Source organism: Epinephelus lanceolatus, chromosome 14 (assembly GCF_041903045.1).
Source record: "Epinephelus lanceolatus isolate andai-2023 chromosome 14, ASM4190304v1, whole genome shotgun sequence".
Classification (NCBI taxonomy): Eukaryota; Metazoa; Chordata; class Actinopteri; order Perciformes; family Serranidae; genus Epinephelus; species Epinephelus lanceolatus.
This window is the reverse complement of record NC_135747.1, coordinates 43105541-43166249: the sequence shown is the minus strand read 5'-3', so window position 1 is coordinate 43166249 and position 60709 is coordinate 43105541. Positions and strand designations below refer to the sequence as shown.

General features: G+C 43.0%; 2 protein-coding genes across 4 annotated transcripts; both read right to left on the bottom strand.

The window, feature by feature from the left end:
• Positions 1–2787: 2787 nt before the first annotated feature.
• Positions 2788–31369, bottom strand: rif1 (replication timing regulatory factor 1). Of its 3 annotated transcripts, none has more exons than XM_033617559.2 (36): positions 31154–31369; positions 30573–30621; positions 28929–29064; positions 28755–28833; positions 28555–28651; positions 28331–28461; positions 27957–28051; positions 27558–27747; positions 26547–26639; positions 26076–26214; positions 25830–25981; positions 24724–24838; positions 24430–24606; positions 24211–24321; positions 23468–23530; positions 22234–22337; positions 20431–20517; positions 20263–20336; positions 17330–17510; positions 16840–16947; positions 16588–16737; positions 16197–16296; positions 15824–16113; positions 15534–15736; positions 15258–15351; positions 15030–15161; positions 14195–14337; positions 14008–14097; positions 13866–13920; positions 5606–9115; positions 5391–5519; positions 5183–5269; positions 4315–4430; positions 4056–4206; positions 3809–3935; positions 2788–3653 (listed from the first exon to the last, which is right to left on the bottom strand). In XM_033617559.2, the coding sequence occupies exons 3-36, from the start codon at positions 29042–29044 to the stop codon at positions 3379–3381; spliced, it is 7764 nt and encodes a 2587-aa protein (XP_033473450.2). In that variant the 5' UTR covers positions 29045–29064; positions 30573–30621; positions 31154–31369; the 3' UTR covers positions 2788–3378. The 3 variants fall into 3 exon arrangements, with proteins under 3 accessions (XP_033473450.2, XP_033473451.2, XP_033473449.2); XM_033617560.2 differs by having other exon boundaries at positions 22234–22334; XM_033617558.2 differs by having other exon boundaries at positions 31241–31364.
• Positions 31370–35365: 3996 nt separating this feature from the next.
• Positions 35366–49558, bottom strand: tnfaip6 (tumor necrosis factor, alpha-induced protein 6). The gene is made up of 6 exons (XM_033617102.2): positions 49400–49558; positions 46001–46138; positions 45131–45292; positions 35983–36211; positions 35745–35785; positions 35366–35659 (listed from the first exon to the last, which is right to left on the bottom strand). The coding sequence occupies exons 1-6, from the start codon at positions 49497–49499 to the stop codon at positions 35538–35540; spliced, it is 792 nt and encodes a 263-aa protein (XP_033472993.1). The 5' UTR covers positions 49500–49558; the 3' UTR covers positions 35366–35537.
• Positions 49559–60709: the final 11151 nt, after the last annotated feature.

Sequence of the window (60709 nt, the reverse complement as noted above, 5' to 3'; positions counted from 1 at the left end):
ATATACATGCAGTCATGTCTGTGTGAAGCATCATGAACGTACACACAAATCATGTCTGAACAGAAACAGAGCGATGAAACTGAGACTCGTCGTACTGAGTGTTGTGTCACTGCAGGTCATGTTGTCCTGTGGAGGAACGTCACACCTCAAACAGGTGTTTCAGTGTTTTCCTGAACTATAAATCAAACCAGGGAGGAAGTTGAGCTCGTAGGACTGAGTACAATCCATAAGAGTAATCAGCACCTGCCTGATGTCTTGTGTCCTGAGTGGGAGACAGGTAATCACTTCATTGGTGTGTCGTTGATAGGCCCACGACACCTCCAGAGGGCTCAACAGCGACACTTTGATTCCAAGATGTGCCCCCCTCTACTTTTACCCCTCGTGTTGGGCGTCTTGCAGAACAGTTGTGGTCCGTCCTCTTCATCCAAAACCAACTGCTGCTTCGCTCAGCAGTCTCTGACAGTGACATGTAGTTTGTCAGGCCTGTCCTCGCACCCCCCCACATTCAGAACCCTGGATGATGATGTGGCTACACATCCTCTACAAGGAGCACCTGCGTATGCCTGCCTCGTGGTTCTGCCTCAGCTGCTCAGTCTGTGTACTCCAGGCCACAAGGCTCCCAGCTGCAGCCTTCCATGATTCTGTTAGTTCCTCAGTGTACAATGACTTCTGTGAGGTTGGCACAAGATCAGGTCCACAGAAGACAGAGTAGTTGGGTGCACATCCAATACTGTTTTTGGTCAGGTGCTGGATAATAGGGGTCCATGCAGAAAGAAGAAGAAAATCCACACACTGAATTAGAGCTCCCAGGTTTCTTTATTGACTAAAATGCAACGTTTCGACCCAAATGGTCTTCCTCAGGCAAATTCAAAAAGAAGTTGCCTGAGGAAGAGCTCTAATTCAGTGTGCAGATTTTCTTCTTCTTTCTACAAGATCAGGTCGGGCCTCAGATTGGTTGTAGCAATCTCTGATGGAGAGTTGAGTCCCTGATCCAGGTCAACCTGCAGTTTCCAGGAGGGTTGTTTCCACTCTTGCAGATAGTTGTACATGGCACCGTCCTGCTCTTATGAAGGGGGTGGTGTTACAGAACACCGTTTGCCACTGATGGTGGAGGACGTGGTTCAGGTGGTGCTGGAGAAAGAGGTCGGGGTGGCCGCAGCGGTAGCAGAACTCGACGCACAGTTAGACGCCTACAATGCCAGGATGGACACCAGCTAAGAAATGAAGCTCCTCTGGGTTGTCGTCCCTTCCTGTCTGCACAGAAGGGTGGTCGTTACAGATGTGCAGAATATTTTACACTGTGATTTGAAATTATTGTTCCAACCTCTTCTTTTAAATGCTCAGAAGTGTTTTACCAGTATGGTGCCGTGAGGTGTGAGACAACCTAAAACATTTTAGTTTTGGTTAAATGTTTTCAAAACTGTTAGATTATTTTTGTGTTTTATCCTAACAACAGGCACATCTCTGCGACAACAGTTGGTGTTTCCTTCTCCAGTGAGAAGTGGTGGAAGTGAAATGTTCCTCCATGGTTAGGTTTAACTGTAACACGCAGACGGTTTGCTGGAAAAAGCCTGTTTAAAACAATTAGTTCTACTCTATCTATATACAAAAGGTTGATATCGTGTCTGTGCCCATTTATACCCTTTTTCCATTGTCACTCTTGGCTGCACCAATTTCTATTTCCATTGTCAGTTCAGACACACCGTGCCACGCCAAGCTGCGCCAGAGATGGTCCTTCTCAGGAGCAGGTCCAGACGCCGAGCCACCAGCACTCAAGCAAATAGTGGAGATGTCTCACTGACTGCAGCAATCCCACGACCCAAACAAGGCGTTTGTTGCATGACTCCACTCACCAGACAGGTGTCTTTTAAAGTCTCTGTGTTCAGCTCTCAGTACGTCTGTAGCTTCTGACTGAATCTCTGTGGTTTGGAGTTTAGTTTCTCTCCTGCATCCTGATTATACTTTAGATATCTGATTATTTTTTACTGTTTCACGTTCGCCATCAGCTGAAAACTCAACATTTCCTTATTTTGCTGCTTCACAATTAAAGTTTTTACATAAAAATATAACTTTTATTGTGAAGAGTCTACAGGAAATTAAATGTGTTTATCACTGAATTAGCACAACTTTGTCTGTAGCTTTTCTTCTATAAAAACAAGTCTAATGATAAGGCAGGGAGGAAGAGTGAAATCAGAAATAGCCACAGGATGACGATGCCGAAGAGCTTCAGACAGCTCACCTCCAACAGGTAAACTTCTTTTACCTGCCCTACTGTGTGATGGAAAAACACCTGCAGCAACAATAACGGAGACTTCAGCCGTGGATCAGCTCGCTGCTTTTAAACATCATCACTCAGGATGAGCATTGGTAAAAGGCACACCTTCAACGGGTAGACCTGTTGTCATGGAAGCGCAAATCCCTGCTGTGCTGGGCTAATGGCCCAAACCAAACCAAACCAAACCAAGCAGAGCCAGCCCATGACCGTCGAAAAGGGGCACGTGTGCTTTCAGTTTGGTCCAACATAAGTATACGAAGCAAAACTCATCAGTTTAGATAGAAACCAAACCTGTTATGAGGTGATGGCTGAGCAAGCTGTGGAAAACAGCTACAACCGGTCCTGGACAGTTTTGGATCTCAATGTGGACACTTGAGACACAGGTGTAAGTGTAATCAGGTTAAATCAGATCTAGATATGAGGTGCATTTTAAACAGAGAGTAAAGGGGTCCCTCTTCGTTCTGACCTGATGTTTGCACGTTGAACAAAGACCTTAAAAATGTTAACAATCATTAAAAGTTCTGTCTTTTATTGAAGTATTTAAAACCACACCGAGTGCAGACTGTCCACTACCACCTATAGTCAGGACTTTAAAAATGCAGTAAGATGTTAAAGTGAAAGGACAGAAAAGATTTAAAACTAAAAAAAATCCTACAAAATGTACAAGAGCACTGATGATCGTAAACAACCTAAAAACAGGCACATGGAGAATTTAAACCACATGAGACAAAGCATATGTACAAAAGTGGAACAGCCTGTGGAGAGAAACATTTTTCTTCTACAGCCGTAGCCGTACGTCCGCCCTTTATAACAGTCTATAGGACCGTAGGAAAATACCGTCCATGTCCAGAATACAACTACTAAAATTGTCTTTTCACACAGTTTAAAAATCGTAGTAAATAGTGTGACTGTGCTTCCCTTTGTGTGTTTCTTAAAATCAAATAAACTATCCAACAGCTGGAGCTACAGATGGAAAATAAGTGCTGCTAGCATTTATTAAAAACACCTTAAGTAAAGAAAAATCTGAGGCGAGACGAGGCTGAGGACTCTGCACGTTCCTATAACACCTGTGTATCCGTCTGATCAGCACAAGTGTCGTCTCTTCAGGGTTTTCCTTCCGTCTGGCAGAGACGTGTCTCCAGCTCCACGACCACGCGCCTCATCATGCCTCCCAGCTGATCGTGAATCTGGACGAGCTGCTGCGGGGAGCAGTAACTGAGTTCTAGTGGCGTCATCCTGCCGCTGAGCGCCTCCACCTCTGACTGCAGCGGTCCGTCAGCTCTCTGCTCTCCGGCCAGCGTGTCAGGCGTCTCATTCCTGGAGCCGTCCTGCTCCGGCCTCCCGTCTGCAGGGACGGGATCGTCCATCAGCGCCATCGCTGCAGACAGAAATATGACATTTAAATTCTGAGAAGGAGAGCCTGACATTTAGAGTTTGTTAATATCAATTCCACTTTTACATCTATATGTTAAATATGAAGCTACAGCGTGGCGATGAGCGAGCCTCATTATGTACAGAGACTTTTTTACAAACCTAGTGTCTCTCCTGAGGTCTTATCTTCTTCGTCCTGGTTGTGAGGAGCACTGGTCTCCTCCAGTTCAGACGTCATCATCTCTGTTTCATCAAAACTCTTCAACTCATCACCACCTCGTCCTTTACGCTGCAAGACAATTATTCAGACGTCAAATACAAGTTCACCTGAATGTATTTTTGTAAACTGTATGTGATCATGTGTGTGTGTTGTGTGTGCTGTGTGCAGCCCTCTGCCCCCTCAGCGTACCTGTTGTTCATAGATTTTAAGCGCCTTTTTTACATTAGAGATCTTAGGTGAGCGAATTGGCAGAGTCTTGATTTCACTGGGAGTGAGAGCACTGAGGTCACCGACTGTTTTGATGTTTCTGGCTCGAACCAGCTGCCCGAAACCACGAGACCTGTGAGGAGAATCAACAGCAGTAACAATGAGACACACCTGATTTGACAAGAGATAAAAAAACAACTGATGAACATTTGACCATTTCATGAAGCTGCTCTGTACTCACCACATGTTGGAGGAAATCTGAGGCAGCACAGCTTCTACAGGTGTGGAGCAGCCAACCAGAGCAGGGTAGATACAGTCTCTGGAGACGGGCCGTGGCTCCTGGCTCATTTCAGAAATCTGGAGGGCAAAAGAGTCGCATCTACCGTCAGGACTAAAATCCTTTGACTGTGAACAGAACCCTGCACCATTCAATATTTTACACTAAAACTGAATCACATGAAAGTGTCGCTGGTCAAATTCCATTGTGGGTAAGTAAATGAGCACATTATAGGAGCTTCTCCCTTGACACTTTCCTTGTGCCCTCGAAAACAATGGCTGTGAGTTGTTGGTTATTTAATAAGTTTGTTAACATCTAAAAAGGGACCTAGTTTTAATTTGTATCCACAGCATCAGTTCTTGGGTGCGTAGATTGATATTAACAGTGATTTATTGCTTTTAACGATAGGACAGTATTAGCGTGAAAGAGGGTTAGAGAGTGGGGGTATGACGTGTAGTAAAGGGCCATGGGTCGAAGCCCTGGCCACTGCAGCAAGACCTTTGAACATCTGGTGTCTGCTCTAACAGATGAGCAACTGGGTGCCCCGAATCACATGTTCTTTGGTAACCCAGAATAAAAACCCAGAAATAAAATGAAGACAAAATACCCTCAGTGAACCACCTTTTTGTGGGTCACCTGCCTGGTGCAGGACTGTGTTGTTATTTCCAAAGCAGAGCTACATGGAGAGCAAACACTGGACCAGTGGACAGACACATGACCCCAAATGAATGTTAATCTTGCTCTGCGTCTTCTTTAATACCCGCCCCCAGAAAACTGAACCACCAGTAAGTGGTGACAACAATAAAAGTTGATTTTTCATTTGTGTGCATACCAGGCATTTCTTGGAGCTCTTGTAACCTGGACTGTGCAGATTTCTGGGACTGAAGATCAGCATGCCCTTTGTTGGAGTAGTGACATGCTAGAATAGGGAGCAGAGAGGGTGTCACGTTAGATCAAAGCAGACTATGTGCTGTAGAAAAAGTTTGGTTTATGCAGATTAGGAAAATATCAATTAAGAACAATGCTGGCTTTGGTTATACCTTCGGCTGTGGGATACCACTACCCTTGGATCTTCTTGGGGAGCTGGTTCTGATTGCAGGGCTGCGACGATCAATGTCATCTGCCATTTCCTGATGTTGGATTGGATCCGCAAAAGACACACGTCTGGACTGCAAAGTTAAATGGAATTTAAAAAAGATATTTAAAGTCAAAGTTGTGTTTTTCAAATGTGCAAGTAGGTTGCTTTGTCACTTACTTTGACAAGAGGTGAGGGGGTCTCCTCCTCAAGTGGTCTCTTCAGGCCCTTCTTCAGAATACTGGTCGATGGGGACGCTGAGGGAGACCAGGTTCCCTTGGTCCTGCCACTGCTGGGGCTTTGGCCGACATCTGCCCCCGTTAAAGCCTCCAAGTCCTTTAGCTTTGCTGGAGAATCCAGCAAAACATTGTTGCTTGTCGGTTCTGATAAACCAGAGGCATCTGACACATCAGCCAGAGCAGAATCCAAATTTGCAACGACACTGCTCTCAGTGTTGGCGGTCTGAGTTTCCTCTTCGTCCTGACACTCTGCAGTCTGGGATTTGTCGTCTTTATCACTTTCCTGTAGAGGTGTGACGTCATCACCGGCATTAGTCTCTGTGTGCTGGTTTGTTGATTCGCCATCGAGGTTGGAGGCAGACTGTTTGTCCTCCTCTGAAAAATCATCTATGACATTTGGACGCTCAGTGTGGTCCTGTCCAGAGGAGGTACTGTGACTGTCCTCAGCTGTGTCCTCCACTGGATCAAGGGGATGTTCTTGGTGGTTTGAATCTAAATTGTCACTTCGTTTTTCTGTAACATCAACGGCATACTCTGAAACTTCTTCAGCTTTCTCAACTAGAGACTCTGAAGCCTGCAGTGTCTTTGTTGTCTCAGCAGGAGTCGCCGTTGTGCCCTGAACAGATGTGTCAGAGGGCAACTTTTCCTCAGTCTGTTCAGTACTAATCCCAACTGATTCAAGCATTTCAACAGAGTCCCCAGTGTCACTTTTCTGACAAGAGGTGTTCTCAATGTTTGAGTCTTTTTCTTCCTTACGAGGTGACTCTCTGGGCGAGTCGCTCATTATACGGTTGTTGGTCTCAGTTTTCTCTACGTCTACCTCCATTGGCGATTCTTCCTTACTTTGCTCCTCAGTGTTGGGCGTAACCTGGAGCAATTCAGAAGCCTGCAAATCTTGGGTTAACTGTGAATCCTCTAAATCTGTTTCAGCTTCTATGCTTTGTGAATCTGCCTTTTGAGAAGAACCAGAATCATCCTTTACTATTTTAATTTTGCCGTCTTTAGGGTCAATGGTGAGAGGACTTGGAAGAGACGCTCGAGGTTTCCTGCCTCTCTTTTTGGGCACTTGGGAATTTTCTTTGGCCTCTGAGGATTCAGACTCCGAGGACTCTACACTGGATACTAACACTTGGGAGGATCTTCGTCTCGAGTATCTGCCCTTGCCTTGGGAGGACTCTGATGATCCCGCCGCATCTAATGACTGAGAACTCTCTGGGGTCTTGTTAGGACTTGACTGAGAAAGCTCCTCTTGTACCTTGCTCCTTCTGGGCCTACCTCTAACTCTAGCCTCTGCCTGACCAGCAGCTGACGAGGCTGCCTGCGAATGAGACCTGGTCCTTCCTAATGAGTCTTTATTTTTACCTTTATCTTCAGACTCTGTCTCAGATGATGCCTTGCTTCTTCTGGATCTACGTCGAGTCTGGCTATCAGAGGATGAAGGTGTGATACCTTGAGAACCCTCTTGGCTAAGGATGTCATAAGTTTCTTCACTTGTCTTGTGTTCGTCTTTGACCCCTGATTCATTCGCCAACTTGACTGTTGTGTTTCTACCTTGGGAATTGTCATTTGTCAAAGAAGTGGCTATCTGAGAATCTCTCTTTTCCTCACTGGTCTTTTCTATAAGTTCAACTTCTTGGGATTGGCCAACACTTTCAGGAGAAGAAGAGATAATTTGAGAAGCTTTCTTCATCTTATCAGAGTCTTTTTCAGCCTGTTCTATAACCTCAGCCTTTTGGGATTTGCCACTAGTTTGAGTTGGAGTAATTGTTTGAGAATCTTCTTTCAATTTATCGGCATCAGCCTGTTCTACAATCTCAACCTCTTGGGATTTGCCACCAGTTTGAGGTGAAGGAGTGACTGTTTGAGAATCTTCCTTCAGCTTACTAGCACCTTTTTCAGCCTGTTCTACAATCTCAACCTCTTGGGATCTGCTGCCAGTTTGAGGGGAAGGAGTGATCATTTGAGAATCTTCCTTCAGTTCATCGGCATCAGCCTGTTCTATAATCTCAACCTTTTGGGATTTGCCACCAGTTTGAGGGGAAGGAGTGATTGTTTGAGAATCTTCCTTCAGCTTACTGGCACCTTTTTCAGCCTGTTCTACAATCTCAACCTCTTGGGATCTGCTACCAGTTTGAGGGGACAAAGTGATCATTTGAGAATCTCTTTTTGGCATATCATCCTCCTTTTCGGCTTGTTTCACTCGCTCATTTTTGGCAGTTTGGCTGGATTCTTCCTTTTCAGGCAACACCTTTGTCTTCATTCCACTCTCCTCCTTGTTCTCCACTGACACCTTGCTCTGCCGTCTCTGCCGACCCTTTGACTGGCTTTCATGATCAGACTGCATGCTTGACTGCGAGTCAGTCTGGCTGGACTCTCTAGCGCTTCTCCTTCTGAGTTCAGGTTTATCAAGGAATTCCTGTGAGTTGCTGTACAGTCTCATCTTCTTGTGCGCTCTACCCTGAGAGTTGGTCTGGCTCGACTCGCTCCTGTCACTCCGAGCCCTTGTTCGTATTCTGCTACTCTCCTCCTCAGCAGCCAGCTTACCTCTAGTGTTTGGTTTACTTGCCGTTGAGCTCAGCTGTGGAGAATCACTTTTAGGTTCCTCTCCAGAACGCCTCCTTTTCACCACATTGTACTTTTCTTCCCGTTCCTCAGGGTCCTCTCCAGGCAATAGGGGTTTGACTCTGTTGCGTCCAGACCGCCTGGGTTCGCCTGGAGAAGTCTGGGACAACTGAGAATCATCCAGACTCTGCTCACACTCCTCTTCCTGGCTTGACGGCTTCATTTCCACTGAGGAAGCCAGTTTTGTACTTTCCTTGGACTCCAGTTCAGTCTGGGTGTCCGGGATAACATCTTCATCCTCTGTTGGGTCACTGGGCAGTCTCTCAGTTAGTCTTACTGGCTCACTTCTTATCCCAGAGCCTTTTGGCCTTACAGGGGACTCAAGGGCATCTATCGAAGGACACTGTGAGTTTGTTTTTCCCGTCTGAGAGGACTGTGAGTCCTGAGAGTTTGGACCAGTGGATGTCCGGGAAGCCCGAGAGGACGATTTCCTGTTGGTTTTAGAGCGTTCTTGGCTGTTGGAGGTCTTTAAGAGGGGACCTGTGAACGTAGACGCACTGCTTGGACTGGCAGGTTTTCCCTCAGCATACGTCTCCAGTGTGATAAAGGACTGACGCCGACTATTGGGTTTCTGGGGAGTCCCTGAGATTAAATCTGAAGAGCCAGAGATGTTAGGACTGGTGCCTTCTTTAGACTGCATTTCCAAGTCTTCTGATCTATTGTCACTCTTGACATCATCCTCCATCGAAACGTCTGCTGACTCAGGGATCACCTTTTCCTGCTCCTGGTTTTCTGGAATGTTCTCTACTGTTTTTGGGCTGGCATAGTCTTGAGTGTCTTTTGTTAGAACTTCAGAGTCTCTATCTTTTTCCACATCTTCCTGAGGAACCTGAGGGAAAATAAAAGTGACTAAATCTGTCTGCAAAGATGTACAGAAAGATGTCAGATCAGGGCAAAAACTGATGCTTTAAAGGTGTTAACATGCATTGTTTGCAGAGTATAACCTAATTTCAAATCTGTGTGGGAAAGAGCACACCATAAAGATAATGTGCTGATAGGCCATTGACTACATGCACACTAATATTTCACTGGTTGTCCAAATATTGAGAATTTGACACAGGTTACATAAACAGAAAATCTGGTTTGGATAATCCCAATTAGGCCTTACTGCAAATGTTCTATTTTCTGGTAAAGACTTGGGATATGCTGGTATTACTCATGTTTAAGGACCATTCTTTGGACATGTATAAAATGTAATAAGAGGCTGTGGAAGAGGTACATACCCAAACGAAAAGCCCATATTTCGGGTTGAAAGTAGAAACAACATCTACTTTTAAACATCCTCCTGAGACTTGAACTTTTGTTTGGTATGCATTTCTAATTCCTCCTAGCTATTTGGGATCAGCAGGACCTTATAAGTATAAAAAATGAAACACTGTCCACAATAATCAAGTCCTAAATGTCCTTAAACAAGACAATAAAGTCCCAGTGTCTTCAAAAGAGTACTTTCACTACTTTCAACAGTGTCTTATCTTGTTACTATTGGTAAAATTGGTCAAGATGTCCTCATGTGAGGACTCAAATCAAAAAACCATCTTAAGACTTTATAGGTATTTGCAACTACGAAAATGTAACTACCTTGGCTTAAACCAAGGTATAACAGTTCAGCATCTTTGAGAGTTTTGATGAGAAAAAAAAAACCTTATCAGGTTCTTCATTACTGCAGTTCAAGAGTCACTATCTCAAAGGTTCAAACTGCAGGAGACAATGGGTGTGGTTACATGATGGCTTCTCATTCAGAATGACATAAATCTGAATGAAATCATTCAGAATTAAAGTTTTTCCAGGTAGTTTACATGAGATGTATTCATTCCAAATGAGGGTTTACACGGAGATCAGTTTAATCGCCTTTATTCGGGTCTGCGCAAGGTTTGGGGCAGGGAAGGTTTCTGATTGGATAGGGGGCATCGCGGATGTTACGTGTTTATGTTTACCAGAAGAAAACACTGTAGTCCTCGCTCCGGATAACAAGATGCTTGACGACGCCGTTCTTAGTGCCTTTTTCAGGCTTGTTTTGCTGATATTCTTGAAGCAGCAGTACGACAACAACCTTGTTCTGCTAATGCTTCGTCTGTCGAGGAGGAGAAGGGAGGTAGAAGGTCGAAGAAGGGAGATAGAAGACCGTGCTGTGGCGAATGGAAACCGGTGAGTGCAACGAGTCCGACTGCTCTATCTCAGCCCGTTGCTATGCAGCCCATTGCTATGCGCACTATATACGTCATCACGCCAGAAGGGCAAGGAAACGAGCATGCGCAGAAAGACCGGAATGAACTTAAAGAGGAATGAGTGTATCCACCTTATTTTTCACGGAAACATGGAGGCAAAACAGAACGCAGCCAGCTTCCGTTTTTTTGTGCGACACTTCCGGTCCAGCACTCTTACCACTGTGTAAATGGGAATCGCCTTGTTGTTTACCTTGCTGAGTTATATATATATATATATATATATATATATATATATATATATATATATATATATATATATATATATATATATATATATATATATATATCACATTTTTCACGTCACTATATCACCATTTAGACTAATCTGACAAGTGACCAATGACTGAACAAACATTAGTATTTTCTCTGTGTGTAATTAATAACATGGTTATCATAGATTAGCTGGGCTAACCGTTAGCTGTTAGCCGTTAGCCGTGTCTGTAATAACTCACTAAACTCACAAAGTGGCCCGTGAAAAAATATTTTCTCCAGCGGATGTCTTAGTTACAACATGATTGAGCTAATTGGAGTAGTTTCATGTCGTATCCAACAACTGGAGGCTTTTAACAGATGACGTCCTGATGTTAGCTTTGCTGCTAGTGTTAACGTTAGCTGTCCCTGTCAGCTGCAGCCACTGATGCTTTCTAGACATCGTGATTTCCCAAAACTGAATAAATACCACACATAGCAACACAAAACTGCTTTGCTAGCTCAATCATGTTGTAACGGCTGGATGGTTGATGCGTACATGCTGATTCAGGTGCTATCAGAGCCGATCCGCGCATCACTATGGCTTAATGATCAACTCAGTCAATTAAAACAACCCGTCCTGTGTGAGGAGTGTATGTCGCTGACAGAAAGAAAGAAAGAAAAGGGAAAAAAGATAGAAAAGCAGCGTACACCTCACATATTTATTTCTCACAGTTGCGCACACGTGTGGCTGGCATGCAGAAGCACCGTCTGTGTGTCTGTGTGTCTGTGTGTCGAGGGTGTGAGCCGCAGCTTCAGCTGCTCAGGTAGAGAGGCTGTGTAGCCCGGTGTGTTTTTTCGCTGATTCGGTTCTGCAGGTTCTCTGCTGGTACACTGGAGACGGGGATCAAGCAGTTTGTCTCACTCGGGATGGATTGTGTTTTTTTGGTTCATAGTTTATGATTGACGTGCGATTTATTCGCGTTTAGAGGGAATAAATTTCTGTTATAACGGAAACATGGGCACAGTTATCTAACGTTATACAAAATACACAGACTGACTAACTAACTAACTAACTAACTAACTCATTGACTAACATAAACAACTGAAAATTGAAAAAAAAATTAGCTTGCACCGTTAGCTCCGGTAAGGGGAAGCATGAGGGAAAGCGGCTGACTGGAAGTCACGCACAAAAAAAACGGAAGTTGATCACTATTTACTTCCGTGTTTGAAAATAAGGTGGATACATGCACACAAAATTCTTTCATTCGGAATGACAAACGGAATAAACCACCCCCTTTAATCGGATTTAATTTTCAATCGGAATGATTGACTGATCCATTTACATGACCACTTTTAATCGGAATGGCCTTTCATTCCGATTAAAAGTGGAATTAAAATGTCCATGGAAACGTACTGACTGAGTTCTTCAGTGCTGGTCTTTATCACAGATTCAGATCATTAATTCCCTTCTGGCAGGAGGTTCATACAGTTTTGCAAACAGTATAGATTTAAACTAGAGACCCTATATTTGGGCACCCTGCCTTTGGACAATGTTACCTCTCATGAGAGACATTTATTTTGGATCCAAAATAAATGTCTCTCATGAGAGGTAACATTGTCCAAAGGCAGGGTGCCCAAATATAGGGTCTCAGCAACACCTACAGTTGATAACTGGATTGGTTTATATATATATATATATATATATATATATATATATATATATATATATATATATATATATATATATATATATATATTTTGGTTTTGGTGGTTTTAGCCACCTTCTGGTAGATATCTGAAAGATATCATATCATATATATATATATATATATATATATATATATGATATCTTTCAGATATCATATATATATATATATATATATATATATATATATATATATATATATATATATATATATGATATCTGAAAGATATCATATATATATATATATATATATATATATATATATATATATATATATATATATGATATCTTTCAGATATCATATATATATATATATATATATATATATATATATATATGATATCTTTCAGATATCATATATATATATATATATATATATATATATATATATATATATATATATATATATATATATATATATATATATATATATATATGATATCTTTCAGATGGAAAGGATTAGTTTTTCTATTAGACCGCAACAAGACTAGTTTTTGAAATGACAGGAAAGTTGGATGGTGTGTATTACACCTGTATGGTCTTCATTTGTTTAAGGTGAATTTAGGTCCCCTTGTGTCCCCCTCTGTTTCTTTTTTATCCTTGTTAAATAATAACAGTATCATGAAACCACACCCTAACATTCTGGTTTTATGTAGTAAGTTCAGTTTCTTTTTTGGAGTAGTTATTCATGTTCATAACTGTGTTTACATTTACGCAATTGGTGCTTTTTGGCTTTTGTATTATAAACTGTAACTGTGTCCTACAGAGGGCCTGGGGAGATAGGGCTATTAAGTCCTGAGTATTTAAACTGTATCCAACCTCCATTAAACATGTTCATGTTGATCATTTATTGTTTTTTTTCCCCCCATGCACTGTGAGAGTTACCGTAACTGATTAAAAAGTTGTGTAACACAACAAACACCCCCTCAATGACATCAAAATGCCTCTTGGATGTCTCATGGGGAGATATACTGGGCACGTCCAACTGTAAGGACACTTTGGTTCAGACCCAGAACATACTGGAGAGATTACACTTGTGGCTTGGAACTCCTCAGGATCCCCCACGAAGAGTTAGAGGGGTGTAGCTGGCAAGAAAAAGATTTGTGATACCCGCGCTTTGCCTGCTGCCACCTCTCTTCTGGATATTGCTAGGTGTCATACGAGTTAGCGTGTGTTTGATAAAGCATATCAAGTATGACTTCATCCCAAAAGATCCTTTGGAGTGTGCAAACCGGTGCACAATCCTGTCTCTGCCACAATTCATGCTCCAAATGATTTTTGTACCATTAATGAATTTATGACTGAAACTCTAAAACACATGGTCTCTGCCAGTAACAATGTAGAAGGAGTTTTTGTCCCATCAGAATAAAAACAGGACAGTAGCAGCTCCCAGCAGAGTCTCTCCTGCCAGTGCTGATTTTGTTTTTCACCCGTGATGTGGATGTGTGTTTTATTACCTTTTCAGGAGCCTCTGTGGTGACCTTGTCAGCTTGTTGGGTTGCCACGTTGTCTCTGTGGAAAAAAACAGGTTTGTAATGTAGACACTGCGTTTTTAATGAGAGCGGGGATTTATCTTGATTCTGGGAGCTCATAACTTACTGAGAGTCTTCTTGGCTCTGTGTGTACTGGGTGAAAACTGTCGTATCCAGAGAAGCATCAAGGTTGTTGTACATGGCGGGGATGTCCACCCTGTGTGCCAAAGATAACGTTAGCTCTACACAAGACAGCATGGACACTTTATTAATGTGTTTTCTGACAGACAAACAGTCAAAAAGACAAATCTGACCTTTTAGTCCTCTTCACCTCCTTCTGGTGCTCCGTCAGAACGCGCTCCTTCGTCTCAGGAGGAATGAAGACAAAGTCGATGGAGGCTTCTTCCTCCAAAACTTCTCTGCGAGGAGGCTTTGGAGAGCCAAAGTCCAGCTTTGTCTGTTTATGGGAACACAATGGAAACCAGTCATACAGTGCCAGATGATGAGCAATTAGAAACAAAGAAAAACAGACTAGTAGAATGTGCAGTAACTGCCTTTGCATAGTTACAAAACATTTTCTTCATTTGCAGAATGGCAGATTTCCCATGTTACCGAAACATTACATAAACAAGGTAAACATCTTTTACAGAACTCCATCTTAAAGACATTCATGTTGCCGGTGGCAAAGAAACTGGAAAAGAAAATCATTGTCAGACCCGTCAACAAATGTAGAGTGCCGACAGAAAAAGGTCAGACACTGGTTTTATGTGTGGCATTAGCTGACAAAGGACGAGGGGGCAGATCAGCAGACTTTGTCCTTTTTTCTAGTGTTTGTGCGTCCCTTTGTGATCATTCTGTGTCCATCTCTGATTTGAGGTTTTTGTGGGTCCGTGAATGCAACACAGGCTGAACTTGTCATGACTTTTATTTTTCCCCTTAGCAGTTGTACGTAACACTCAAGACATCCTTACAATCATTTGTGGTCAGATCGATAAGAGCTGATCGGATCAATGGATTAGAGGAGCAGCTGCTGCAGAGCTGAGTGAAAGCAAACTTTCTGTTGCTACACCAGACCCAGACAGATATTTAGTACACAATAATAATGACATGTCCCTCATGAAACCTGGTCTGGTCCAAGTCGAAACTTACAGCAACTGGCTTGGACGTCTTGGTGGAGCTCCTGTCCTTCAGCTCAGCAGCTTTTCCCAGCAGAGAGTCCCTCTTCCCCACAGATGACACCGGCATCCCGCTGAGATTCGTCTCCAACTGGGAACTCTCACTCTGAAGACACAAACAGCATCAGCCACAGATAGTAAGAACAGAGAGAGCAGTGAACGTAGCTCAGACCACGACACTGAACAGGTAACAGCTACTCACTGAGTATTGTCCACTGAGCTCATCAGGAACACTGACAGCCTCAAAGCTAGGAAGGATGATCGGGGTGTTAAGTTTCACTTGGCTCAGTATTGGTCTGTGGAAAGGAAATGGCAACTATGAGACTGCTGTAATTTCCTCTTTATTTGGTCTGTCATAAAATAAAATCTTTTCTCTTTGTTGCATTCCACTACAGCCGTATGTTAGCATGATCTTAGAGACAGACACTGAGCCACACCTGCAGAAAACCTGACAACAATATAAGCTGGACATTTTCACCTGATCTCTTCGGGGTAAGTGAGGCTGACTGAGTTGGCGAAGGTGGAGTTCCAGAACTGGGTGACGGAGGTGCGGAGGTGCTTGCTCTTGTGAGGAAACAATACACAGAGCAGTGGAGAAAGCAGAGCCAGCAGCTCGTCGTTGTACGCCAGAGTGGAGCGGGTCTGCAGGCAGCCGAGAACGTCACTGAGAAGCTTCTCCAACTGCAGGAGAACAAAAGGGAAAACGGTTTAAAATGCTTCAAGGTAAAAATGCTTAAAAACCGTGCATCCATCTGACATGAATCCCACCTTTCCCAGGAGCTGTGAGGAGAATTTTGACGTTTCGCTGGCTGCTTGTTTGTAGAAGAGGGTGAGAGGTTGGATCAGAGACGTCAGAGCTTCCGTGACAGTGTTGGCGAGAACGAGATTGGAGAAGAGAGCAGACAGGATGGAGACCAGGGCGAGTCCTGTGGCTTCAGACGAGGCCTCCGGCGCCTCCAGATAAACCTCCAGACATTGGACCAGCAGGGACTGGAAGGTGGACAGATTCCCCAGGACCTTGTTCCTCTTTTTCATCCAGTTTACTGGAGTGTGAGGAGCTGGAGGAAACAGAAAGGTAACAAGATTAAAGTCTCCATTTAATCTAAATATGAGGACTGCTGAGGTCAGCTTTACTTCTTACACTTGAGCTTCTGCTGAAAGTGAGGCGTGTACGGGGAGAAGTCCACACACTCCACCACGACCTGGAGGATACTGGCAACTGCGTTTAATGTCGAAGGAACCTGAAGGATCAGACAGCACAGATATGTTAAAGCAGGTTTTCAAAACATTTAAAACATACACTTTTACCAGTTTTAAAAAGCAACCAGGGGTGGGAGATTCGTCAAATTGCCAAAATCTATTATTGCAGTGTCATTTTATATCACAGAAGCAGTTCAGTAATATATTATTACAACTATTTTTACAGATTTTTAATCTTAAGAGTTTTTTTCTGGTTAAATAAACTACAGAAATAATATCATTGTGCTCACAGCTGCTTCACCGTGACAGCAGTTTTTCTGTCGTCCACTCACCGTCAGAGCATCTTTCTCTACTGCTGCTGTCATCTTTGCACAGAGCTCCTCGCAGCAGATGTTCTCCTCAGCTGTGACCACCAGCGCAGAGCAGCGGGCGAACACTTTGTACAGCTTCGACCACGAAGACAGCATCGACTTCTGGGCCGCCTGAACAAAGCAGCACAGCGGTCTCAATCAGGCCCGTTGGTTAAAGTGAAAACAGGATTCTGGACAAACCAACAGAGGTTGACAGTGTAATGATCAACAGACCTGCTGTAACGGTGCGCCATGTAGCAGGTGTGTGACGGGGAACATCAGTGCAGAGTGCATGGCGCTGAAGTTGTGCTCCAGAGCGTCTCCTTGGTTGACCTCATTCGACTGTAAAAAGAAGTGATTGAAAATGTTGAGTTAATGTAGTGCTCTGCTGGCACGCTCACGTTACAAGGCTGTCAGAGGAAACGCATCACCCTGCAGGAAGCAGCTACTCCAATGTTTTGTGGTACACTCAATCTGCTGCAGATTCGCAGTAGGGTCGAGTGTTTGGTGGGTTTTCCAACTGTTTTTTTGGGGACAATTTTATCCCCTGTACTCCCTCCAAACTCCCGATGCCAGGCAGCCCTCGTCACCTCAAATTTCTCTTCATAACTCAGATATCAACTGCTGAAGGTTCATTTCGCCCTCACGAATCAATACAAAATATCGACTGATCATGACACCAAAGTTGATCAGCTTGAGTTACTCTCCCCGCATCTCCGTCTACCTGTGTGATGGTGTCAGTGAGCGAGCTGACCACCACGCTCCACATCCTCCACAGCTGCTCCTTGTTCTGCACAGACGCAGCGCTGCGCCCGATGGCGCCCAGCACCGCCTCCCCAAACGCCAGAGGGGAAGTGGGGCCCGACAGACCGCAGCTCACCAGCGTCTGAAGGCACTGAAAAAACCTGCAGATGGAGAGACATCAAGTCAGAGCATGAACCAAAAAATATTTTATACTGCTTTAAGATGTTTTTGGATTCTTCGTTCACCGTGAAGACACACAAGTTCTTTAGTTTCAAATTCAACCTAACACAGGTGAGTAACTGATACACACATGACTATTTAAGGGGGTGAAGTATTCCTTTTAGTCAAACTCATTCTGTAGTTTATAGTTACACCACCAGAGGACACCAAACAATAATTCATGACAACAATACTCTCCACAGGTTGAATAATGTAACAGTGCTGTGTGATGATTATCAGTTATTCTGACGAACAGCAGCTCACTGGTTGAACACTGTTGAATATATGACTATCAGGACAACTACACTAAATTATGATGAGAACCAGCTTCAGACGTGCAGTTTGATCATGAAGTGAAAAACTGATCGTGTTTGGGAAACTGTCACTAACACATTAAAACACTGTTCATGGGTGCTTTTCCTGTAACTGTGGTAAACTTGAGTCCAAGATTGTAACAACTTGACATTTAATCATAAATATTAATCACACTGGAGTGTAATGGAGTTATTAATTGACCATGTGTTACTGTGCATCTAAAATCAGAAGTGTGTGTAATCGTTTCAGGTGCATTGAACATGACTCGCTCTCTGTCAGTAGACTGAAGGTCTGTAGCAGTGATGATGCAGAATGACATTTACCAAAACTGTTTAATGACAGCTGTTTACAGACTACAAACTAAAACTAAAATGCAACAACAGATCTTTTTGCTTTGGTCTGGAGAAATCAAACTAAACTACCGGAGGTGGGAATCTCTACATGCATTCAGGCTCTGCAATTAATCATCTGGTGATCGCAATTACGATTTTGAGGTCAAACGATTTCAAAATTAATGAAATCAAGAGTAAACGAATTTTGGTCACGGACACCCGGAGATGTTATTTCGTCTTCTACGGAAGCCGCGCATGCGCAGTACCGCCCCCTCCCCTCCCCTCCTCTCTTCACTCCACGAGCCAGTCAAGTAGGTGAACTACGAATAATGCAGGGGCAGGTGATCAAGGAAGATTTTAAAAACAGTGTACAGAAAATGGCAGAGGGAGAGCGAGAGAGGTTGGTCTGTGTGTGTGTGCGCGCATATCAGGGGCCAAACTCCTGATTATGATTTTTTTCCATAATCGAGTAGCCCTAACATACATGGGCAGATTACGTGACAATGGGCAAGACATGCAAAAGGCCCTACCACCTGTCCTGCACAGGAGCAATACACAGACTTGATGGTAGTTGTGCTTCTTTTTTGTAATTGTTTTACATGTTTTCTTGGTCCTATGTCTTATTTTAGGCATCGAGTGTCTCTTTGAGGTCATTTTGTGTCTCTTTGTAGTTGTTTTGTGCATTTTGATCCTGCTATGTGTTAATTTGAGTAACATTTTGCAGGTGAAGGTCAGGGGGGCACCAAACACCAGGGCTGGTCGGCCCATTCAATAATCCATCCACACCAGAGTATGTGAGCGGAGCGGGGAGCGGAAGGATTTTGTGTTGAGCGAGGAGCGGCTATTTAAAAAAAAAGGTGGAGCGGAGCCTTATCTCTTGCTCCAATTTCGCTCCGGTCGCTCATGCCCCACCCAGAAGGCATCTTTGCACCTGCGCACACCCACACTATTTTCTTTCAAAACTATGGAGTTACTGTGTACTTCAGAAAAGAAACTGAGAAGAGAAGCAGCGGTACCTTGGAGAACAGTCCCTAACTGCAGGGAGAGGCAAGAGGGCTTCCCCAGAGGTCGTCCGCTTAACCCGGTCCGTCTCCTCCACACTTTGACTTATTTTCACCTTGCCGACGGCGGTACCGTGGAGAACGGTCCCTAACTGCGGGGAGAGGGCTTCCCTGGAGAATCTACCAAGCTCATGTTTTATTTGTGAATAGAAGATTACAGGTTAGGGTAGTACGACGCAGTTTTTTTTAGCGGAGTGGTGAGCAAGTGGAGCGGGATAAAATTTATGATGGAGCGGAGCGAAGAATGCGCAGAACCAAGCGGAGCGGACGAGCGGCGCAAAGTGACAGGTCTGCGAGCGAGGAGCGTAAATTTTCACCCGCTCCGCTCACATGCTCTGATCCACACACACCTCATGATTCTGACTCAGACGGCTGCGATGCCACTATGAACACATCTTGGTGCATCAAAATTTTTATTTCTATGATATATTTATTTCTCACCAAGAAGCAGATTTATTTACTTCGATTATCTTTTATTAAAACAAAATAAAGAGATGTGTCAACTGGAAGATATTTCCCAGTGCTGCAAAGAAGGAACAAGAAAACAAACTAAACTGTGACGGAGCAGCAACTTCAACCAGCTGTTTTCCAACAGTGGCTGGAAATGTGAAATATGGCATCTAATGTCTATGTTCCCAAAATATATTAGTTCGTACAGTGCAGCTCTCGTCCATCTCTCATCTCTCCTCAGTTTCATAAAGGCCAAATTGCGTCCATACGCTGTTAAACCAGGGGGTGCCCGGTTGGATTGGATCCATCTGTGGTCGCTCATGCTCAGTCATCGTAGACCTGCTTAGAACTTAAACACCGTGCACATGTTGACAACCGTTACGTTTCACCATCCCGTGGTTCAATCATAAGGAATGTTCAGGCTCAAGAGGGAATCATGACCCATGTGAGAACAGATTTCCCCTCTTCTCTTACAAACTCCAGCTGTGAGCTCAGATTAAATCTCACATGAATAAATGAATAAACATCAGACTCACCTCTCGTCCTCTATGTATGCTGCCAGCATGCTGCTGTTGTAGAGCAGGAGGATGAGGAACAGAGCCGGCGTTCCCTGAGGAAGGAAACACAAAGCGTCCTCTTTATAAGCATCTCCATAAAAAACTGAATATGAATATGTGTCTGACAGTGGAGAGAGACGCACTCACATTCAGCACATCCATCTTCCCCACTTGATAGGAGGCTGAGCCGAGAACTCTCTGAGGAATACCTTTCACCGTGGCCTCGAACAGAATCTGAGGGAGAGGATTTCACAGTCAGAGGGAGCAGAGATATTTGGGTTTTAAATATTTCAACAACTTCTATTAAACAGCAACAGAACAATTAAATTCAAAGATATTCAAATTGTTGGTTTAAAGCCGGGGTAGGCAGTTTCATTTTGGCGTCACTGGGCAAAAGCTCCATCATAAACTTTGAGCATATTGTAATTTAACAGGTCTGAGAGAAAACACTCCTCCTCCTGGCTGTTTTCAGGCTTTAGAAAATCTAGCCAGCGCTGGGAGACTTCAGACAATCACAGGTCATTTCAGAGAGCCCGCATTTCTATTGGCTGTTCTACAAATGCAGATGGGCGTGCATGTGTCTTTGGTGAAAGCCTGATTCAATGGAGGAGAATCCTGCAGAGAAGGTTGCTGTTCAGTATTGGCAACAACTGCCTACACTGCAGAGCAACACGAAAATGCAAGATGGACTGATCAAGAACAGAGTCTGACAATAAACGAAGTGAAACGCTCATCAGCATCAGCAAAATGTTTCAGAGATGGAGGGAAAATGTTGCTAACAGTTTAGCATTCTGCTAACTGGAGCCAAAGGCTGCCAACTGTAGCAAACGTTAGCTAGAGCCTCGAATCAGAGTGTGTCCTCCGACTCACTCCCCACTGCTACAGACCACCTCGCCAGGAGGAAAGCAGGCAGCAAACTTTCTGTTGCTGCTGTTACACAGGTTATAACCGGTACGAGCACTGGACACCAGTCTGCTGTGGCACCCAGCACTGGGATGGTTTGCACTGGCCGAATTCAGGCCGCTTCAACTGTCAACCACTGCTGTCTGAAGAGGGACTGTGGGGTGGTTAGCAGCTAAATCTTGTCTCGGATGTCGTCCGATAAACAGAGAGTGAGCAGGATGAGGAGGGGCTGAGTGAATAAGCTGCGTGGAACTCTACAATGAAATCAGATTAAATAAACCAGTGTATGACTGTATGAAGTGCATGCATATGTCCATGGTCGTCCGGAGGCTTAAGACAGAGAGAGCTGATGGGAAGAGGGTGCATTTGCTGTTCTTTCGTTTTGTTTTTTGCCTTCCCCATAATTGTGTCGACCCCAGCCTTAAAGTAGCAAGACAAGTTGTTCAAGAGTCACTGAAATAGTAAACTAATAAAGAAATCATCACGGAAAAACGGTCTCAAACTTCTGCTGGAAAAACCTGATTCGCTCTTTCGTCATGCCGAAACACAAGTCTGAACATGCTGCTGGAGGGAATGTGGAGAAATAATGGTCGACTGTTCCCATGTTTTTTGGTTTTGGTCTTCTATTCAGACTCTCTTAAACGAAGAAGCAACTATCATCTCCAAAAACATTGGGTTTTATTAGTAGTACAATGTTTAATGTTATCTTTGACAAATCCCTGACGGACCAAGTAAAGATGATACCGGTCTACTAAAAGATCTTGCTCCAGAAAAACTGCCCCACTGTCTTTTTGTTAATACTGTTGAACACTTTCATTTTCTGGAGAAAAACGGTGGAGAAAATGGCGTGTTTCTGTAGCCAACGACACAGATGTCACATTAGGAAAATTTGCCTTGACTTTTTAAACACGCCATGACCTCATACTCATAGTTTTTTGTGTACTGCTTTTCATTTCTTTTGTTTCTATACTTACTGAGTGAGTGTATACAGTGAGTCAGGGACATGAAAGATGAGGCAGACTTGAAGGTTTCTGATCTCAGTCTTACCAGAACTTTGTCTGCAGGTAGAGCTTCTGAGGTGACGATGCTCTGCAGAGCCTGAAGCATCAGCGTCAGCACTTCACCACCCTGACGGTCCTTCTTACTGCCTACTGACAGATTAAACTCATCAATACAGAGAAATACAAATGCAAACACATTCCTCCTCTTTTATACTGAGAGAATGAAATGTTAATGTAATAGAAGAGAGTCATCATCGGGGACGGACCCCTCAGTGTGTTTGTCTCTTCACAGCAGTCCAGACCACGAGGATCCGACCGCTCTGACTTAAACTGATGTGACAGTGTGAGTGGATCGGGCAGGAGACGAGGACGAGGTCTCACTGGTCCTCCTCTCAAATGACAGATCCCAGACCCAATCAGAGTGCTCTATGTGGAGCTACAAGGCGGGAACCACAACTTTAAGATCCCCACACTGCTGAGCAGCAGCCACAATAACAGCTGAGATCATTATCGATTAAAACATAAAGCAGTGGAGCCATTGTTCTGTTTGTCCCTTCATTTCATCGCTGGAATTTGCAAGTAATCAAAGATTATCTTCTTAGAATTACATGCACTGACTTTTTTTGTACTGCACCATTTTGTGTTATTTGTCCTTCTTTATCTGCAGTTCTGCAAAAGCTGTGTACAGATCCAAACAAAACTACAGTAATGTACAGTGAAACTTTAAAACAGTCAAAGGAACATCTGAAGGGTTTCTCAGAGAATCGTGTCCACAGCTCATATTTTACATTCACTACTTTGCATGTGGCATTTCGAGCCCTGACGAGGCACAACAATAAACAAGACAAATGAGAAAGGTTTTAGCATCTAATCGATTCTAAATAAGGACTTGTGGCACTACAGCACATTCTCAAACCATCTTTATAAACTCAGTAAACTGGCAGAGGTCGCTCATTCACAGAAAGCTTTTGTATTACGACTCAAGTATAAAATGCTGACAAAGAAAATCAGCCCAGAGAGCAACAGCTTTTGTAACGACAAACATTTTCCAAACAGTGTGTGCAAACTTAAACGAGGAGTCTGATGCTACAACAGCTGCTTATAAAAATGTAACCACAACTGTGCATGTTAGTGACCGGACTGGAGAGCAGAAAAGCTACGACTGTTTGACTGAATATTTGATATAAACATGGATCACGTGCGTAACATGGATTTACATTCTTTTGGCTGTGCTCCTCATATCACGTGTGATCAAGATGACTTAAGATACAAGTACTCACCAGACTCTATTGTTAAGTTGACAAACCGGACAAGATTCGTCCAAGTGAGGGCCAGAAGAGAATCTGTCGGAGAAGAAGAGTTTGAACCGTTAGTTTTCATGCACTCAGGACGGCAGGTTTTAGGTTAAAGATGTAAAAGCAGGAAATCTGAGAACACACTCTGAGATAACCTGATTTACAGACACGTGATCAGCAGTCAGTACCCACATGTTTGAACAAGGCTTGCATATCATCAGTGATGAAAACAAGTCTTTTACAGAAACTAACATACTTTGACAATTCAGTTGCAGTCAGACTTTGAACACAACTGGTTTGGACACAACGACAAGGTGCTACAAGCACTAATCTCCCCTCATACTTTCCCTGCCTGATGTCTTTGTCGTGCAAAATTTTTAACAGTCATTGGCTGGCCTGGTTTGGTTTGACAAATGTGCACGTAAAACCCACTTACTGATTCTCTTCAATCAGCCCACTAATGATATTTTTTCATTTCTTCTACGACTCAGTCAATAATTGTCAAGAACAGCTGTTTCCATATTTGTGAACTCTTGAGCATTTACGTAACAACGGCCTCCTACAGTTTATGTGGAGCTCTTGGCAATGACACTGGCTTCAATCAACTCGAGCAACAATGACTGACGTTCTGCCAAACACTGACAGGAGGAGCAAGAGAGGATATTCCATTAACTGTTTAGAAAACTAGAAATTCAATCAGCTCCGTCCAGTAAAACCGTGACGTTTACCTGATGCGTCTTTGCCGACGTTGATGAATCCATCTCTGATACTGGACGTCAGCACAGCAGCGTGTTTAGTGAAAGAGGACGCACCAGAGAGGAGCAGGTGGTTCAGGGGCTCTGGGAAGAAAAAAGAGAGTCTGGCTCATGTGGGAAACAGAGCAAGTCAGTGCACATGGCTGTTACAGCATCATGTATGAGCTGGCGCTGTGCAGCTCTGACTCTCACCAAGACTCAGGACGAGTTTGTTCTTTGCTGCTGCGGCGATGACCTCTGGTCCCAGGAAATAGTGAAGCAGCATCTCCAGGCCCAGCAGCTGGATGGAGGGGAAGGAGGTGGGGACCTGGACGCTGGAGTTCAGGCCCAACCGAGACGAATTGGCGGTGCTGTTGAAGCCTGGAGTGGCTGTAACAGGAGGACAAAAAACCAACACGTTACAGTCTCCTTCAAGATGATCGAGTGTGTCATATGCTGCAGGGGAGTGATGTGTCTGGGTGGAGGGAGGTGGATGTATAAACATACCAGTCTTGGGTGTGCTGGGTGTGACAGCACCATTCTGAGCGCCCGCTCTGGAGGGGGTGCTCGGGACTGATGAAGCGTCGGAGCCAATGGTGCACTGGAGCAGAGGAACAGAAACCTGCAAAGAGACAAATATGTTAGTAAGACAAATAGTCAGTACTAACTCAACAGGTCAAATGTCCCTGACCCAACAAAAAAAAAGTTCCCTCCTGACACTATTTTGCAGTGGCACTAGTCATCATCGAGTACTTCATCACATTAAATCCATCAGTGCAAACTCTGGGACCTGAGAGCGCAACTAGGTGGGAACACTGGGTTTAGACAAGAGGTGGAGGTGCCACAAAGTGTCCCATGGGCCGACAACAGAGCCGCAAAGCCGCTGAGTTCAACTTCAGACAGCAGGCGAAAGTGCCCCAAATCAGGAAGCTGACTGAAAAAAAAGGTACCACTGAGAACTAGTGCTGATTTCAAGGCACCCCATGTGAATGGTTCCTGACCCTAAAGAGCACCGTTGCTGCATTCTTGGCTCTGCACTGCCAAAGACAACTGTGACTGGTTTATAGAATTACAAACAACCCAGAATGTTTTTTCACTTGATGCAGAATTATAATGGTTCAGACAGACCTTTCTCAAACGCAAAACTCAGGGATTTTTCAAAGAGGAAATGAAGCAAAAACAATATTGATTAATGTCACATATTGATCCAGTCGTCCCTTCATACTACTCAAACTATGTATGTGTATAATAAGCCTGAACACACATTTAACTCAGTTTTGACCCATTTAGCTAAGACTTTACAGTGAGACTGTCAGTATATCTGCTTCATGCAGCACCATCAAAACAAATAAACACATCTTTTACTTAACACTTGCAGTAGCCTTCCTAAAAATCCCCAAAGATTTGCCCCTACTTTGCTTTGACAAGTCAAGAAGCCGGGACGGTAAAAAGGTGCAATCACAGTCAACAGTGCGACGATGTGAGACTCAGCTCGGAGCCCAGAGTGAATAACTCCTTAATATTTTTAATCATTCCTACAGATAATGAACATGATGTGAGATCTTTGTCTTGGTTTTGCTGATGCAGACTGGCTAATAATTAAAGCATCTAACCTGGTCAAAGTTGGGGGACAGGTTGGGCCCCAGTTGGACCACCAGGTACCACCAGACCTCCACCTTGGTGAGCAGCAGGACCTCCGTCCTGACGTTGATGGATGTGAGCGGCTGCATCAGGAGCTTCATACGTTTGGCGCTGCACAGGATGTCTTCAGAGGTTGACAAGAGAATAAAAATTCAGCTATGAGACACAGACATACAGTCTGAGGGAAACAAACTGGGAGCAGAGAGTGGAGGCCTCACCTGGGTTGAGGGCGAAGTTATCTATGAGGCTCTTCCAGGCGATGAAGGCGATCTTCTTGATGGTCGGGGAGGAGCTGCGGAAACCAAGTTCCTCCAGATGCAGCAGAGAGTTGATGAAGGGGCCTCCTCTGTGCAGCAACTGGGCAGGAAATACATTTTTAAATCACTTTGATGTGACTGAAAATATCTGTCTGAGAACTGTCAGACCTTTAGTTCATCTCAAACACAGATCTTTAGTCTCTTCTTCTCTTCTCTGCATACTGGAAGGAGTAAGACTTTGCTCTATTGATCGGATAAATAAAGACATCTAAAGACGTCATGTTTGATTCTGAGAATCTGGGACAGGCTTCTTCTTTTTTTTTTAAACTGCCTCTGTCGGCCTTACTACAAATTCACGACTGATTAGTTCTTTAGTCACAGGTTCATCTGCTATTATTTCAGAGACTGAACATGCACACGTTTACACTTTACCTTCCCGAGCAGTTTCACAAATAAAGGCCAGAGCTTCAGGACGTTTGTTTCATTCTTGGACATGAAAAGCTTCTGCAGCTCTGGGATCAGTTTCTGTGAAGACAAACGAAGGATCGTCAGAGTTACTTAAGGTGCTCGTTTCCTTTTCCTCTCCCCAGGTGTTCAATGAGAAGAAGACTGGTGGTGCGAGTAAATCATGCATGCTGAATATTCATGCATCCTTTATCATTTTCAAACTCAAACTCTCTACACTGTTGCAATCCATGAGTGATAAACTTTTATTTTGTACAACAGCAAACCTAGTTGCAAATCCTCCAACAGGTCTGAACTGTTCATAAATTGAAGAGAAAAGAGAAAATTCAAAGTACAGGAAAAGTGGTAAATATGGCAAGTTCTCCTAAATCGCTCATAAACGCCACATAAACTAATTTTTAAAGATCTGCTTATTTAAAATGTCCGCCATATTGTTGTGATTTTTGCATCTAATTATTAAAAATGGTGTAGTGAAAAAACAAAAGAGTAACGGCAGATGTTCGTATTTCAACAAACAGAAAAAATATAAACTATTTAACAACCTTTATATCCATGTGAGTAGAGTTTACCAAGTTTATGAGGTGCATGTGAACGCACCATGAGGTCAGTTCCTGTGTTAGTGTCAATCTCCAACACATGGACAGCAGGACAAAGCAGTGCAACCATAAATGACACCAAACTGCGATAAAGATGTTGAGCATAGTTTTTTTTTTTTTTTACATGACTGTTCTGGTACAAACAAATCTGCAGGTGTGGCGGACAGCCGCCTCACCACACAGCAAATCTACCACATCAGGTGCTTGGTGGGAGATAATTTCAGACCCTGATGGTGGGTGGAAATAAAATGTTTTTTTTCTTTTGCAATGTGTTGATCGCACCTTCAATTATCATTCAGCAATGATACAAGTAAGACAATCACTGCTGTTACTGACTGACACACACACACACACACACACACACACACACACACACACTCACCGAGGACATCATTGGCTCCATGATAGCAGCCACCTCCATCTGTTTCTCCAGCAGCAGAGGCATGCCCATCTCCATGGCTGCTGCGGCTCGTAGACGCACCTTGGAGGCAGAGTGGACCACCAACGGGATGATGAGCTTCGCCCACTGCAGCGCTCCATCGCCCATCTGGGCCGGGACCTGCTCCAGCATCCTGAAAATACCAGGAAACATCACAACCGACTCAGATCTCAGTCAGCACGTCAGCAAGGACGTCACAACATACACAAAGTCCTTCTCTACTATTCAGTGTCATACAGTGTGAACAGTCCTGTAATCACAAAGTCACAAAAAACCATCAGAGCCCAAAAATGTCCACATGTATCTATCATACATTTATAACATGACCAAGTGTTCTTTTACCTGATGATAACGTTCAAGGCTTCGTGCTCCATCACCACAGACTGGATGTCCTCTCTGCTCCACACACTCTCCAGTGTTCCCAGTATGGACGGCACCTGGGTGTGTGAAGCAACATGAATCATACTACAGCAGCAATGTGACACCTTTCACCCCTAAAAACCCACCACCACTGCCGAGGGATGGGTACAGACCCAGTATTAAACGAGCCCCGAGGCTAAATTATAAAAGACCACAGTATTGATGAACTCTGATGTTGTCCGTTTTCTCTCTGTGCCAGGGCTGACCTATGACCAGGGTTCACTATGCAATGACTTTTCTCCCAGGTCAATCTGCCCCTAAGATAACTGGAGGGTGAACCCTCTGCTGACACTCACCTTTTTGCTGACCACCTCTGGAGGAAAGTTCTGTTTGGAGATGACCCATAATGCTCTAGTGCATGTGTTCTTATCTGTCGACTTCACCACCAGGGAGCAAAGTGCTGAGAGGATTTCTGCTGCAAACGTTTCTGGAAAACAAATGAAAACAGAATCAACCTCGTTCCTAGACGATAAAATCACATCTGAAATTAATAATGTCAAATATATGTAGATGAACGCACCAGGCACTCCAGAGACGACGTGAGAATGATACACACAGAATCCTAAAGCTTGCAGAGCAGCTTGGCTCAGCTCTGCGTTCGGACTGGTGATGTGAGCCTGGGAATGAAAAACAGGAGACGAGAACAGAGTTATGTGTCACAGACATCCAGAGCTTTAATGTGAATATGTCACATGTGTTAACGATATCTAAACGACTCACCAAGATGACTTTACCCAGACGAGAAAAGTGCTTTTCAACTGCAGGGAGAAACTGTCGGCCCTCTTCTCCACTGAGCCGACTGGAGAGGAAAAGCAAATTATTATCTGACTCATACTCTAAACAGGGACTCGGACATGTTCAGAGGACGGTCAAAGACATGGACGGTTAACATACTTTGCGATGGTGAGGTAGGCGTCTGTCTGCTCGGGCTGTCCAGCAGCGTTGTCCTCCAGAGACTCTAGCAGAGGAAGGAAGCTGGAGCTGCTTGGAGGCTCTGCGGTCGCCATCATTATTACTCACGTCCTCAAGGCTTTAAGAAAGAGACACACAGAACAGAGTCAGGAGAAGGGAGGACAGAGGACATGTTGGACAAAGGGGAGAAAGAGCAGGACGAGTCCAATCAAGGTCAAGAAACACAGAAAGAGCCAACTCATCTGATAATCTGTGTGTAATTTTGTGGTAGGAAAAGCAGCAACATTTCCGGATTCCAGCTTCTGGGGCGGCTGCGGCTCAGAGGTACAGTGGGTCATCGTGAATCGATGCCGTATCACAAATGTCGATAATCGATTATATAAATGTTTGTTTGTAACATGATGTTGGCGGAACAAAAGAGGTGGAAGTCAACTGCGAGGTCAGTGTGGCACGCGGACGAGCTAAAGTTAACTTGTACTAATTCATCTTCACAAATTTAATTTAATGTCTAAATAATTCCATCTGTGAGGTGAAGATGACGTATACTGTGAATACTGACTGGCGCCATCACCCAGAGATTAACATTAACGAGAGGAGCAGTGATCAGCATGTAAGACGACTGCATTAAACCAAATGAAAACACTTCAAGGCGAATCCTGCCGGTTGTGGGTTGAACGGGGGTCACAGACAGAAAAACGGCGGAGCACTATGGCCACCGCAAGATAACGCGGTTTACCGGTGACCAAGAAGTCCGGCTCCAGGTCCAGTAATTTCCTATTTCGTTGGTGTCATGACTGCCCAGTAGTACCTGGACAGCCCAGCTGTGGCGGCACACAGGTATGTGGCGTGTCAGAGGAGAAACGAGCCGTTCACATTTCTCTCTTTGTGGCAGGTAACGGTCCACAAACCTCACCGCACTTTAGGGACTGTTCTTTACTTATGAAGGGACTGTTCTTTACTTGTCAGGGGAGGAGGGTGGCTGGTTGATTCTTATTTTATTTATTTATTTTATTTTGATCCCCCCTATGTTAATCACTTATTGATGCTGTTGTTGAAGTATGAATAAGTCAATAAGTAATTTATTCCATTGAAATATCATTGATGTATTATAGAAAAGTGATTTATCTTTTTATAAATGACAAAAGGCACATCTGCCTCATTTTCGCTGTGGTATCCTGATACTACTCAGAACCGTGATATTTTCATTGGTATCGTCCCGTGGGTTCCAATTTTGGTACCGTGACAACACTAAGGATACTTTTTTCTTCAGTGATCTGATTGGACAGACGTCGCGGTGTTGACAGGCTGTGATCAGGTACTCTTAAGTTAACTGTTCAGCATCAGTTACCACAGTGATTTATCCTGATTAAAAAGGGAACCAGCTTTGTAATACTGAAAACCCTGAGTTAACCCTGAAGTTACCGCCTAACTCCAAATCCTGCGTCATAGTTCAGGCCTCCGTTGTTAAACCTGACATATCTGTGAATAATAAAGTGTGTGGCCTGTGTTTGCTCATTGTGCCTGCTCAGACTGATCAGTGGTTTGCATCAGCTCCTCATAAACACCACCCAGATGATGACTTAGCAGACAGACAGACAGACAGACAGACAGCATGCCATAGCTCACCTCAGAGAGATTTATGTGGAGCAGCCTTCACCCTCCACTGTATCCAGAGCTGCAAACGTGAGACACATGAAGACAAAAGGTTACTGATATGTGTGTGTGTGTGTGTGTGTGTGTGTGTGTGTGTGTGTGTGTGGACACACAGGCCATCAGTCCCAGTTAGCAGCTTCCTCTCGCACACACAGAGGAACCAAACCAGGCCCGTCAGGTGTGTCCAGGTGTGTCCAGATGTAAACAACACAGCTTCATCACCACAGCATGATTTCACATGTGTAACTACTCAGGGACCGAGTCAGTGAACGCATCTTGTCGGGCAGCACTAGCCAGCAGCCTGCTAACGGTAACTAGCTTAAAGTTAGCTAGCATGCTAACGTGTTCGGGTCTGGAGCTGGGAAAGTTTCTTGCGGGAAAAAGTGCGCTAACAGCGGGGAGACAGCGAGGTGACACCGGGGTGACACCGGCTCACCTCCCGGTGCACATGCCCGAGTTATTTACACACACCAGTCACAAAATAAACAAAGCTAGCGAACAAATATTTACACTTTCGACACACACACACACATACACACACAGTGACGGCTCACCTCGGAGTTGAGGACGAAGCGCAGGAAGCAGCAGCGACACACACACACCATTCAAACCAGTACAACACCACAGCCCAGTTCTCTTACTGGTGTCTGTCTCCAGCTCTTTGTCGTCACTATTTTAGCTTCCTTTTTCTCTTGTGCTCCTCTTGCCCCGCGAAATTGCTGGCGCCAAACCACCACGCCGACGTACAAAATTACCTTTGACCCCGCTACGTCACAACCGGGCTCGCCCCTTTTACCTTATAAGGGAAACAGCAGGCTGACAGAGATGCGACCGAAAAGTATTATAACAATAATAATAATTAAATTCAGTAGAACTTTATTTGTCCCGAACAACAATTAACACCCACAAAATATTATTTATTTATGTTTATTTTTTATTTATCTAACTGGGTGATAAACAAACTGGGAATAGTTGTGTATTAGTTGTAAATAAATTTGTTGAAATAATAAATGAGTTTAAAACAGAAATGTATGAACATAAACGGGACATATACGTTTTACTTCGACCTGCTCCTTGTTGGACACTATAATCTGTGTCTTGTTTGTTTGTTATAATGTTTTTATGTTTTTATTTTGGTTCGAAATAAAGTCATTCAGTCCTCTTCACATTCTTTATTGAGACAACAGAGTGTAAAATGACTCAGTAAACAGTTAAACTATGTAAACACACCAATAGCAGAGAGCCAGGGGGAAACCACACTGCACAAAGATATTATAAGACATGCAGATATCAAGTGTCCAACTGTATTGTTTGTTGATTTTGTTTATCCAGCTGTTGCACTTTGTGTTGATGTCTTTCTTATATATATATATATATATATATATATATATATGCATGTAGTGATTGGCAGGGTGATATTTATGGATAATTTTGAAGGACACCTCCTTAACCTTATTCACTGGAAGTTATTTATGAGGAAACATTCAAACCTGAGACAAACCTAGACACATGGCAATATCAAAAGACATGTTAGCCTATATATTATATTATTAGATTTATTATATTTCTATATTAACACAGACAAACACTGAGTATCATGACTTAAGCTTATATACATTTCACCTCGCTGACTCTGCTGCTGTTTATCCCTCCACTGTCACTTTAACCTTTAACTTTAATTGCTCTTGTATAGTTTCTATTTTCTACTTGTATTTTTATTCTAGCTTTGCATACACCATATTATTTTCTTTTTACTCGTGTCTGTCCTTGTGTTCAGTGGTGTGGTGGTAGTTAATAAGCTGAGTGTACTGCTAGGTCAGGGGCAGGCAAACTGAACTATCAAAGGAGCCATTTTTGTCCAAACCAAAAATAAAAATAAAATGCCTGGAGCCGCACAAACATATTTGAGCCTTATAATGAAGGTAACACAGCCTACTTAGTCTCAGTGAGCCTTTATTAAAATGTTTTTTTTGTTTTTTTAAAAGATATTTTTCTTGGCATTTTAGCCTCAGGACAGGTGAGTGTGAAAGGGGGAGAGAAAGAGGGAGTGACATGCAGCAAAGGGCCATGGGCTGGACTCGAGCCCAGGCCGCTGCGGCAAGAGCCTTGTATATGGGGCGCCTGCTCTATCCACTAAGCCACTGATGCCCCATTTATGAATATGTTTTAACACAACGTGGTCACTCTGCAATGGGCCTCCATGATTATTAGGTTTTTTAATTTTGCAGTGTCGGTGGTGGAAGCAAACACACCTGTAAACACACCATTAAATTCTCAATTTTTCCCTTTTTTTGGATTCAGAATTCATCGCTAGCTCAGCTACGGAGACTCAAGATCAGCTGTTGTGGTTAATTTAAGAATCACTTTCAGCCAACAGCAGCGGTGATTGAAAATTAAAATCTTAAAAAAATTAAAAAACACTTAATTTCCATATAACTTTTTTGAAGTCAGAGGGAGCCACTGCAGAGGGGCCAAAGAGCCACATGTGGCTCTGGAGCCGCAGGTTGCTGGTCTATACAATCAGCACAGTTTCTTTCTTTTTTTTTGTCATTTATGTTTTTATTGGTTTTAACATATTTTCAGTCAGTTAAGAAAAGGAAAAGACAAAATGAACGAACAAACAAACAAGAAAAACAAATAAAGAAAACAAAAACCAAAAACAAAACAACCAACAACTTAAAAAGGCAGCCGCAAAGACCTCCCCCCAGCACCCCTGCAATTCTTATACATATGTATACACACAAACATATACACATACTGTCCACCAGCCCCTCTTCCTGTACCCCTTCTAAGACGTTGCCCCTCTAATATGAGCCATAAACGTTTGCCATATTTGACTATTTGATTTTTATTTGGAACCTCATTCACCCTGGCAATCATGTTTTCAAAGGCAGCAGTCTCTGTCATGACTTTAAGCCACACTGTAAACTCTGGCCTATATGTGGGCTCTTCCAGTTGCACAGAACAAGCCTGGCAGCTACAATAAGACCTGCTACTATCAATCCCAACTCTGCTTTAGTCACACCTGGTGGCATGAGAGATCTATCCCCAGCAAACATACTTGTGGGGATTCCAGTAGAGGTCGTCTCTGAGCCACCCTTCAAGGCCTTTCAGCACCACCTTCCAAAAAGCTAGTACCATGGGACAATCCCATAGAGCATGGAGAAATGTGCCCACTTCCTGTTTGCACATCAGCACAGTTTTAAGATCAGAGTCACCAGTTCAGTGTCTGAACGAATGTCTCCCCTTCTGTTCCTGAGATATGATGATGTCACAGTCAAGCTGACCTTTGACCTTTTGGATATAAGATGTCATCACCTCATTTTATCCCGTTAGACACATCTGTGCAGTTTTGTTGTAATTAGTGTATGAATTCTTGCAGTTTGGCCAAAAACATGTTGTGTGAGGTCATAATCAGTTCACTGTTGAGAACAAATTGACAGTTGTGCCAAATTAGAACAAATTACCTCGAGGTGTTCTGAGGATATTGCAGTCATGAGAATGGGACAGATAGATGTACAGACGGACGACCCGAAAACATAATGCCTCTGCTGCAGCTACTGTCGTCACAGATGCAACAGTTAACTCAGATTCCTCTTACCAAATACCAAATACCATACTTGATATGAAAATACTTTGCATAGTTAAGGTTTATGAAAGTAAACCGATGGCAGCGATGGGTCGAGTCCGGGCATTTTTAGGCAATTCTGAGCAACAAGCAGAAGAATTGGAAGACATTTAGCAACACAATCTGCCTTTTGCATCAGCTGAGGCTTGAACTCACAACCTCTGAGACTAAGAATCAATTTCTATCTCACTGAGCTAATTAGTCAGTGACAATTCATGTGTAGCTTCACAAACTGACTAAGCCAGACGTGCAGGTTTAGCAGCCGTCCATGCATGGAAAAGCAGATTTCAAACCACTGTAAAAAATTCAGTTATCGAAACAAAAATCTGAAAATACACATATTGCATCTAGACAGCATGGAGATGTTGGTAATTTGTTTGTAACAATGATTGATTTGCTCCATAAGTGAAAAACTGATGTTTAAAATTGCCATTTTTACATTGACTCCAATTGTTCACATTAGAGCAAAATTCAAAATGCTGTCAAAAATTCAGTTTTTGAGATAAAATTCTGAAATTTGCCACACATCATCTACCATGACTCTAGAATTTTGTCTTTTTTTCATGAACATTGAAGATTTATTTAGCAAGAATTTGCATGTATATGTTTACAGTACCGTTTACAGTCAAACATTTTGATGCACTGTAGGCTCAATTTTTGAAAAATCAAAAATCTGTGTGGGTAGTTTGTGTAGGACAGTCTGAAGATGCTCTGTAGCAAGTTTGGTGTCAATTGAGCAAAAATTGTGGGAGGAGATAGGTTTAAGAAGTTTTACAGTTTTTGAAAAAAACAAAGTGATGAACTTCATTATTTTTAATAGGTTTAAATGTAAAAAACACACCACTACAAATGTTGTAGCACGTATGGTTGATTTGTTATGAATTTTCAAAGTTTTGAACTTTAGACGCTTGCTGTAGCGCCACCATCAGGACTATTGGCTTGAGTTTACAGCTGAGGATATCTGGCATGAGACTGGACCTTTGTGCAAAGTTTGGTGAGTTTTCACCCATGGGAAGTATGATTTCCTCAGAAGAAGAAAGAAGAAAGAAGAAGAATATTAAGAAGAGTACCTCAGATTACAATAGTTTAATAACACCAGATTTGTTTTATGTAAATGAAGCCTCAGGACGAATGGACGCATAGTCAGGACTGTTGACTTTATTTAAACACGAGAACAACGTCAGAAACACCATTTAATGATAGATTCATTTCATTCATCAGCTTCAAAGACTGACTACTTACAGTACATGATGTAACCAATGACATCATAAATACAGCAACAGGATTACATCAGTGTTTGAAACCACCGCTCAGTGAAGATACTGGGTGTGATTCTGTGAGTACAGAGACGCATTAAAGGCAGTGTACTGGAACTGGAAGCCACCGGCTGTGACTGAGGCGTCAGACAGGAACTTCAGCGTCATCACGTTTCCTGTAAAACAAAGGTTTGGTTTTAAAAATCCAGAGACTCGTCTGTGTGGAATAATGCAGTGTATGAAATGATGAGGACGTCTCACCTGTACTGATGATGTCATCAGGTAAATAATCGCCACAGAATCTGTAAACAAACAGATCAGGAAATGTTAACGGCCTTCAAATTTGTGACTTGAGTCTGACTTGAGTCAAAGTCATGTGACTCGAGCCCACACCTCTGTCTATATTTATCCTGCCCGTCATCACATGTCCAGATGAAGATCCTGTCTCAGTTCAAAAACGTTTTAGATACTTCCTACTTTCCCCCTCAGTGATCCTCACCTCCCAGCGAAGCCGGAGACATCGTCGTAGCTGTCGTACACCTCCAGGTAATCTGCCAGGCAGCCTGTGTCATCCTCCACATCGAACTCCATGAAGTGGAGGCGGATCCTCTGGCCCAGGCGCACACGGATGTGCCAGTAGCAGATCTGTTCGTCCTGGTACTCCTCAGGGAAGCCGGGAGACTGAATGATCCTCTGCTGGTCTGTCAGCACCCCACCACACTCCTTGGCTGTAAGACACATGAATGACATGTAGACGATAAATTAACTGCTCAGATGACATCATAGATACTAAACAGCGTCTATAAGGAACAATTTGATGCGGATTCACACGTACCAGCAGTGTGACACAAGCAGGAAGTGGAAAACATGGCCAAAATTGGGTGTTGGGTCATTGTACCCCAAACACAGGTACGATACATCAGAATATCCTCTTACAAAGTGTTTTATTGAAAAGTTTGACCCCAAATCTGTTGTACAGGTGCACTTAGACGCTTCAACATTAACCCCACTTTACCCAGACTGTGTCACTGTCCTTGAAAACAAACATGTTCCACTGAATCCATGAGTGTAAACTTTTAATATTCAATGCAGAGGAATATTAGGACCAATAAAAACTAAGAAACATTACGGTTGCAGTTTCTCCTGGGTTGGGCCCTTTTTTTTGAGCTACACTAACTGGACTTTCAGGAACAGATGATCAGACAGTGAGGACACAAAGAGACGTAGATCATGTTGACCTGAGCATTCCACAGTGTTTAGTAACCAGGCCTGTGAGTGAAGCAGCTTCAGAGAGTCTCTGTATAATAAGGTGCCTGGCACCACCAGGACAAAAACAGGTTTGCAAAAAACGACAGGTTGACCAATCTGGAACATCGCAAACAGTTGAAGCGCAGAAAAATGTCGCTGTCTACATTCTGAATCCTGTTTGATGCATGTCAGCAAATCCAGTGAATAAAAAAATGCTACACTTGAAATGAAATAGAAGAAGTAGGAACGAACTGCACTTGTGTAGCGTCTTTCTAATCTTCCGACCACTCAAGGTTCTTTTACACTACATGTCACATTCACCCATTCACACACACATTCACACACTGGTGTCTGAGGCTACCATGCATGGTGCCACCTGCTACTCAGTACCCATTCACATGCACTCACACTGTGATAGAGGAGCCATCAGGAGCAGTTTGAGGTTCAGCACTTTGACATGCTGGATGACTATGGACCGGAGGAACAGATTACTCCAAGATAATCTGATGCAGAAGTAAAACACCTAAATGAGCTCCCCACTTGGGATGGGAATTTATTTTTATTTATTTATTTTTCATTTTATATACTTTATTAATCCACTTGAGGGGAAATTAATTTTTTTTTTAACTCCGTTATCAGTTACACACAGGTCCGAAATACACACGTGCACAAACAGGACCTATACATGCACTAAGTGGAGAGGTGTCAGAGTGAGGGCGCTGCCTTGGACAGGTGCCCCTCCGATTCCCAACCCAGGTCCCTATGGACTGAGCTACTGCCGCACCAAGAGATACGAGAACTGATTTCAAATTGTCTGATCCATCTGAATCGTATGCCTCCATGTTTATCAATTCATTTTATTGACGTCAGCATGTTTTTCTGAAAGTCAAACTCATGCGTTTATGCTGCTGGAAACGTGCAACAAGTAAGAGTCATAGCGGAGAGGAAGAAATGGTCCAAAGCCTGGCTTCACTTCACAAAGAAAGTCAACAACAGTGCTGCTTATAATATCTGTAAAATGATCATTTCAGTCGAGGGTGGAAACACCAACAATATGCTAAGACATCTTTCTCAGCAACATGGACTTTAAGTCCAGTCTGTCTGTCTGGGAAGGTCTCTAGATCCTCCAGGAGGAGCTGGAAAGTGTTGTTGAGGAGAGGGACGTCTGGGGTGCTTTGCTTGGCCTGCTGCCCCCGAGACCTGGTCCAGGATAAGCGGATGAATATGGATGGATGAATGTTTTTAATATGGCGTCTGAATGTCTGGTGTGAAGGCAAAACCTTCTTGTAAATTATTCCAAGCTCAGGGTGTGCAGTAATAAATGCACATTTCCCAACTGACAGACACCAAACACGTCCCAACCAGAGCTCCTGCTAACTGTGCTCCATGATCGTAGATTCAGTAAACTCAAACCAGCGACACATTTTTCTGTCACAGCAGTAGACGGCAGCTCTGAAGCACCGTCAGCTGAGGACACGAGGATAAATGTGGTGTCTGTGCTCGCAGATGAAACGACCACTTGAAACTGCCCACAGTGTTTTCCTTTAATCAGCCGGTGGGTTTGTGCATCTGTTTATGTGAAGGGTTTGGGTTTGGAGGGTCGGCCTGCTGCGTCAATTCAGAATATGAAAAAGAAAAGCTTTTGTTGACTGAAGAAAATCAAACACACATTTGGAGACTTGTGACAATGACTTCAAAGGTTTAAACACCAGACGTCCTGCAGGGAGAAGAAATGTGATGTTACCAGCTGGGACGGCTGGGTTTGTGTTGTTTTCACCTTTTCAGTGTGTGTGTGTGTGTGTGTGTGTGTGTGTGTGTGATTATGGCAAAATGTGGTTCCTATTGTAGTACCACAGGAGCAGTTTTGAGAACTCTACCAGGTGGTTATCAAATCACATCAAACTTTATTTATATGCCCCCACTCATACTGTTGGATTCTCTTTGTGCACACACACAGAGGAGCGAGAGCACCTACGCCAGAGAAAGTTACTCTCTGGGCCGACTGCCTTTTAACACTATTCTTTTACCGATCATATATGTCTGTCTGTCTGTCAGTCAGTCTGTCTGTCTGTCTTGTCTTTCAATCTAATAGTGCCACAACTGTACGAGATACATCCATGAGACTTTACAGGTTTGTAGTTGGGATCACAATGAAGACCAAGTTCGTAGACGGGTGTGATCCAAGCCGGGGTCAGATGATGAGACAGTGGACCTCTGGGTCAGGCAGAGGGTCAGAGTCTGATCATTATGAGATATGGATAAATATTTGAGGGCCTATGATATGAAACACAATAAACAAATATTAAGGTGAACACAACAAACAGAGTGGTGTGTTTTTTATTTGCAGATTGTTAAAAAAAAACTAAGCTTACATCATCACTGGGCTCAGTCTCACCTGGGATTCAACAGCTGATTGATTTTTAAAGAAATATTAAACTTTTCATTACAGAGAGTGATGACATTCACCTGATAATGTTCCCATAATATGACCTTCTGCTCTAACAGGGAACCTCGTCACCTCTAAGTATTAAAATTAGAAGTTATTAAGAAATCAGAGAAATTAGGTTTGATTTCATGCACATTTTTTAGTATTTTAAAATGTCTCATTTCACAGTTTCTAAATAGAGCTGGATCAATAAATCACCTGGTCGATGTGATCAGGATATTTAAGCTCACCACAGATATATCTGTATTAATATATCTGCAATGTGTCAGCCAACAAGTTATTAGAAATAAATGTTGCAGTTACAAACTTTGTCCACCAGGGAGCACCTACGAGTTAATTTCTCGTTTATAAAATGTTTCAGTAAATATATTGATAATAATTCTATAATATCCAAGTTAGAGCTGCAATAATCAACAGCTGATCAGATGACTGTGTGATGTTAACCCTTTTAAACCTGGATCGACATCCATTGTCTTGTGCTGCGTTCAGGTGCCTTTCACAAGCACCGGAAAAAATGGTTTGATTTCTACAGAAAACATCAGGGAAAAAGGCAGTGAGCATTATTAGAAAAGTTTTATTACAAAATTATCAAAAAACTAGGGAAATGTCAAGTTTTAAATATGTATTTAATAGTAATATAGTAATAATAAGATATTTAATTAATTTTTTATCTATCTTTCAGATAATTTTGGTGCGGTTTTTGGCTTTTTACTTTTCTTTTTTGCTATTTTCAGGTAAATTCTTGTTGTTTTTTTACTTTTCTTTTTTGCTTAGTTTTGGGTAATTTTCTATTTTTTTTTTTTTTTTACTTTTTTTTGCTTATTTTTAGGTTGTTTTTTTTATTTATTTTTGTTACTTTTCTTTTTTGCTTAGTTTTGGGTAATTTTTTTCTTCATTTTTTTTCTTTTCTTATTGCTTATTTTTAGGTGATTTTCTTGTTTGTTTTTGTTTTAATCTTTCTTCTTTGTTTATTCTCAGGTGTTTTTTTTACTTTTCTTTTTTGCTTATTTTTGGGTTAATATCTTAGTTACTAAACTTACTTCTTAAAACTATTAAATATCGTGCCAATGTTCAGGTCATTCCATGAATTTCTAATTGCCTTCTTTCCTTGTTATGAAAGAAAATGATGCCAATTTGCTCAGGTTTCAGAGGGTTAAAGGAGTCACTCATAGTGATGGTGAGTCCACAGAGAATCATCAGCTCTCTCACGTCATCGTTTAGCAAACTTTACAGTCGTGGTATTTCAGCTGCAGCTGTTATCAGAGACACAGCTATAAGGACTCACTGTACTTTACCTGCTCAGCAGCAAACAGCAGACACACACAGTGTGACAGGATCTCAGGGTATGATCCCAATCACATACTCTTCTTCTTTCTTTTAGCAGGTAGTGCAGCTGCCCTTAAAAAGTACGCACTGTTTCATGCCCTATGCACACAGTCGGGACAGAATACTGTCTCATAACATCATGCCCTGAACTCTGACCCTCTTGCTTATATATCTATCACCATGCCAGGCTTGTTTGAAACTTGTTATGTCCTTTTGTTGTTGGTAATCTTTATGATTATTTTGTTCACTTAAACAATAGATGGACATATTCCTATTATTACTATTCGACTGGTCGTCAGTTACTGAATATGTTGTCATCCGTCATTGTGACCTTTGACAGCTGTCAAGCTGTTGTCTGTTTACGTCTCAGTCAACAGGACATATCTTCCGCTGTGCAGAGGATTGTGGGTCAGAATAGTCAGAAAAGCATGCTGGCCTACAGACTGCAAAATCAGACTGGATGTAGTAGAACATCCTGGTATTTTTGCCGTACTGTGTTTGATGACATACTGTTATGGATGCATGATAATATCAGCAAGATATATATTTTTAGAAAAAAGGACAGATGACTGGTTGCTCTGTGAACTCAAACGTAGATCAGAACCTTGTGTCAAGTGTCCATTGACAACAGGAAACAGAATACACAGAGAGCCGATCCAAAAATATAGAAAATGAGGAAGTATTAAAAAGCCTTTACTGTCGTGGCTCAATCATTAAAAGAGCCGACATGTTTGGACCGCTGCAGGTCTCCGTCAGGGCTTTAAAAGTGTGTTATAAGGGCGCCCATCAGCTCACCTGGTAGAGCACACACCCCACCTACAAAGGCCTTGTCCTTGTCGTAGCAGCTGGGGGTTCAATTCCAACCCACAGCCCTTTGCTACACGTCATCCCCCTTTACACTAATACTGTCCCATTAATTAAAGGTAGAAAGCCCTAAAAAATACCTTAAAAAATCCCACAAGTTTTTACATCTGTACATCAAACTATGGACAATCCATTTTCCTTTCCTTTTATCGATACATGCTTATACAGTGATTTGTGTTTTTATTCTTCCTACCGATGCTTCCTGTTTGCACTCTGTCTCTGCTGCTGTAATGTTGCAAATGTCCCCGCTGAGGGACGAATAAAGGATTATCTTATCTTATCTTATACAGATTTCTTAAACCACCACAACGTTAAACAATGCGCTCAGAAAACAAAAGGCTGTGTATCATTATTTTTCTTAACGCTCCTTGAATTTTAAATTAAACGTTCTTTATAGATCAGACAATGAAATAACAGTGCTGCACAATGCAAACACAAATACACAGTGAGGGTGTTACATACAGTAAGTAGGCCTACATAAATTAAAATACTTAGAAAAATAGGGATAAACCAGGGTACAAGCACACGGATAAAGAGGTTTATTCAGTCAGAGGATTCCGGGAAGAAAGTTTGGTTATCAGTTATCATCCAAATGAGTTGTTAGATATCAGCAAATAAATCCAATATGTGCATCGCTACATGTATTGTGATGCACTAAATCTTTTTCTCTCTGTGGGTATTGAAACGCACAAACAGTCAGAGACATAACTGAACATATAGTGGAGCATTCAGCAGCTACAGAGATATTTTGGGACAGAAACAAAACTTCAGTGTGTTTCTTCTTCTAAGCCACATAAAAGACAAATTCCCGTCTCCTTGTGACGAACAATAAAGTTTTTGTGATGTTGAAATAGTGGTTTTATTCAGCTCACTGAGGCCACAGTGGCATGTACGTTCAGAGCTGCTTTTGTCACTTGGATGTTTATTTCCAAAATATTGCTTTTAAATGATTTCCAGACGCACTTAAAGGACATGACGTATAAAATGTCTCTGGCTCATTATGAATCAGGCAGATTGTGAAATCAGCCATGGTGGGTTTTAAACCACTCAGTCACTGTGCAGCCTGTGTGCCAGTTATCACTTCCCCCACTCACATCTTATCCACATTGATGTTCCTACTTCCTCCAGATTTATTCTCGGTCGGGTTGTGATAACATGATAACTCACATGGTGGGACTGAGATTGTGGCTTTGAGTCAGGACCAACACAGAGTCCCCCGTCTCACTGCGTCTCACTGCGTCTCACCGTGGTCCCATCCTGAGCCGCTTCAGATCTCTGTATCATCCCTCACGTGTGACTGGAAACCTCCTGAGTGAGTCTGTGGAGCCTCACACTCCATGACTATTCTTAACCTGTTGGCCTGGTCTCCCTGACCGGGACTGACACTCAGGGTGATTAAGCTTGTGTATGTTCACATTTGAAATGATACCAGTACAGATTCCAGTACCTAGACTTTGGTACAGGGATCAAACACTAACTTTTTTGGTACTACTTTGTCTGTAATAAAAAAAAACAAAAAACTTTTGGACCAGCTGTGGGGGTGACGTAGTCGACTAAAATGCATTTCTCCTAATCTGCTCTTCTCTAATCACATGTAGAGCTAATTTCCTGGCACTGTTTCCCTGCTTGTGTGCGTCTGCTCATTTAGCAGTGATACTAGACTATTACTGAAAATACAGAAAAGAAGCTAGACCAGACACCAAACTATGCCGATACTGCAACGCATGTTTTGGCGTGCTGAGAAGCCAACTGAGCGACCAACAAAGCGACTAATGGAATGAACAACAGAGAGTCTAATGGAGTGAACAACTAAGCAGTCAACAAAGAAGCCAATGGAGCAGCCAATGGAGCAGCCAATAGAGCAGCCAATGGAGCAAACAACTGAGCAGTCAACAAAGTGGTCAATGGGGTAGCTGACAGAGCAGCCAATGGAGCAACCAACTAAGTGACTAAGGGAGTGACCAACGAAGCGACAGACGAAGCTCTAACAGAGAGTGTCTAACTGTGCATTCCCATCAAAAGCGTCATGAGCGTCATAAGTGGCCGGCAGCCATTCACTTTCAATGTACGCTTGCTACGAAGGGTGTCAGGGGCATCGGCTGCAGCGAGCGGTGCGATGCCAGCGACCAGAGCGTCAAGTAGAAGTTGAGAGAAGCTGAACTCTATGCAAATGAGCAGCACTGCTGCCGAAGCAGCAGCCAATTGCAGACCGGGATTCGGGTATGGAGGTCTGGGCTCTCCCGGAGCTGTAGCAGCCGGTGAAATTCACTGTGGAGTTGCTGTTTGCAGGACTCTGTGGACCCAGACAGCCCGACAGCTCCGGGCCCTGTGTTTCCTCAGCAAATACGCCGCTGCAGTACAAAGGAGGCTTCCGAAAGTGCAATTAATGAGCTCCCGCTTATTTACCACCAATTACATTTCTCAGTGGTCCTACGCGCCAACAGGAGAGTAAAATCATAATTATAAAGGACTCATAAAGGCTATATGACTGTGTTTATTAGTGTTATTTTAATTCTACAATGAAAGTCATGGATAATACAAAGTGAAGACATAAATGATATATTTGTTCATCCTTGTAAAGTGCACAGCCGTGTCAGCCTTGATGGACACATCTGCAGCAGCCGGCCCCGCCTCTTTGGCCGCTGCAACTGCCTGCTGGAGCTGCTGCCAGGCAACGCGATGCCAGCGACCTGAGCGACCGCAGGCGCTCATGACGCTTTTGGTGTGAATGCACAGTAACAGAGCTCTTGGCCAGCTTCCCAGCTTCAGGGCGCTTCTGCCTCTTGACTGAGGTTACACCTGGCAGCTCTGCAGAGTTTCAGTGCTGGTTCCCAGGCTTCGGGGCACTTGATGGCACTTCAGCCTTTTGTCTAAACCCAGAGTTCTCAGATGCACTCTCAGGTACCAAAAAATGGTACCAATGGATTTAAAGTGAATCTGTACTTGACAGTACCAACGTAAATTGGTCGGTACCCTCAGAAGTATCTAGTACTGAGTTCAGTACCTCACCCTAGTAGCAATACTGTGGTGGGCGTAGTTCGTTAGAAAGAAAGTAGTGCCTATATGAAACTGCTCACAACAAGGTCTGTGCATTATTTTGAGTAACAAGGTCATGATCTATGGAAGTGTCATCTAGTTTCATTACACTGGAGAGATGGCAGACATCTTAACAGCAGATATCTCCGACACACTAAAAAGCAGCACAGGAAGAAGAAAAATGTGTTTTTAATTTGGGTGAACTGACCCTTTAAGCCAGCATTTAGCACTGCTAGTACTGTGTCTGTCCCTTCTCAAGAAGCACTCATCCAAACAACTTCACACTCAACACTGCACTTCTTTGGGTCCTGAGCAGCTACCATGACATAGTTGCGTCAACAATGCTAGAGTTTACATGCAATTTGCAAACAGCTAGCTTTGCATGTGGGACCAGGCCATTCATGCCCTTTGGTCTCCCTTTTTTCATCTGTTGTCGAATGTGCTGTAGCAAGTGATGGAGAACAAGCTGTACCCAGCATGTCGTTACAGAGGTATAACATCAACTGTATAATATACAGTGTGTATATATAATGCACTTTGAATAAATATGTCCCGTGGATCTCAAAAGCTCGCACAATACACCAAGTTTGAAGTTAATCAGATTAACGGTTGTTCGGAAAATCAAGGGACATACATACATAGAGACAGACAGACAGACAGATAGACAGACAGACAGACAGACAGAGAGTCCCTCCATTTCAGTGAGAGTTATAAAACCTGTACTCACAGTTTGGGTTGTAGCAGTACACATCCCATTTTTCACTTTTGTTCCGCCTGTGTCCGTAGTCAATGATGCCGATCTTCCCAAAGCCACAGTGGGTGCCAGCTTTGACGATGGGGTAACCAACTCGTCCTTTGTCGAACCATCCAGCAGAACACACGTGGAAACCTGAACAAGAGAAGAAAACAACCACTCACTCAGTTAAACTCTTTTCTGCCGGCCAACCACAGAAAGTCTTTCTTTTGAACTCTGCCAACAGAGCAGCCTCAAAAGAAAAACCTGGACACCACAGTTCTGGTGGCCTTTACCAGTTTTTCCCTGTTTGTTGTTTTGTTGTTCTCTATTATGTGTGGAGACGGGGGCTTTAGAGTTACAATAAGCAGACCCCGTTGAGCCCAGATAAAGAAGAAACCTCCTGGGCAGAGAGTTGTGAGAGCTGTAACTGCTGACAGGGAGGCGGATCAAGTGGCTGGATTTAATCTCTGTGCCAAAGGAACGGTGATGTTACCCACCCAAGAAGGTGTTAACAGACTTTTACAACACTCGTGGGGCCGGTTAAAACTTGGCATGGAGTCATAAAACAGCAAAGCACTCGTGGAAAGAAGTGCTCACTCACTGCTTCCCAGTGACCTTAACCCTGTGGACCTCTTTTTCTGCATGTTAAAAGCATTCCAGCTGGTTTAGAGATGAAGCCTACCACTTCTGTTACATCAGACATGACATTTAATGTGCTTCATGGGAGAAAGGAAAGGTAAACACAACCGTCCTGCCTTCATTTCATGCTGCCAATGATGAAAGAGTGAAACATAATGAATCATGACCCATCTCCTTCAGCAGGAGCTCTGTGTGTGTATTGTTCATGAGTTTGCTGCAGACCTATTTGACGAGCCGCCTCCAGCTGTTCGTAAGTGGCCAGCTTCCCTCCCTCGTACTTGCAGACAGCCTTGGCCTCTTTATAAGTCAGCTGGTATCTCCCTTTGCGTGATTCCCGGTGGTAAACTCCAGCTGCTTGTTCTGTCAGAGAGAAAGACACAATAATAAACTGCTGCCACAGTCTGAAGCCAAGAGCGAACCCACAGTGACCTGCAGTGGAGGGACAGCCATGCTACAAACATTACATGCTACATAGGATGCCTTGCTGTAGATTACAGGGACAGCTCACCCCTAAATCAAATATACATGTTTTTCCTCTTCCCTGTAGAGCTGTTTATCAGTCGAGACAGGTTTGGTGTGAGCTGCAGTGTTGCAGATATGGGCCGTAGAGATGTCTGACTTTTCTCCAGTATAACAGAACTAGATGACACTCAGCTTGTGGAGCTCAAAACTCAACATTAGTGTCTCTTTACAGAAATCATGACCTGGTTACTCAAGATAATCCACAGACCTTGTTGCTGCAGTTTCACACACAAACTATTTTCTTTCTACCAAACTACACCCTCCAACCGTATTACTACGCAGAAGGATGCGTGAAACTACTGCTAGCTCACCTAGCACCGCTGAGCTAGCTAACTTTGAGGCCCTGGTGGTGAGCGCCCATCGTAGCTACAGTGTGTCTCACTTTTGCCAGCACTTTTTGGCCTTTTTTCTGCCGATTCAGCATGTCGAGGTGCCGTTTGTGACGGTGAAGCCCATCAGTGAATGATATCACTCTGATTAGCAGTTCAGCTCAGCGCACGAGAAGAGAAATGGAAGTGAGGAAAGTAAACAACAAGCTAAAGTCCAGAGGGAGTGAGACCAAAACCATCTTGTTCCCTAAGGTCAGATTATTTTTCTTTTTAGCAGAAACGTCTCCTGATGGTTTGTGTTATTGTTCACTGGCACACAGTAAATATGCTCTGATGTGTTGTTAATGTGCTAACTGGCTAACTAGCATCAAGACGCTCTTCCTGTTTCCCTTTTTGAATGATGAATACAGATGACAGCCGTCTGCTTGTGTGGAGAGTTATTCCTACATCCTGGTTGGCAATTGGTTGAAGTCTTCGCCGTGAGTTCATGTGCAACTTTTTGGCCGAGACACGGCAACGTGAGGCAATGCTGCCGGGGCTGTCATTGCTGCTAAGTCAGTTTGGTGTGTCTGGGCCTTTACAGCTCAGCTGAGGAGGACACCATTGATTTTTACATCTCACTCTTTCACAAACACAAGCCTCTCGTCCATGAGTAGATGCACTCTTCCTTCTGCGGGGTGATTAGTGTTGTGTACTGTTCACATTTGAATGAATACTGGTACCGATTCTAGTGTCACTGCAAGATGAGCAGACACACACAAGCAGGGAGACAGAGACAGAAGATTAGCTGCACATGTGATTAGAGAAGAGCAGAGGAACAGAATTGGGTTTTAGTCACACAGCTTGTTCAAAAGTTAATCTTTTTTGTTTTTATTATGAAAAAGTTAGCGTTGGATACCTGTGCCAAATTCCACTGGAATCGGTGCAGATATTGGTTCAAATGCTAATGGTACAGAACCCTAATCACTGTGCAGAGGGAAGAGTGCATCTACTCATGGATGAGAGGATCGTATTCATGACAGCACGAGATGTAAACATTAATGGCGTCCTCTTTAGCTAAGCTGTAACGTTAGCTAGCTCAGTGGTGCTAGGTGAGCTAGCAGTAGATGTACGCTTCCCTTTGTGCGGTGATTCAGTAGGCAGGTGTAGTTCAGTAGAAAGAAAATAGTTCCTGCAAGAAACTGCTCACAACAAAGTCTGTGGATTATTTGAGTTACTGGCTGCTAGAACGTAAAGAAGTTTAAATGAGCTCAACCTTAAACATCTAAAACAGCAGAATGCAACATACACATTCAAGCAGCAGTAATATGAATCTAAAAACATCTGATATGTTAATAAAACACTGACAGGGAACATTTTATTGCACAGTCAGTACTTTACTAACTTTAAAAACATTTTGCTGAAACATACTTTCACTTAATTAAGGTCTTAAATTCAGGACTTTACTTGTTAAGTTTGATCACAGTATTAGTACTTTTACTTAAGTAAAGGATCAGAGTACTTTTTCCACTGCTGGTGATCTTTACCTGAGCTTCTGTACTTAACACACAATTAAAGGATTTACCTGATGTTGGTTCGACAGTCGAGCAGGTGACAGTGTTTTTAGTGAGAGGCTGAAGGTTAAATTGAGCCAAACATAAAAGCTGTGACATTTTTCTACATTTTGGAAGTTCACCAACAACTCTGTCATTTGCTCTCTGGCCTCCTTGGCGGGGAGTCCTCTGCTGATCCTGTTTTGGCTTTACGCATGCATGACTGCAGAGCTGAGCAGAGAGCGCTCAGAAATTAACCTCAAGTTGATATTTAGACTCGTTTGATGGATGTTTTGTGAACTTATTAACCTCATGTGCTGCAGGAAGCTGCCGACTTTTCACCTCATCAGGTTCTCTAACAGCGACTGACAAAAGAAAGATTAAGAAAGTTTCCCATAAAACATGCAGTAGAGGAGAGAAGTTGTTGTGTAGTAGAAAATGCTGTGCATGTGATTCAGGTGAGGCAAACTCATTATAGCAATATGAAACACTCTCATTACTCTCACCTCAAAAACATAAAATATGGACCTTATAAAGTGAGTCAGTCAGCAGCTTGTTTTATTTCTATAAAAACACACAGTAGGAGAGGCTGTAAAAACTCACTAACATTAATTCCAGCCAGTTTTCCCCAAACTAATGAAACCACTATAGAAAATATCTGAATGAACTTTTGTTGTGACTGATCTGTTTGCATTTTTGGAAAGTCCTGAGATGAAGTCATTTCCTCTGTGTTTACTGGGAGGTCATAAACATGCAGTCTGGCACAGGAAAGCTGCTGAACTGATGCTTTGCCTTGATTAGTACTTGTTACTCCTCACAGTGTGCCTTTATACGAGGATATTTTTTGCTGTGCTTGCATAAACTGACAGAAACAAACTCAGGTAAAAGGAGCCGACATGTGGATTACATGTGAGGGAAGTTAAGTTTGTTACTATGGCTAAAAAATGAATTCAAACTGTGCTTAAAACATGATGAAATACACTGGTTAATGATAATGTTGAAAATGCTGTTTGATAATCAAAATAAAATGCAGATTATAATTTACTGGTTTTGATTGAGGAAATCATCTTGTTCAATGAACCACAGGAGTTTTATTATATATAAATAATCATTACTTGATATTTTGGATTTTAACTTCATCACAGTTAGTATAATGAAAAGAGTTCAGCTGCACGTGGTTCTTAACAAAGCTTTCACAGACTAACTACACCTACAACCATAAGAGCAAAGATATTTACCCAGCCATATTGAATTATGAAATATTCCGTTTTTGAAGCCCCATGCCTGCGCCTCCTTCAGCAGGAAGCCGAGCGTCCAGAGGAGAGTGAAGAAGTGCATCCTGCAGCTGCTCGCCCCAGATGTTTCCAGGAGCTCTCTGCCTCCTCTGACTGCTGCTGCTGCCTTTATACCGGAGGAGCGACTGCTGCCCCCGACAGAGGCGGGAATTCACTGCTCAAGGAGCTACTGCAGGTTTGGTAACTACAACTGCTGCTCAATGGTTTGAGTATTAACACACAGTTTTGTTCTTTTCTACTTTACTTTTTTTTTCTAACTCCCTTTCTAAATCATTTTATTAATTATACTTTTAGTTATTAAAAAGTTATTTTTTCTGTAACTTAAAGCTGCATGAGTTTATTTTTGGCCACTAGGGGGCAGAAGAACTACACACCAAGTTGAAAAACAGATAATCTTGACATAGACAAATAATGTAAAGGGACATTTCAGTGATTTTACACATGAAGATCAGTTTAGTCATTATCAAAGTACCACTCAAAGAATGTGATAACCATGGACTGTATGAAATAATGGACGTAACTAGCGTGACGTCACCCATTGGTTAACGGACTCCTGTTTTGACAACCTGGTCTCACTCTGAAGTTGTTGAATACCAGCGCTTGGTCACTGACTTCCAACAACAGACACCGACAAAAAAAAAAAAAAAAAACGTCCTTTCACGTTGGCATGATACGCAGCTGGCCCAGCAGTGTCATGCAAAATGTGGCGGAACAACAACGCAAGTTAAAGGGATAGTGCACCCAAAAATGAAAATTCAACCATTATCTACTCACCCATATGCCGAGGGAGGCTCAGGCAGAGTCCTGCACTGGGTCGGGTACCTGCGGGTACCAGCAAAAACAGCTGATTTGCGGGTGGTTTTTAAAAAACAATTTTTTCCCGGGTTCGGATCTGGGTGGAAAAAATAACATGCGGGTCGGATCGCGGGTTTTAGATAAACACATCAGTCATTAGTTCGGTAAACTACAGATAACTATCTTGGTCATTATTTACTCTCTGAGGATCGCCTCCGCTATTTCGCAACGGTCACTGGTTCAGCTGTTTACACACGTTTCACCATCTAATAACACAATTTGTGATTGGACGACAGAATCAACATGGCTGCCACCGTCTAACAAGCGCCGCTTCCAAAACAGTAAATAATTATTTAGGTATTTGAGAAATAAGTGGATAAAACGTACAACTATCACTTTATAATGTTTCTGAAGTGTTTCCCTGATGGATTACTTCTCTCCTCGATGGATTCTAAAAACACGTGACGGCTCGTAACTGCTGAACGTTGCTCTGGACAGAAAGTAAGTCTATTATTACACATGTAAAGTTCCTTTACATAGATTAAAAGTTTAAAAGCATTAAACGTAACAAACGAGTGCTTTTACACTCATATGGGAGAAGAACACAGAGGGTTGATGATGGAGCTGAAGTCAGGTTTTTATTGTGAGAGCTGCTTCATTCAGGTCGTTGTTTACTCACTGGCACCTTAACTGTGGCGATATGCTGTTCAATATTCAGCCACTATGACCCAAAATGATTACTTTAAATCCGGCTTTAAATACGGGTCGGGCTGCGGGTCATGTTTCAGCGGGTTGGACCGGGTTGCGGTACTGATTGGCCTGATGCGCGGGTTTGCCGTTTGGGTGCGGGTTTGTACGTCGCCGGGTCGGGTCGGATCTTGAAAACTGGACCCGTGCAGGACTCTGTGTCGCGGTGCCCAGAGAGGCAGTCAGAGCTACAGGCTACAATGAGGCTAAAAACAGAGTTCAAATGAGGTTTTTCCAAACAACTTTTTATGTCGGGGCTTCAGGACACTTGGATCACTACGGACGAGCAGTATGGAGATATTTTGTGGTTTCAATGATGTGTTTTTGGACGTTTGAATCTGGGGCGCCGTCAGCCTCCATTAGGTGGAGTTGTGTTGCTACCTCCTCTCCCCTTGGATCTCTGCAAGTGATGTGAGGACTCTAAAACTTCACCTGAGCCTCCCTCGGCATATGGGTGAGTAGATAATGGCTGAGTTTTCATTTTTGGGTGCACTATCCCTTTAAGGGCGTAAGTCTGAGTAGGGTAGCATGGGAGGGGGGGTGGATGGGTCCAACAACCACCGACTTTCACCCAGGAAGTCGGTGTTCACTTCCTGTCAGATTGTAAAGCCAAACCCTGTTCTTTTTACCTAATCCCAACCATGTGTGTGTTGAAGGAAAAAAACATTAGTTGGTGGTGTGGCACCGACGTAGTGCTTTTATTTTGAAAGAGACTGTATCAAACTGTACATTTCCTGTGAAAACAGAAGTGTATTTTGAAAACAGACAATGCATGTAACAGGCTGAAGTTGACACGGCGTCCCAGAACGTCAACAACCAACACACCCAGGGTACCTTGGACGTCATATGTGGACGTGGAAAGTCCATGACCAAACGTGGACATCCTCTCAGCTCTATTAAATCAAAGACATGCACGTTGCTCCAAAGATACTGCTGACTATAGGTCCGTTTCCACTGAAGAAGTTCCTGGTACTATTTGGGGGGCAGGAGCTACTACAGGAACGTCCTCTCACTCGGCCCTCTCAACTGCCGTGTCTCCACTGAGAGCAGAGTACGAGGAAGGTTCCTGTAAAGTTACTGGGCTCTGGATGTGATGTAATTGTTGCGCGACCATTTACCAGGGCGACGTAGGGACGCCGTTAGCTGTTAGCCGATAGCGGTGTCTGTAATAACTCACTAAATGGCCCATGAAAAAAAATATTTTTTCCAGCGGATGTCTTAGTTACAACATGACTGAGCTAACTGGAGTAGTTTCATGTTGTAACTGACAACGGGAGGCTTTTAACAGATGACGTCCTGATGTTAGCTTTGCTGCTGCTGTTAGCTGTCCCTGTCAGCTGATGCTTTCTAGACATTGTGATTTTCCAAAACTGAATAAATACCACAAATAGCAACACAAAACTGCTTTGCTAGCTCAATCATGTTGTAACTAAGATATCCGCTGGAAAGAATATTTTTTTGACGGGCCATTTAGTGAGTTTTTTTACATGGCGGCGGAAGCTATATGAACGAGCTAACCCTCGTCTGCTGAGTTTTAAAAATGCCGGCTATTTTGTAGCTTTCTGTTGACGTCACATCCCTCCTTGAGTATATCCAATCAGCACCAAGTAAATCCCAAGCCCCAGCCAGGAGTTTCTTGGAGCGTTCTGAGTACCTACTCTGAGGCAGGGACTTGTTTAGCCCCTGTAAAAGTTCCGGAACTCTGTCCTTCGGGGGTGGTTCCTGCGGTGGAGACACGCACCAACAGCCCCGGCCCCATAAAATTACTTCAAAGTTCCTGCGGTGGAAACGGGCCTTATAACCCTGACCCCGTATTAAGTCCTTTTAGCTCTGGTTTGGTCTCCACCAGCAGCTAGCTGTTTGGTGCTAACGTTGTCCTTGTGTCATTTGGTGCTGGGCAGGAAGTGTTACTGAAAGCTTTTTTTGTTCAGCAGTCGACTGGTAGAAACGGGGCTGAGCGGTGAGAATGAACCAAAACAAACCAAAACAGTAAGTGTGTCATTAAACCAAAACAATGAGCTAAAAGAGGCAAAAACATCACATAGAGCTGCAGAGGTGGGAGATCACGGTCTGTGTACATTACACGTTGTCATTTGATTTAATGTTCCTGTGATTATATTGCTAATGCAGCTTTATTTAAAGTGTCAGTTTGAATGCAGGATCATTTCTTGAGTTGCATTTATGTTTTAACAGATTTTTGGAATTCCTGTGCCCACACAGCTCCCCTGCAGACTCCTGTCAGCACAGTTTCACAACACACAGGCCACAGGTGGGCTGTTATTATTGAATAAAAGGAGCAGAACACGATACCATGTGGGGGGGGTTTCCAGATGCTAAGTGTCTAATGTGGTACGCCACCAGCTGAAATATGGACTGTGGTTTGCTAGAGGTTTGGAAATATAACGTTTCTTAGCAGCAACTTCAGAGCCAACTTCAGGGCCAACCACATGCGCCTGACTGAAGCCCAAGGTTCAATCTGCGGACTTAAGTTTCAGTTTAAAGTAAATGTGGTCACAAATTTCTGAATGTTTTTATTTTCATATAAAGATCAAAACATCAATATTACTGAGATACTTAATGCTGCTCTGATCAATATCTTTATATTAGCAACAGATTAAACATGTAATACAGTATGAAATGAGACGAGCTTGTAGTGACGAACCCAGAGAATCACCAGTTCTGCAGTTCGCCTCGGCCCTGCAGAGCATTTTAGCATCCTTTAACTCTTTTTGGTTTCATGGCTTGGAACTCTGATGCTTTGGTTTAGTCTCATCATTATTGTTTTCATTTCCAAAACCTCTTAAACTCAGCGTACCTTCAGCAGAGAGACACAGTCAGAGAGGAGCCGGTGAACATGGTGGAGCCCTCAGAGGCTGAAGAGTCAGATTTTTCCTTCAGGAGTTGGTGGAGACCAAAACAGAGCTGAAAGAGAGAAATCGTTAGACTTACATCAGCCAGGTGACCAGAAACATGACTGCAAACGAACGGTGATGTTGCTTCACGTCTGGTGTAAAAATAGGAAACTGTTAACTACAACATTCACAATATCAACTGTATGAGGTCATTTTACCAAGTCACTAGAAAAAAAATGGAGGCGCCACGGATACGGATTATTATGTAGCAGATACTGAGGCTGTGGTTTATTTGTGGTTCAGTTTGGGCACAAAAAACACTTGGTTATGGTGAGGAAAAGATTATTATAAAATAAGTGCTTCTGGCAGAACAATCCCTGCTAGAAATACAGCAATGTCTTCGTAAAATAAAACTAGAATTACCACCTTATGATAAGATAAGATAAGATAAGATAAGATAAGATAAGATATACTTTATTGATCCCCCAGTGGGGAAATTCAAGTATCACAGCAGCACAAGACAAAAGCAAAGGACATTAAATAGAATAATAGTACACCTCCATGAACCAGTCCACCCTGTGGTTGTATGACTCCGCCCACCAGTCCACCCTGTGGTTGTATGACTCCGCCCACCAGTCCACCCTGTGGTTGTATGCCCCGCCCACCAGTCCACCCTGTGGTTGTATGACTCCGCCCACCAGTCCACCCTGTGGTTGTATGACTCCGCCCACCAGTCCACCCTGTGGTTGTATGACTCCGCCCACCAGTCCACCCTGTGGTTGTATGACTCCGCCCACCAGTCCAGTGTCTCTGACAGTCTCCATCCATGTCAGTGAAAACATGGATGCTTCACACACAGAAGATCTATACAATCAGCACAGTTTCAAGATTAGAGTCACCAATTCAGTATCTGACCAAATGTCTCCCCTTCTGTTCCTGAGATATGACGTTAAAACATGATGATGTCACAGTGATCTTGACCTTTGACCACCAAATTTTAATCAGTTTATTCTCCATTCCAAGTGGACGTTTGTGCCAAATTTAAAGAAATTTCCTCAAGGCATTCTTGAGATATTGCGTTCACAAAGAGGTACAGACGCATACAATAATAACGAACTTGATTTATGAAGCACTTTTCAAAACAAAGTAACAAAGTGCTTTAAATTGTTGATCCTGGATTTAAAACAGATAAAAACAACAAATAACAAACAAATAAAATGAGGCAATCTGAAAAAATACAAAGAACAATAAATAATAAAAATAAAACAGACAAATCACCGTCACTGAAGCAGATGAGCAAAGCTGGCCATTAACTGCCCCGTAGATAACGCTGAGGAATATCAAATCAAATAATTAAATAAAACAATTACTGATGACAATACAAGAAAATAACAATAACAAAAATAATCAAATAAGACATAATGAAATAAACTGTGTGCTAAAATTAATAAAAAAAAAGCTTTATTGAACAGATGAGTTTTAAGAAGAGATTTAAAAGACGTCACTGATTCAGCACAGAGGGACGGACGAATGGACGAACTGAAAACAAATTTCATGGCACTATCTCGAAATGCAGCGATATCTCCGTAAAAAATCATTAAACCACTGAGTCCTTACTTCACTGCTACAAATAAATCACTTCTGCATCACTTTAGAAACACTGATATGTCTGAAATGTGTAAATGTATTTGTGGTTTACAGAAACACACTCTAATATGTCAGTGTTGGTTTGTAGCTTGTTGAAATGTCCAGGGAACAATCAGCTAATGTAGATTTAAAATGTGTCAAAGAAAAACCAGAGAAGATGAGTGAAATGAGGAACTGGCAACTCAGGAATCCAAATGTGATGATGTTGTACTCAGTGCTGTATGAGTGTGTAGTTTTACTTCCTCACACTCAAATATCAAAGTTCAGTCAAACACCAACTGTCTGCTCAGCATGAGTCCTTTGGATGGAGTCTTATAAAATGGGGGTCCAACAGGGCAGTGAATGTGTGCGGTATATTTTGTCAAACAATGAGGTAATGCATAACATACACATACACATACACATACATACACATTCGCCTCTTCCTTAGAAAACCACATGTAAATATTCAGATGGTAAATTTAGTGTTGTTACAATGCAGGAGCACAAAAATCTCTGCAACATGACACCCTGTTTCCTCAGAATCACAGATCAATGTGAGAGGGCACACACACACACACACACACACACACACACACACACACACACACACACACACACACACGACCAATGGCTGCTGGGTAAAATTGTCCTGAATTGGTTCCAGATCTGGGAGGAAATGATGTGTACCTCCTTAATTCTCAGCGTGCCTCTCCCATTCAAACCCACACACGGAAAGTCCGTCTCAGACGCAGTAATTGTGACATACTGTATGCTACAGCTGCATTTAACAGCAGATTCATCATCGTTTCCATGTGTCCTACAAGGTTACGCAGCTCAGAGTGAGTCGTCTATATCATGATTAAACTACTATAAAAGTGCTCTTAATTTTTTACACTACTGACGTCACGTCTGTAATTACAAAGAAAAACACGTTAATGTGTCCAGAAATAGCAGCATGTCTCTGCCCACCCAATGAATTTATGTCTAATATTTTTATCACCATTTTAGCTCCTCAGGGAGTTAGCTGGTTATTCAGCAGCTAAATGCTCAGCTGTGTTCATCAGCTGATCAGTAACTTTACCTGCACACAGGTTATTATCAGAAAGATGATAATTCATCACTGTTTGCCTCGTACTGTGCGCCTCTGCAAACTACAGATATGTTAGTTAGGGCCGTTTCATAGTCGACTCAAAGGCACGCAGACACGAACGCATTGGGACGCATCGAGATGCATTGGCTGCCATGATGCGTGCTTGCATCTCAAAATGTGTTGTCCATTCTTTTGATACGCGACGCAGCGACGCGTGTAATACCATGCGTTGCTAGCGGGGTGATAAAGCAAGCGACGTACTTGAAATTAACCACTTTTTGAAGCAGGTATGAAGTATGGCGGGTGAGGAGGAAAAAAACTTTGCGAACTCGCATGGACACCCCCCCATTTATATGACAGTTCTAGCGCCCTGCGCTCTAATAAAATAGCAGTACTAGCTAGCTACAGCAGCCGGTGACTCTGCTACCCCCTACTGTGCGAGTGATGTATTGCATTTCAAGTGTCGCCCGCGTCGCTTGCGTTCAATGTGTTGACTTTGAAAGGAAGTGCGTAGCTTCGGTTGCTTGCGTCGCTTGCTCGCGTTGCGTGCATCGACTATGAAACGGCCCTTATATTTGTATGTTTCAAACGTATCCTATCAACGTTTCCAAGAGCTGACTTTGTCGTGCAGAGGTGGAGGGGATGATGGATGGTGTGTCACCTGGGCAGGACGCCAGTCAAGCTGCAGACCACCACTTGAGATCAAGAACAAAACAAATACGTTGTTTTTTGGTGAGTCATTGCAGTGTTTCCAGCGGCTTCTTGGGCACCTTTTTTTTTTTCACTGACCCTTTACTGTTTTTCCAACTGCGATAGTGACACAAAAAGCAACTGTTTGTTTTCAAACTGTTGCTGTTTCTTTCCGCCAGGATAGTGGCATGAAAAGCGTTTGTTTTTTACTGAGACATCCCTGTTTTTCCTGCCTGGGAAGTACCACAGGAAGCAGCTGTCTTTTACCGAGACTATTTTCCTGCTGGGATCGTGACACAAAAACATAGACTGTTAAAATGATGGACCTAACATTTGTGACACTCACTGGCAGTGGTGGACGGAGTACACAACTGAACTACTTTAGTAAAAGTACAAATACTCCTTGTCAAATATTACTCCAATACAAGTAAAAGTAGCTTAGTCAAAATATTACTTAAGTAAAAGTACTAAAGTATTTGCTTAAAAAAATACTTAAGTAAAAGTACTTAAATTTTTTTTAGGAAATACAGGAAAGTAGCTTTATTGTCATTCTGACACGATTCTGCTACAGAAATGTTTATAGCTCAAAAATAAACAAATAAAGGCAAGAAGCCTCAGAACACAAACTTAGCTGCATTCATCAACAAATGAAACTGCTTCATATTGCCATGAAAACAAATTTCACCCCCCATTTGAAACAAGAAGAAAAATCTTGCTCCACTGGCAGGTTTTTCTTCTTGTGCTCAAGATACGGCCACGGATGCTCGGGGCCGGGAGTTTCTCCATCGGTTTCGTCCTCTATCGCTGCAGAAGCCATCAACACCACTATCGCATGATGTGGATGTGAACCACCAAAGTTAAGTTTCGTTTTAAGCATGATGTAGTACAGGTACGGCAATAGCCTACGGCTAAGACAAACCATACACGAATCAGCAGAAACAGATGATTTTCTTTGGTATCAGAATTTCATCAATAGAAATGTAGTGGAGTAAAAAGTACAATATTTGTCCATCAAATGTAGTGGAGTAAAAGTAAAAGTACCCCCCCAAAATAATACTCAAGTAAAGTACAGATACTCAGAAAATGTACTTAAAGGGATAGTGCACCCAAAAATGTCCACTGCTCGTCCGTAGTGATCCAAGTGTCGCGGTGCCCAGAGAGGCAGTCAGAGCTACAGGCTACAATGAGGCTAAAAACAGAGTTCAAATGACGTTTTTCCAAACAACTTTTTGTGTCGGGGCTTCAGGACACTTGGATCACTACGGACGAGCAGTATGGAGATATTCTGTGGTTTCAATGATGTGTTTTTGGACGTTTGAATCTGGGGCGCCGTCAGCCTCCATTAGGTGGAGTTGTGTTGCTACCTCCTCTCCCCTTGGATCTCTGCAAGTGATGTGAGGACTCTAAAACTTCACCTGAGCCTCCCTCGGCATATGGGTGAGTAGATAATGGCTGAGTTTTCATTTTTTGGGTGCACTATCCCTTTAAGTACAGTACTCAAGTAAATTTACTTCGTTACTGTCCACCACTGCCCACTGGTTTCTGGACTTCCATTTTGAAGCCTTGAGTTTGGCGATAAGGCTGTTGCCATCTTGTTTTTATGGAGTCAGACATGACCATATTTGGGAGAGAGGTTGGAGCAGCGGCGGGTGGATCTGAGCGAGAAGCCGAGGACACTATCAGCAGACAGCCTGTCACTCAAGTGGCCACAGCCTTAAATAATGCAAAACTTTTCACTTTAACAAAATGTAAATGGGTACGTTATAAAAAATTCAATAACTATAGAGACTAACACTGTTTTTTGTTCCCGGCTGTAAACATCTTTATGTCTGCTGTAAAATTACACGTGTTAACATGGAGGTCTGTGGGGACTGACTCTGTTTTGAAACCAGCCTCAAGTGGACAGTGGATAAAATGCAGTTTTTTGCACTTCTGCATTGGCTGCCGCTTGTATCAGAAGTGTTTCACCAACACATCATTGTTTTTCCTGTCGGGATAGTGCCATAAAAAGTGTCTGCTTTTTACCAACCTGTTGCTGTTCTCTCTGCAGAGATAGTGACACAATAACTGATTGCTTTTGCTGAGACTCTGCTGCGCTATCAGCTGGATTGTGCCCCTAAAAGCAGATATTTTAAGCCAAGTCATGATCTTTTCCTAAGAATAGCCAAGTGTGTTTTTTTTTGTCCAATCCCAACCACATGTTCACCATAGCATTGTCAAAACTAAGTTTCAACATATCTGCTGCATGATATTGTACAAATGTGAGCGTGGTTTGCAACAGTGCCTGCGTTTTTCTTATCTGGTGTTTGGGCTGGTTGGCGCCAAGTGGCCAAAAAAACCTACATGTTCAGTTTAATTTCATTAAGGCAATGTTGGAACACTTTGGATATCATCAGCAGTTCCCAGGAATCTCTGCAGAGTTTCCTGAGCGCTGGGGGTAACATGTGGTCGGTAATTACTACCTTGACATGCCGTGACATTCTCTGCACACATGCCAAACACATTTGTGGAGCAGCGCTTGTTTTATTGTTCAGACTCTCCCTCTCTCCTGCTGACCGTCGCTGTGAACGACCTCCACATGCGCGTCAAATACAAGGAGCCCAGATGGGGAGAGGACAGCTGGATGGAGAGGGAGATGCAGAGGATAATAGTGTCTTTGTTTCTGGCCTGTTTTCTGTTTCCTTTCATTCTCAGGGGCTGTACTGCCTGACTCAAATGACTTAACATCCTGGCACTGCCGTGTGTCAAACTGGAGCTGCTGCTGGTGGAGTTCCTCTCTCTGGTGGTCTATGACACACATGCACTCACTTATGCATGCACACTCATACAAACCCACCTTCTTCGGTTTATTGCTGAAGATCCCTCCTGCAAATAAAACGACCCCACCAGAACACACTCATCATGTCATGAAGAAAACTCCTTATTCATCCATTCATCCATTCACAGGCATCAAAGGTTCAAAACTGTCTCTTTGGTTTCACCAGTCATTGAGAGTCTGATCATCATGTTGAACAGCCTCTCTCTATTTAATATCTAGCCTTACTTTGTTTCCAAGAAATCAACTGAAAAATAAAGAAACACAACCGCTCGAAAGTAACTAAGTACTCAAGTCCTGTACTCATGGATAGATTACTGAATGGCCCCAGAGTGTAACAGAAAACAAGACGGCCCTCTCCTCATCAACGCTCTCCAGCTCCTCCTGGAGGACCCCGAGGTGTTCCCAGACCAGATGAGATCTATAATCCCTCCAGTGTGTTCTGGGTCTGCCCCGGGGCCTCCTACCAGCTGGACCAGGAGGATCCTGATCAGATGTTGAACCACCTCAACATGAAGGAGCAGCGGCTCTACTCCGAGCTCCCTCCAGATGTCTGACTCCTCCCCCTATCTCTAAGGCTGAGCCCAGACACCCTACAGAGGAAACTCATTTCACACGCTTGTATCAGTGACCTC

Excerpts from the sequence above, each read along its gene's own strand:
- rif1 (XM_033617559.2), bottom strand. The coding sequence starts at position 29,044 with ATGATGGCGACCGCAGAGCCTCCAAGCAGCTCCAGCTTCCTTCCTCTG. Across the intron at positions 17,511-20,262 it reads GCATACATAGAGGACGAGAG|GTTTTTTCAGTGCCTTCAGA; the intron begins GTGAGTCTGATG and ends CTCCATCTGCAG. Across the intron at positions 3,936-4,055 it reads TTAAAATCTATGAACAACAG|CGTAAAGGACGAGGTGGTGA; the intron begins GTACGCTGAGGG and ends ATTGTCTTGCAG.
- tnfaip6 (XM_033617102.2), bottom strand. The coding sequence starts at position 49,499 with ATGCACTTCTTCACTCTCCTCTGGACGCTCGGCTTCCTGCTGAAGGAG. Across the intron at positions 45,293-46,000 it reads GGAGGCGGCTCGTCAAATAG|GTTTCCACGTGTGTTCTGCT; the intron begins GTCTGCAGCAAA and ends TCTCTTGTTCAG. Across the intron at positions 36,212-45,130 it reads GTACTGCTACAACCCAAACT|CCAAGGAGTGTGGTGGGGTG; the intron begins GTGAGTACAGGT and ends TGTGTCTTACAG.